The 56680-nt window shown below is 36.6% G+C and overlaps 2 protein-coding genes across 3 annotated transcripts in view; one reads left to right on the top strand and one right to left on the bottom strand.

Moving 5' to 3' along the window:
• The first annotated feature begins 9702 nt into the window (after nucleotides 1-9702).
• On the top strand, nucleotides 9703-42276 carry LOC145682951 (cytochrome P450 3A40-like). Of its 2 annotated transcripts, none has more exons than XM_081754311.1 (5): nucleotides 9703-9926; nucleotides 27644-27961; nucleotides 29616-29770; nucleotides 35449-35603; nucleotides 41138-42276. In XM_081754311.1, the coding sequence occupies exons 1-5, from the start codon at nucleotides 9727-9729 to the stop codon at nucleotides 41789-41791; spliced, it is 1482 nt and encodes a 493-aa protein (XP_081610437.1). In that variant the 5' UTR covers nucleotides 9703-9726; the 3' UTR covers nucleotides 41792-42276. The 2 variants fall into 2 exon arrangements, with proteins under 2 accessions (XP_081610437.1, XP_081610440.1); XM_081754314.1 differs by lacking the exon at nucleotides 9703-9926 and adding an exon at nucleotides 23998-24084 and having other exon boundaries at nucleotides 41138-42274.
• A 13704-nt stretch (nucleotides 42277-55980) lies between these two features.
• Nucleotides 55981-56680, bottom strand: part of LOC145665732 (uncharacterized) — a gene marked incomplete at its 5' end in the record, with an annotated part of 4173 nt that continues 3473 nt past the window's right edge. The window contains one exon of the mRNA XM_081732876.1: nucleotides 55981-56361. Within this exon, the coding sequence (XP_081589002.1) occupies nucleotides 56056-56361 (306 nt within the window). The remainder of the gene's footprint in view (nucleotides 56362-56680) is intronic.

The raw sequence follows: 56680 nt of genomic DNA, 5'->3' as shown, positions 1-56680 counted from the left end.
AGAATTCAGGAAATTAAAACAAAATGACTTAATCATACCATGTTAAACAAGGAGTATCGTTTAGCGGAAGCATGGAGAATTTTCTTCCCTTTTGATATATATATATACAGGCACAGGGTCTTTCCACGGAAATATCTCAAAAACGATTGAACATTGATGAGCTGAACAAAAACTCAAATAGGAAATACTATGGGGCAAATTGAATGGCGATGTCGCGGTGCCCCCTAGGGCCGCTCTTCTTTAAGGGGGCCCGGGGATCAACTTTAAAAATTTAAATGGAAACATGGGGCGAGTGACACCTCGTTCGATAGATATTTAAAAACTAAAAAGCGACGTGGCATAGGGTAAATGTGCCAGTCCTCGACCACCTAACTCATTTTCGTATGGTCCCTAATTGTTGTTCACTGACTGGAATAACTTAGGAGGATGCAACTAGCTCACATGTGTTCCTAAAGCTATATTTTATCTATATTTTAACCAAAACTGAGATAACTTATACCATTTACGTAATATTAGTCAGAGAAACACCAATGCCTGTTTCTTTTTAGTGTTCGACCAGTTTTCGTTACTGTTCGACCGCATACCATTTAGTCACCGACCACTACTCGGTTAATGTGTTTTTAATTACAGTATGAAGGCTAAAGCATAACTTTACCTAACTAATAACATCTGCAGATGTTACATAATTAGTTTTTCAGGTATCACTTCGCAGTTTCGCACAATATTCGTTGAGAATAAGTAATTTTGTGATTGTCAAGAAAGGAATCACCAAATTCATTTAAGGTTCAGTGGAATGCAGTACAAATAGGCTTCGTCTTTTCGGATAAAATGTTAAACCGTAGGTCTTGTGACATAGATGGCTGGCCCCAAGCCAGTAGCCAGCCCGAAAATGTAGGGGGGGGGAGATCCAACAATATTATAGTTCATCACTATATTAAGTTCATTTGCAAGCCTACCGTGAACATTTTAGGGGACCAACAAAAATTTAGGGGATGCTCCGCCCCATAGACCCCCCGTGAATACGGACCTGACTGGTCCTAACCTAGCCACTCTATAAATGAAAACCCTTTATCTTACCTTTAGAGATCCACAGTTTAAAACTGGATTCGTCAGCATTAAATATTCCCTCAGAATCATTCAGGATATCAGATTGCCCCGTTTCTTCCAAGTATTTCTCAAGGTCCTGAAACCACAAGCTACTCTTTTTCTCGGTTACAGCATATCGCGCCTTGTTCAAAGTTTCGGAAGTTTGAGACACGATTTGCGGGTGTCTTCTCATGTAAGCATGGTACCAGGTTTTACCAGATCGATTGTCTTTGAACTGCATTTTAAGTTTATCTGCATCGACAATACTTCAGAAGATCGTGTTTCTTCTGTGGAAAGCCCATTTTGCTCATATTAATGAGCCAGTTTGATAATCCCTCTTCTTTCTGTGTTAGGTGTGGTTCTGGACCTATTCTCCGCTCTTCGGGACTGCAATCATGAAGTTTATTCATCAGCGTTACCCGAGGGATTCCATAGATTGCTGATGCCTTTCGTATGGAGTGCTATTATTTGCGACAAGCCTCGAGAGCTTTTTGTAAATCTTCGTTTGAACAAAGAGAATCTACTTAGACTCATTGTTTCTGAAAGAAACAGGAAAATTCTTAAGAACATGTAAGGAAAACAGGCGTATTCCAGGCTGATAGTAGCTATTCCGCTAATAATATTTGAATGCAGTTCCACGACGAAGCAAGAATGGTGTAGTTCAGTATTAAACAAATTAGACCAAATATAAATTTATTACTCAAATGAAATGTCATACCCTAACAGTTCCGTTAATTTTGCATGAAAATCTAGGGAAACTGCGTTCAGTTAACTTGAATTTGAATTTATTTTATGGCTTTTAGGCATCTAGGGTTCCGATCGGGATAGGGTGAGGAGAGGATCATGGAAGGTAGACGGACAGGGCTTATTTTGTAGGTACCATCCCAGCGTTTCCCTGGTGTGACTGAGGAAAATCCCTGTAGAACCTCAGTCAGGATGGTCGGCCGCTGGGATTGAACCTAGGGCCTCCCGAATACTAAGCCAATGCTCTACCATTTTTTAAAGGTTGTCTTAACCGAGACATTCAGCTTTAAGGCTCCTCCGCCAATTTGGCGTAATCTAATTATGACAGGGACATGAACACAAATATTAAGGACAGTTAAAAACATCCTTGCTCTTCAGAGGGATTCGAACTTCCAGTAGATTGCCGCTTCATGATCCGAAGCCCGAGACTACTACCATTGAACCACGGCCGTTTGATGAATATTCCGTTACTAACAATAAGATTCAGCAGATGCTTATACAGATGTAAATTGATCACTTAATTAATGCTTGAATCAAGGAATTCTGGGAGAAAATACAAACGCAAAGCATGATCGGACACTGAAAAAAAGTTAATCCCCGACCAGTACAGATGTATAATGAAAAGTAGTGGTCGAACACTAGTAAATGTTTTTGTACACCATTATAACTTCAGAATTGGTAACTAGGAACTCATTTCATGCAGTTGAATCGAAAGTTAGTCGTTATTGACATTTCTACAATTTTTCAGTGCTCGACCACCCTGTGGTCGAGCACTAGTTAACAAAGAATATTTCCTAAGTCATTGTCCGACCACTACATTTTATCGATTTGTTCTTCAAATCTTACAGTTATCACTAAAATTTTGTTACTGAAATGTGTTCGACAGTTCCATGCAACAGAATAGTATGTGCATTTCTTACCTGGTGCGATAAAATTACGAAAAAACACGAAAAACAGAACATTGTCGTTCCCATTTGCAACAGATTAAAGCTGTCGAAAACTCAGCGCTTCTTCCGAAAGCACACATTTAATTGGCTATTACCGAATGTACGTGCAATGTATTTTGACAGTATCTTTAGGATTGGCTCAGAATAAGCTGCAATTCAATTATAACGGAAAATCATGCCTTTTTATCGGAAAATAAGCCTAATATATGGTTTTAAAGTCAAAAGTGGTCGGCAACTAGGGGGTGGTCGAAGACTGGCACATCCACCCTATCAGTGGTACTGGACGTTTTGTCTGATACAGGCACCATGTCTTGGCGGCCATTTTTAAAACGTTGACCCATATGAACAATCGTTTGCCACAACGCTCTTTAGTGTATGAAGATCTATCGAAGGAAGTGTCACTCGCCCCATGTTTCCATTTAAAATTTTAATGTTGGGCCTGGGGCCCCCCATGAAAGGCGGCCCTGTGGGCACCGCGACATTACCATTCGATTTGTCCCATGGTGTTTCCTATTTGAGTTTTTGTTTAGTTCATTTATCTTAAACCGTTTTCGAGATATTTCCATGGAAAGATTAAAATGGGCCACCCCATATATACGTATATATATACTGTATATTAATCATTAGTATGATAAGAATCGTGTCCCCACCCCCTGCCCAAACTAAAACTAGAAATGACGTTCTTGAGCTGAAGCATAAATTTGTTGAATAGTTTGGCATAAATCATTCCCGATTTTAGAAAGTGTGGCTTTAGGTCGATTCTCGACAAAATTTGTAAAACATTGTTCTTATTAGAAAGCTTAAAAAAAAAAAAAAAAAGAAAAAGAAAAAGAAAAAAAAAGAAAAAAAAGAAAACTTAAGCTTAATGTAACATAGCATTAAACTTCCGTGATAATTATCTCAAAAGATTAACAAGAAAATTAGATACGCGAGTGAGCATTCTAATACTGACAAAAATTCACAATAATGAGGATTAAAATTTTATCCAAATTGTGAAGATACCAATTTATGGATTATAAAATACAACACTTCTCTCAACACTGTGAACACTAGTTGTATGATTTACAAGATTTTAGATTTTGATTTTAGTTATGCCGGCTAGGCTAAAGGAGACGGTGATGATGAAAGATGAATGAACTGGTGGAATGAAGAAAGTGGAAGGAAACGGGAAAAGCCCGAGGAACCAACGCACACGGTATTTGTCCACCACAAAGTTCATTTTGCGGGAGCAGGGTTTGAACCCGGGACCCCATGCACCAAAGGTGAACGCTCTACCACTGAGTCACCGCGGCCCCTTGATATTTCATGATCAACTTGTAATACACGAATAATGTATCTAAAATCAGTGTGAATTAACCAAGTGAAAATAGCCAACACGTGGATTGAAGGACAGAGCCGTACCCAGTTCTAGGACTTGCAATTCTTTTTTTAAAGAACTTTTTTAATACATATCCTTTCTTTTGTTTGTAGTGTAGTACACATTGGCCAAATTCAGGGAGGGATGAGGGGGACATGTCCCCCACTCTTGGAATTGGAGGAGACTTTCCTCCCCAATAATCCGATTTGTAATGTGCTTTTAGCCTAAGTAGAAACACATCAGTTATAAATATGCATGTATTCGAATTTCAGAATGTCTTCACGGTAATGATTAGTAATATTGATAGGTCTATGTACCACTACTTCATCTACATCGCCTGATACACAAGAGGTTCACGTCAGAAATCAGATTTATCTATCGTAATATGAGTCTCATTCCTCCACCCTCCTCCCAGAATAAGCCTCAAATCTGCCCGCTTCCCAATGTTGAAGACAACTCTACTCCCCTGATCCTCCACACCATTGTTTTTCAACTTCATAAGTATTTTGAACATCGCTTAAAAGAAAGATTATGGGAGCAGTCTTACCTGTCCCCCCCCCCCATGTTGAAGACAGAGTTGCGTCGCTGGTAGTACATAAAGAATTTTCACTGAATATTCTACAACCGTATGGTTATCTTGTATGAAGCTATATTCTTAGGAAAAGGATGGAAATTATTGAAGAACTCTTAATTTTTAATGGTGGAAGACAGTGTCTAAGAATGACTGATAATTAATGTTGTCTACATGAAGAAATTTTGAAATGTCTCGTATCGAAATATGTATGTATTTCTGTTGGAATATCTCTGTACCCCTCCTCCTCCGTATCATAGGCAACACTATCGCGATGCATTTTCTTTTGAAAACAGTTCGAATGGAAACAAAATGTTTACTCTTTAGTTTCTTCATGAACTCATTGTACAGAGGCTGAATGAGACTAGATGCACTTCGAATGGTAAGTATATGTCTTACCCACCACTGCAACTCTGTATTTGTAGATCAGTGGCGTATTTAGGTTTTTGTTTCGGAGGGCTATGGAGAACACGTGGAAGCAAGGGGGACAATTGTCAAAACGACTTTAGGAATTAAATATATTTTAATCGATTGGCTACTAATATACTAGGAAAAAACTTGAAACTCGTATGTTAGTGGAGGATCTTACCCCCTCCCCAGGAAAATCTGAAATGACGCTCCTGCAAACACATGTTGAGTACTTGTGATCTCATTTCAACTTAACGGATTTCATTTTAGAAAAAAAAAATGGAAATATTCAGTTTTCTCTGTGTACGTTTTTACCTGAAAGAAAATGTTGAGACAAGTTGAAGCTCAAATATAGAGGCACTGATTGCAGTTTTAATGGTAAGAATTGCAGACTGGTGAATCTTGTGTGATATAATACACACAAAAATTTAACAGTGAATCTAACCTTTTATTCTATTCACACAAGAAAAAGGAAGGATCCTCTTGGCCTACCTAATTTCCCCGGGTATTTATTTCCCTCTTGATTTTCTTTAATTTAAACATTTATCTTTCTTTATAGCTAAATGTATGTATTCCTCTGCTGTAATAAATAAAGTTCAGTTATGTTGATATCCGTGCAAGTTGGTGTGCAATACCAGTTTCGCTTATCAGCTCCACTTAGTTTTGGTGTTAGGGTCGACGACGGCCGACTTGAATCACAACTAACAACGGTCGAAAGTATGATAGGAGAAACGAAAGAAAGTAACAACTAAGAAAAAAAAAAAAAAAAAAACAGAAGAGTAGAATGGACGAAAGAAAAAAGGAACACAGTTCTTACATGGATTGAAATTTGACAAATACAGTATTATTTCTGAACAAAGAGCATGAGAAAATGGAAAGTCAATGAAATTCTTAGAAATGGTAAGAAGGATTATTGTTGTACGTGGAATGCGAAAACTAACAAATTTATTTCGTGGGGGGGGGGATTGAGCCCGATACCCCCTAAATACGCCACTGTCCTTTATAATGACCAAATTTCTCGAATGATTTCCTAATGAAGTGTAATATTACAATAGAAGACAGAATATAATGAACTAAAATGAATTAGAACACGATTATCAACACTTCTCTTCCACGACCTTGGCCTTTCAGATAATAGTACATTCTTAATGACTTTAATGATAACCAAAGATATTTTTGGGTTTAAACACTTGAAAATCAAGCAAGTATTAAGAATTTTATGTGATCAACTATACTTGCATAAAATTACAAGAAAAGGATGTTTGAAACATTAATCACCTTTGTCAACTTGGACATTCGGGATATGTAGTTTTATTTATTTATTTTTTTTTTTTTCAAGAGGCTATATCTCTGTTATTTGAGGTGGACAAAACTCATGACATGGTGCACAAAACTTCACAAACTGAGTACTAACATTTTTCCTAAATATTACCTTGATCCGCATTGTACGCACTGGGTCAATTAACATATGCATTATTTTTCAATGGGAATACCATTGTTATCTGACGTTCACAAAGCTGGCGAGGTAGTGCACAAAACTTCACAAATAAGTATTATTAATGAAAATATTAGTTCCCTTGGTCATCATTGTGCGCACAGTAGAGACCTGCACGGGCCGGGCCCGGCCCGAGGCCCGAAACCCGGCCCGGCCCGCGGAAACGATAATTGGAATAAAGCCAAACGTTGAAGAAGTGTGTCCGTGAAAAATGTTACAAAGAATGCAATAACTATTTACAGTTTGTGTTGCTTAGCGGCTTCACTTTCACTATAGAGGATTGCAGTCATTATGCGGTAAATTGAGCTCTGACCTTGACCTTCACTGAACTCAAAATATAAAGAGGTGGGAATGTTTTGCCTGTCGCTAAACAATATTGGCATCTTCACTTTATGCTAAAAAATCAATTAAGTTAGATTTTTGTTACAGGGAATGGAGTTTTTGTTCTCTCGATGACAGGCAAAGTTCTAGGAGGCAATGATACCATTCGGGAGGCAAGCGTCAGGTTGTGAACCAGAGTTTAGAAAATGTTTCTGAGGTTTGGTCAAATTTAGTACTAAATTTTGAGAAAGATTGGGGCTCAAGCTAATTTTTTAAAAAAATTATCGGGCCGGGGTCGGGCCAAAAACTTTTAAAATTTATCGGGCCCGGGCCGGGCTTGGGCCAAGAATTTTGAAAAACTTATCGGGCCGGGCCGGGCTCGGGCCGAAAATCTCCAAAACTTTTCGGGCCCGGGCTGGGCCGGGCCTAGGTACGTTCGGGCTGGATTGGGCTCGGGCCGAAAAATTCGGCCCGTGCAGGTCTCTAACGCACAGGGCAATAGGTATACGCATGCATTATTCTCAACTGGCTGTTATTTAGGTGCATAAAACTTGCGAGATGGTGCACAAAACTCTATAAAGTGAGTACAGTGAAACGTGTCTAAACCGGACAGCCATGGGGAATCAAAAATTGTCCGCTATAGAGAGGTGTCCGCCTTAGAGAGGTTTCAATATTTTATAACGTAAATTAGTAAATAAGGTAATACGCAATTAGAAAACAAATATTTTTGCATGAATCATGTATTTACGAATATTACAAAAATGCCTGAATTATCCTCCTCCACTCAATACTATATGTTCGAGGCACAACATGGAAATAAGATGATATAGTTCTCTGCTCTTTACACTTGCTACTACTTACTACATTTTCGGTATGTTGTTTTAATTTGTGAGTTAATTGCAGTCCAGTAGTGTCTTTTTTCAGACAATATGTGTACCCGCTGGCCAAAAATACTAAACTTGTCTTCTGCTTGCTTATAGATTCTAGCGGAACAATACCATAACGTGTCATCCCAAATTGTGGGTAACTGTCAAACACTTTTCTGCCTAAAACAGTTTGGGTGGGAGTGGATGCAAGCAAAGGGCATGAGAGTGTTGTTAAACAGAGACTTCGTCTGGGTTGCTGAGCAGCCAGTTGAGGAGGCAAAATATCACAATGATTTCTTGTTGACACATGTATGAATTAGTAAAAATGTATTTTTACTGCATTTTCCAACTTGTTTCTAGAGAAAGTGCCCGTAATACGGAGGTAAATAATACCTATAAAAGACAGGAAAGACTGTCCGTATCCGTACTAGAGAGTGTCCGCTTTAGAGAGGTTTATCAATATGTTTTTTCCTATTAGAGTGTTTGGAGATTACAAAATATGTCCGTTACGGGAGGTGTCCGCTTTATAGAGGTGTCCGTTGGTAGAGGTTTCACTGTATTACCATTTCACATTAAAATTGCCTTCGTTGGTATTGTAGGCACTCGGGCAATAGACAAACGCACTATTTCACAATGACTATATCTCTGTTATGGAAGCTGCACAAAACTCGGGAGGTGATGCTGAAAACTCCAGAAAAGAAGTATAAATATTTGACACAATACTTGTCGTATTGAGCACTGTCCACCTTTGGGCGGTTGAGGATACCAGTGGTGTCCACCCCCCCCTCATGTCCATGACGCACCCCCCTCAATTGTTTATCCGTAGGTGTTCTTCCATGAAAAAAATCTTTTCGATTAATTTTTACATACCCTCAAACATATTTATATAGATTTTTACCCCCCCAAATATTTCAATGACGCAGTTTGCGTCATAGCACCCCTTTGTGGGCATCCCTGGGGGATACGCACTATTTTCCAGCAGTTATATCTCGGATAACTCGGGTGCACGAAACTCAGCAGATAGTGCACGAAACTCTACAAAGTGAGTACTTACATTTGACATACCAAGTAACTAGCCCGGCGCTGTACACAGTTGAGAAATTGGCTTACGCACTATTTTCAAAAGGCTATATCTATGTTACCTGAGGTGCACAAAACGCAGGATATAGTGTACAAAATTGAACAAAACTCAGTCTAAAGGTTCCCACATATTTTTTTCGATCTTCCGGTTGGACGAACTCAAGCCTGACATGCAGTTGTAAAATTTAAATTTAAAAAAAAAAAAATGGTTTCTTAAGGTGCATAAAACTCAAGATGTGGTGCTCAAAACTACACAAAATGTGCACAAGATTTTGAAATACGCTTCATTTGAATTGGTTTTGGACGAACTCAAGACACCTCAAATCTTCAATAATTTGTAAATTGAAAAAAGATCTCGGTACTGACAAATATTGTAAAAACAAAGAAGTTTTTTTTTTTTTAAAAAAAAAGGTGTGAAAGGAAAACTTTGGTTTATAATTTAAAATATTGAAGGTCATATAAACAAACAAACTTATTTTAAACTATCTTTTCTCAGAACATACCTCGTTCAAACGAATTTTCCCAATAAATAATTAGGCAATCATATTTCGTGACTTCAAAAATAATTACCAGTTTTGTAATGACAATGTATACAGTCAATAGAAAATAAGGGACATATAATTTTTTCTTTTGAGTTTTCTTGTAAAGAAAAATTACTCAAAGTATTATTAAGTAGGAATTTCAGCACGCAATCAACAATAAACTGCGTCAGATGTTCAGTTTTCGTAACGGCATGGAGTTGGTTAAAGCGAAAACTGCGATCAAAGGTTAGTAGACACTTGGTCAGTATTTGTGAAAAGAGTTTGATCCGAAATCTCGCAGTGCATGTGTGACAAGCTACGGCGACAGACATGCCTATCTTTCATTATCTCCTTCTGGTGCTGGCAGTTATTTTGATATTTTTATTAGTGATTTACAAATACATTACATGGCACTACGGCTATCTGGAATCCTTGAGGATACCTGTGGTGCCACCTACCTTCTGTTTGGGAAGTGTACCAAATATTCATAAAATAGTTCTACAGTTGATGGACATTGAATTGTTCAAAAAGTAGGTAAACCTATTTTAATTTCTTTGGACAAATACTTCTTGCTTACGATCAGAGAAATTTAACCATGTGGGTGATAAAACTAGTGTTATACCGCCTTATGCAGAGTCGTTTTGACGTATGATTAGCGTCATACTAAAGGCCTGACAACTACAGGAACCTTATGTTAGTCGAACTCTTTAAATTGGCACTAATTACGCGCCAAAATGACTGCATACGGCCCATAGAGTTTCCCAGTACTTTTAGACAGGCATCTTCTAAAAAATTTGGTATGCAAGAGTTGTAGGGAGAATAACTAAAATATGAAAGGGCTGCCTTCGAACATTATATTGTTTCATTGTTTGATTAGTTTTGCTTCTCCTTCAGCATCGAGGCTATATGAGACATGAACATACACCTTAACGTGGCATCTGGAACACATAAGAAATCCCTCGTGGCAATATGGTTAGCGTACGTGTGTATGGTGAGGGAGACCCGATTTAGACTACCGTTGGGAACACCTGTGTTTTGGACCTCACGTTAAGACTGGCCGCTAATTGACAGCAGTGTGGGCAGCCAATCTGTGGTTGAGGAGAAACGTAGAGAGAGAAGCATATTTCATTTGCCATACATTGAAAACAGTTGAGGAAGAGGATTGGTATCTTCTTTATAAAGGCGTACGAAGAACTATACGGAGGGAAGAACGCTAAATAGTTATTTAGAAAAGACACTCTCTGGGAAAAGATGAAATGAAATCTTTGAGTTTTACGTCCCACGATTATGCCGGTTAGACTAAAGGAGACGGTGATGATGAGTAATTAATGTAATGGTGGAATGAAGAAAGTGGGAGGAAACGGGAGAACCTCGAGAAAACCCACGCACACGGACACTCTCTGGGAATTTGTGCTCTAGTCATGTGTTGACATTGAGACACAAGTACTTTATAATTCACTCAATGAAAGCCTTCTTAAGCAACACCAAGGTTTGTAAGAGTTTTAAGTGAAGACCTATAACTTTTTTTTTTTTTTTTTTTTTTTTTAACAAGAAAGGAAGATTCTGGTATACTACAGTGTTCACATTGGGACGAAGGAAATTTCTATATTAATCTTGATATTGACTAGTGCAATTTACGATATACATAGTCTAAATTCATATTTTACAAATATCGCCAATCAATATGAAATAAATTAATTTACTTGGAATACCAAGTAAGTTAAATTTTTAAAAAAAAGAGAGAGAAAGAATCAATTTTGGAAGTGTCACGGTGTGTCATAGAGCCAGAATAAAATAAAAAAAAACAATCTTTGTATTATTGATATAGTGATACATAATTACAGTTTCTACTTACTATGTCATACAGTTAACGCTGACATTTTGCTGAAAGTATGTTGCCAAATATACACTACGATTACTTTAGTTTTAGGTGGGTGGGTGATGTAAGGATATTCGAAACATTCACTGAACAAATGTTTGATCAGACTCACTCTAAGCTTTCATGGAGCTTTTCAAAAATAGGTGGTTATTTTCTCCTGAACACTAGCAGAAAGTTATTACGCACATGAATGCAATAGGTCTGCTTATATTAGTAGATAATAATGTTCTCTGCAGTAAAAGTATGAATCTAATAATCAGGGGCGGGTCCAGCATGGATTTCTAGGGGGGGGGCGGTGGGTTGTAATACTGCTACTTAGGGCTACTTTTAAGAGCGTCAAAAATAAACTATATATTTTATTTATATATAAAATAAAAAAGTTTCCTCTTCGGGGGGGGGGGGGGGTTGCGATCGCCCATCTGGATCCACCCCTGCTAATAATTGACATTATAACGTCTTCAATAAATTGATACAATTATTGTTTTGCGTGAGATTGCAGCGTATTTGAACAGTAGAGACAGGGGCGTCATTTAGGGTGTGCAGGGAGGGGCATTTGACCTCCCCTGAGTTTGAGATTTATATAGATTTTATCAATAGAATACTAGTAAGTCAGTGAAAAACGCAAAAATTTTACTTATATCAAGGGGTCTTGCCCCCCCCAATCCAAATCTGAAATGACGCTACTGAGTAGAGATAAGGAGAAACAGACTTACGCTTGCAGCATCTGGTTCATAAATATAAGAAAAATCTGTACGATTCGTTTCCTTTTCTCTTAACCCCAAGCAGGCACGTAGCCAGGATTTTGTGAAGAAGGGGTGGTCCATGACATGAAATACTGTGTTCATCACACCAGAGGCTCGATCATTCTAAACTATTTTACTGGAACATATACTGGTTCGTTTATCCAGGATTTCGTAACGGGCGGGGGAGGGGGGAGGCATGACATGGAATTCTGAAGGCCCAGGAGCTCGATCAATCTAAACTACGTTACTATCAACATATATTGGTTTGTTAGTGCAATAAAATGAGGATATGATGGTAAGTATTTTAATAACAAACTACGAAGAAATCTCGAGTAAAATAAGAAAAGAAAAATAATGAAATTGATTTTACAATATTTACGTTCTTCCTCCGTTCATTCAAATATAACAATTTTCCTTTCATTACGACTTCAACTATTATTTTTTAAAAAAGTACATATTCACTATTATAAAAAGTACAGTCATGTCCAAAATGACTGTCGCATATTTATAACTGTCTTCTTGTAAGAGTATAAATTGACGATGATTTTGCAGGGCACTTTTAATACTGATACCATGTGTATAATCGAGAAATGTATATTTGTGGTAAATTTCATAGGAAAAGAATTATAAATACGAAAATTAGAGTGAGTAAAACAAAATGTTGCTATATGGACAAGAAAGTTTTATTTTTGTTTTATTGTTCTTATTTACTGCTCTTTTAACAAAATTTGCCACTTACATATCTTTGCCGATTATACGCGTACTAACATTGTAAGAAATAACGGGCGAATTCGTTATCAGATTATACTCCTACAACAACATATTTATAGACATGCGACAATGATTTTGGACATGAGTGTACAAACTCAATAATGTCTTGTAAAATATTTTACAGTATCTGCTTTCCTTTCTCTGTTGAATCAAATGTTAACAGAACTTTCTTTTTACATAAATTTTTGTTTTTATTATTCCGTCAACTACTGTCTGTTCCAAATGACAGGTTAAAGAAGTAGTAGAGAATTGTTTTTGAAATAACATGTTTGATACTGCAAGGCTGCGATGACGAAAAATTATGATCAAAAATGTCCACACTGTTACACAACCGGCATTATGCTTTCAGAAGCTTGAAATCTCCCTGACTAATAGCAGAAAATCTAAGAATTGCGTAACTTCTGGAAATTTCAAATTCCCTGACTCTTCCAGGATATCCCACTCACCTCGCCACCATGTATTGCAAGTAATACAAATCTCTTCATAAGAAAGAGTAACCAAAATCTTGGTGTAGTTTTTCTTTTAATTGTTAACGCTGATTCTCTTTTTTCTCATTTCTTTTCGTTTTATCCTTCCTTAATTTTTTTTTCATTTCTGGTCTCGAAGGAGGGGTCCGTACCCCGTACCCTCCCCCTTGGCTACGTGCCTGCCCCAGGCATAGAAGGAAGTGTGGATACTTGAATATCTACTCAATCAAAATTTGATTTCTAGCTATGAAAATATATTTGTAACTGTTTTGATTACCAACACCATTCTGCAAGTGAGCGATCTTTTATATTACGTGATAGATGACACCCTACAGAAAGCGAGACACGTTAGGATTTAGGATTTAGATTTATAGGCTTCCGGCATCTATCGTCATGTTAGCCTGTTACGTATAAAGGATGACGTCCCTCGGCGAGCACACAATCCGGGGATGGGGAAGGATGAAAGCGGCCTGGGACCTATAAGTTAGGTACCACCCCGGCATTTGCCTCGTGTGACTGAGAAAATCCTCATTCAGGATGGCTGACCTGAAAAAGCTTTTTACATTTTTGGACCGAGTGCCCCACCGGGAATCGAACCTGGGTCAGAGTGAGACACGTAATCGCCTATAGATTTATCTTTGCTTCCATCAAACCATGAATATATTACCATAGGAATCTGAATAGTTTTTACATACTATCTGACATCTTTCATCGTGGGACTGCGGTGACTCCGTGGCAGAGCGTTCATCTCTTCTGCGTGGGCTCCGCGGTTCGATTCGAGCTCACGTTAAATGGGTTTTGTGGTGGAGAAGCACCATGGGTTTCTTTCGGTTTATTCATTACCGTCATCCCAGTCTCCCTTAGCCTCCGATAATCATGTAACATCAAACTAATAATAATAATAATAATAATAATAATAATAATAATAATAATAATAATAATAATAATAATAATAATAATATGTAGAAAGTGGGTTTTCAAAGACCTCTCTAACACTTTCCAATAAAAACCACAGCCTATCATATTCTTTCGTCATTCATTTGACTTTTTGTAAGAAAAGAAAAAGGAAAAAGAAAACGAAAATTTTAAACCACAAACGAAAGTACTTCTAGTTACATTGCTTGTATTTGGGTCCATTTAGTTGTAGCGCGACATCTTCCAATTTGAATTTTAACTAGCTCAGAATTATGTCCAACCCGAAAAAAATTGAACCATTCAAATTAACAAAGGGGGGCATTTCAAAATTTTCGCTTATTCGATCAGACGATGTGTGACATCTTCAAATTCAAATTTTAACTAGTTTATAATTTTCTAAAATTTTTGTACATTTTTGTACTGTCAAGCTGTTAAAATTCGAATTTTCAGAGCTATCACTGCAGATGATCGAAGTGGCCAAATTTTAAAATGACAGTCCTTGTTTATTTGAATGGTACAAAATTTTTCTTGGTTGTTCAAAAGTGGACAAAAATTGGACAAATTCTGAAATATTAAATTTCGAATATATCACACTACAGATGATCGAAGTGGCCCAAGTTTTGAAAAGACCCTTTTCTGTTAATGTGAATGGTACAAAATATTTTCTTGGTTGGACTGAAATGGACAAAAATTGAACAAAATTCTGAGCTAATTAAATTTGGAATTTTGAAGATGTTCCTTTACAGGTGATCCAACTATCCAAATCTTGAAATATCCGTTGTCCCTTGTTTATTTGAGTGGTACAAAGTTTTTTCTTAGATGGGCAAAAATGGACAAAGTTCTGAGCTAGTTAAATTTCGAATTGAAAGATATCGCACTACAGGTGATCGAAGTGGCCAAATTTTGATATGGCCTTTCCTCGTTTATTTGAGTGGTACACATTTTTTTCTTAGTTGGGCAAAAATGGACAAAATTTGGAGAAAATTCTGAGCTAGATACATTTCGAATTGAAAAATATCGCACTACAGGTGATCGAAGTGGACCAAGTTTTGAAGAGGCCCTCCTGTGTTAATTTGAATAGTTCACATTTTTTTCTTGGTTGGACAAAAATTGGAGAAAATTATGTGCCAGTTAAAATTCAAATTTAAAGATTTGACACACCAATTAAATGGACCCCCTCTATTCTGTAAGATGATAAAACTCTTCAGATCTTGGCTAAATTTCACGTGGTTGTAGGTCTGCAGGAGCTTAATATGCACGTGCAATATTATCGTGTGCTGGTCTTTGGTTTCCAACTTATGGGACATTGATGCATATATTTCAAACAAAATACTTAATTTTGTCATGGTTTATTTGGGTGCTCGTTATCTTTCTAGTTGAGGTTTTGAGCTCCTTTATGGCTAAGCGGTTAGAGTACGCGCCTTTGGCGTGCGAAACCCGTGTTCGGTTCTCGGCGGGAGCTCATGTGGTTCGGATTAAACGTTAATCAGTAGGTACCGTCTCACATAGGCCCGCTGCTAAAAGGGACGTTAAACTCAAAATCACCTCAACTAGTCAAGTTTTTATGCGTATCATCCTCTAAAACGGTTCTATATCAGACCAAAGTAAAATATAAGAAAAATTAGCTCAATTGAATAATATTAAATTGTGCTCCAAGGGACCTCAAATTTTCAATGCATTTACAGTATACAGTACAAAGCAAAGGTACTTTGTAGGTATGGAATGACTAATGGGAACGAAATCATATCTTGGATACAGGTAATGGAGGTAAACCTCATCTATTACCGTATACCACGATCATGGTGGCCTTACTTTTTACAAGTACGTCGGAACATTAAATTTTTGTTGTTTATCAATTGCAAATGGTGTTTACATTCTAAATAAGAGGAATTATGCTATTTATTCAGAAAATGAAGAAAGTGAATTTTTACAATGAGGATAAGAATAAAGAAATACGTAAAGACAAAAATCTATTATGGGTACTAAACATTATCGATAATAATGGCTACAAAAGACTAAAACATACGGCTAAGCTCCTAACGACGGAACTTGCAATTTTGGCTAAGGTATGTTAACAACATCAGTGTTCAACAGTCTCCAACGCGCTTGAACCCATGTTCACGTGCACAAAGACGTAACTAAATATTTTGTGTAGCGCTGCATATAAGCTTATTGTACAATAACGTGTGTAGTACTGCTCCCGATTTTTATGTACTGTATACGCACTGTATGTAAGATCGATCTCTCCTCATGCCGTATAGACTTTATGGTGGATAAACACCATGTGTGCGGCTTTTCTAGAAACGGAAGAAAAATGGAGCAAGAGTCTAATCTCCAAAGAATCATTCGCGAGATTGACGCCGTGTAACGTATCTGCACGTGGCGTAGCAAGTATAGGAGAATATTGACATTATTGATCGCTGAAGTGACAACTATACAGTGAAGGTGAACATTTATTATTATTATTATTATTGTAAACGTACTTTTGACCTTGCAGGGCAAAATTACTGCATAATGTGTTATTAATTCGTTAATTTTTCCCTACATGGTATGTTATTTACTTTATTAGTGGGATCTAATTTGCCTCCAAATCATCAAATAAATGAATTTCGACGTGCACTTTGGTGTAAATAGCATTACAGGAAGAAGCCGGTTCATTAAAAAGATCAAGGCTGTACTTAGTAATATTTGGCTTATCGCTGCAGGTGGCAAGACAACGTAAGGGTAACGTGCTGGACTTATGACTAGTATAGTTTGTTAACATAGGTTCAAATCCTGTTCAAGCCACAGAATTTTTTACAAAGCAATTGTGAAAAATCGAAGAGTGACTCTCATACTAAACGGAAAATATTTAAGAACATGGAAGCAAATAACTGTATCACGATAGGGACGATTTACGAATGTTAGTTGGTAAAGAGCAAATAACATCTATGAGAATTGCCAGGACAGTTCGATACACTTAATTGATCTGAAGTATCAACTTTTAATGTACACTATTTTTAAACAAGTTTCAAGCAGAGTAATCTGTGGGGTATCGGTATCGTGTTGGACTTGTAAATAGAAAATCTCGGTTCGAATCCCCATCAGATAGTATCTTTCTCGTATAAAATAATGACTGCAAACAAAGATTCATCTGTAGTTGAAGAACTTACAAAGCATCACTGACGACAATTCTAGTAAACAGTGTGTGCGTTCTTTATCGTACAGTGTAATGATAAGTAGTTGTCACTTTTATATTTATATTTCTCTCTCTCTTTCTCTCTCTCTCTCTCTCTCTCTCTATCTATCTATCTCTCTGTCTTTCTTGATGTTTCCTTATCAACTCTGCATCTTTCTCTTCTTCGTTTATTCTCTCTCTAGGCAACTTTATATTCGTATCTTATTTATTGCTTTTCCCTCTGTCTGTCACACACACACACACACACACACTTTGTGCTGTGCGTATTCCAGAGTGAAAATAGAGACAGTTTTGATGGCCCGGTGACTAACCCTAACCCAAACAAAAGCGTCCCGGTCCAAAACTTGACTCGAATGACCCGGTGTGGAAAATCTAATTAACTGGGGTTTCGGCTTCTAAGTTTTCCTGCTCTGTGGGCACATCTCCAATCCTAGTTATCTCCAAAAGTTATCTCCAAAAGTTATACGGACTGTTTATACGGAAAGAAATAAGTAAAATCTCTTCCTTGTCCTCCAGGTCTACCGAGTCTCACTAGAATCAGCGGGTCAGTATGGCTTCGAATTCTCGACCCACTTCCGGTTCATAACCTTACCTACATCACTCGACTGACGCAATGACCCGTTTCAGTTCTGAATTAAAACGTTATAATCGCAATAGGTGAAATCGAGAGTGGATATTCAGAACAGATAAATCTTCAGATGAGTAGAAAATGGACCCGTTTTTCGTTATTTCAAGAAAAGATTTTGTTTATGTTCGTTTGACACAAAAATTCGTGACCTTCCTATAATTCAATGTATCTTATTCACGTTTTAAATGTGAAACATTCGAAGTCTGTTACGTCTGTAAGAAACATCCAATTTTTTTTTGAACACTTGTAACTTTTCATTATGATACAGTTTGAGCTTCTAATATTGGATCTATCTGATAGGCAGTAAAATAGCACACATTTTTTGTTTAGTTTGCATTAGTAGTTTGGGACGAAAGGTATGTCCTCATTACCTACTGGGTTTCTTAGAATGTATTTCGAGTCAGTACGTTCAAGAAACACGATCGAATTTGCAACCGAACTACGCGCAAACAAAGCCTGTGTGTTAAAGTTTTGTCAGTATTGTATGTGTTTCAGAGTTCTACCATTTCACTGGAAATTGAGTATTTAATTTGAGCACCAAGTTCGGTATTCATTTTGAAAGTGATTTAATGAATTTCTCAACCATCCTCTATATTCGATTAGTCCTGAAAAATATAAAATCCAAACGTTACTTCTATATTCTTGTTGGATTTCTGGAAACGGAGCTTTATTATATTAGGTTCTCTCTTTTTTTCAGTAAGTTTGAATTCCATATTTTTATCTGTGCTCCCTTTCGTTATTCTTCTTTTCTCCCATTTTTCTCTCTGTCTCAGTTCTATATCTCTGTCTAATAGAGATCCATCGGTTTCAATTGCTGTTCATTATATATGTGTGTGTGTTTAAGTTTCTCACTTCATGAACTTATGAATCTTGTTTCGTCTCGCTTTTATTCTTTCATATTATTGATACCAATACATGTATATTTTGAAATTATACTTGCGCTCATGTCGATTGCTGATTTTAGTTTTGGGGGAGACGAAGGGAGGGGAGAGAGAGGATGTCTCTTTACCAGGCACGATTATGGGTTTAAGAATGTGTAAATTGGATGATCTAACTGCACGGCGTTTGCTGTCGCAAATTTTTTGATGCGAAGTGTACCGAAAAAGATACTCTGAAAAGTTTCTCGATCGGAAGACTCAGAATCAACTATAGCCGAGGGTTCGTGATGGCGCCAGACCGGCGCTGCTTAAGACAGAAGATGGGTACCTATTCTTAGAACGATAAATCGATTCCTGAAAAACGCTTTTCGCTATCTCTTACCATTTTTGCTGTACGAGGAACAATACTGAAACCGAAAGTTAAAGTGGATTTTTATCACTCCGAGCTTTATCAGAGAGTTAAAGGTGGGAGTAGAATGCATTCTTGAGACGTTTAATCGGGGATACGGACAAAATCTCGCGGCCGAAACATCGCCGCCCAAAATCTCGCTGGCCAAAACCTCGCGTTGCCAAACCCTCGCCGGGCCAAAACCTCGCCCATAATGAAACTTTTCTTTAAAATTTACCCAATGAGTTTCTTAATATGCAATTCCACATTACAAATAATAATAATAATAATAATAATAATAATAATAATAATAATAATAATAATAATAATAATAATAATAATAATAATAATAATAATAATAATATACAAAACATCGTGTGCGTGGCCTTTCTCGAGTTATTCCCGTTTCCTCCCACTTTCTTTATTCGATCATTTCCTTCATCCTGGTCATCTACGTATGTTTTAACCTATAGGACATAATCAAGGGACGTCGTAAAAACTCATATATTATTTCATACTTTCATAAATATTATTAGATTTTTGTTAAACTTTTAAGTTTTTGGATGTTCCAAAGTTCACGAAACTAGCCCCATTAGTTGTCATTACTTTCCTTATGCAGACTTTCTTTCCCTATAACCAGTTTAAAACCATCCTGTCGCCCTACCTTCACATTGAAATCCTCTAATACAGAAATAGAATTTTCATATGGTATCGCGGGATTTGGTCAAATACCCGTGATACTTCTTCTGAAACAGCGTATTTTATACCATCATCCTTATCATCTGTTGGAACATTTACATTTTGGTCAGGTGAGATTTTTGGTATGGTGATATTTTGGGGCGCGAGGTTTTGGCCAGGCGAGGTTTTGGCCCCGCGAGGTTTTGGGCGGCGAGGTTTTGGCCAGGCGAGGTTTCGGCCCGGTGAGATTTTGGGCCGCGAGGTTTTGGGAGGCGAGGTTCTTGCCGCGAGGTTTTGTACCCAAACCGTTTAATCAATTGCAAGAAACCACTTCTCGCTATCGATTACTGTGTTTACTCTTTAGTTATTCACGTTACAGCCAGAAATTCTTGATTTCCCCCGTCTCCAGTGCATGGATCTCCATGCACGAATTCCATTCCAAATTTTTAAGCCTCTATATCCTGGAAAAACTTGCAGAAAGATTATTAGATAGATGTTGAGATATTTTGTCTTCCGAACGGATGGATGGACAGACAGAATAAACATACAAAGGGATTTTGGTAAACCAAGCCACTTACAAATTATCTAAAAGATAATATATCTATTCTACAGCGATAGATAACATGTGCTTGTCACATTATGTAACCAATATTATTCAATATTTGTACCGTATACGATCATCTTTCAATAAACTTAAGGCAACTTATCTATTTGCTTCAACCGTGACTGCATGCTGATCATTCAGTTTGAATCATATGGAATTCCTCAGCCCAAACTACCAGAATGCTTAAATCAAATGAAGAGGTCAAATAAATACAGGTCAACTGATTAACATTGAGATACTACATCTACATCCTTTGACCTTTCAGAAAAACAACATTAAGTCATTCACTCGAATCTTGTAATGTGTTGTTACCAATCTAATACTGATACAAACATAAATCCGTTATTGTGGTCAACGACTTGCAAGAGAATTGGTCTTGAAATTAATGCAGTTAGGATCACGAGAAATAATAATAAAATAACTTTGCTATTCAGATTCCTTTAAAATACACATTTCTACCTTAACGCTTGAAAACAGACATGAGGAGCAGAGAGCAGATGAAGGCAGGCAATAATCGTGTTTGTTACACCATTTTGTCGTCATTGACAGGCCACTTGCCGCATACTGAGGAGTTTCCAGACCAATTACAGGCCACTTGCCGCATACTGAGAAGTTTCCAGGCCGATGATAGGCCACTTGCCGCATACTGAGAAGTTTCCAGGCCGATGTCAGGCCACTTGCCGCACACTGAGAAGTTTCCAGGCCGATGACAGGCCACTTGCCGAACACTGAGAAGTTTCCAGGCCGATGACAGGCCACTTGCCGCATACTGAGAAGTTTCCAGGCCGATGACAGGCCACTTGCCGCATACTGAGAAGTTTCCAGGCCGATGACAGGCCACTTGCCACATACTGAGAAGTTTCCAGGCCAATGACAGGCCACTTGCCACATACTGAGAAGTTTCCAGGCCGATGTCAGGCCACTTGCCGCACACTGAGAAGTTTCCAGGCCAATGACAGGCCACTTGCCGCATACTGAGAAGTTTCCAGGCCGATGACAGGCCACTTGCCGCATACTGAGAAGTTTCCAGGCCGATGACAGGCCACTTGCCACATACTGAGAAGTTTCCAGGCCAATGACAGGCCACTTGCCGCATACTGAGAAGTTTCCAGGCCGATGACAGGCCACTTGCCGCATACTGAGAAATTTCCAGGCCGAGTGATCTTCAGTTAACCTCTTTGTCTTAATGTAAGCGTTTTATTGGTAGTACCTTTCGTCCCCTCTTTCTTTTTCCCTTTCATTCTGATTTTACATCAAAAGTTTCGTGGTACGGTTCCTTCCCAACCTGACCATTTGCATATTTTCTTATTACACCTACAAGGGTTTCTTCTCCTCTCCTGCTCCTAAAAGTCTCTCATTCGTTTTCCATTCGGTACAGGTAATTTTCTTCCATTCTCCTCGATACTCACATGACTAAACTTCCCACTTTTTTCTCATCGCTTTTGTGTATATTCATATTTTTGCTCCATATAATGCAATATTGCAGACGAAATATTTGATATTTAAATACATGTTTTCTTCTTCCTAAATGCTCTTTTCATAATTCCTATCCTTGCTTTCATTTTACGTATTCATTTTCTGCCTTCAATAGGTAGCAGGCAGATAGCGGAATCAATGTCCTTCTAGATACACTAACAGAAGACCCATGATTACTACCAACAGTTCTCTAGAACTACATCCGTCCTCATCTCATCGTCCACTCTTCCTTCGCTCTTAATGTTTCTCTGTGTCGCATCTCTGAGGATAAAGACCTCCAAATTTCAGCCACTAGCAAATAACTACCTTGGAAGGTCACACTCTCAGAATCGTAATAAAGAGAATTCCAATAATTCAGACCTCAATCGCCAACGAAGATTAAAATTTGTTTCACTTAATTGAAACAATACGTGAATAATATTAAGCTCTTTCAGATGTGGTGGCCAGATCTTTGGAATAAGATCATACATTGGGTCAAGCCGAAACACTGTATTCACGATCACATGGAAAATTATAAATGGGTAATATGATAACAACAACAACTACATATAATAATAATAATAATAATAATAATAATAATAATAATAATAATAATAATAATAATAATAATAATAATAATAATAGTAATAATGACTGAGTGATTTCCATGAAAGTATGTTCTAACTTACCTATCTGACACGTGTTTCTCAAACTGTTTTCACTGGAGATCACTTTTATTAGTCAGAATATTCTAAATAAAGAGGTATCTACTTGTGTCCCTTTCTAAAGCAAATTTATTTTTAAGCATATACCAGTATATGTATATTTCTTTTATGTAGTATTAATAATAATAATAATTCCCTTTTATCAGTATTGGTAAATTAATATTGCTGCTAATAGAAGATATGTTAGTTTTTATTTTTTAACCCCTTCAATCTCTGTCTCCATTGGCAGTTTATCGCAAGACGTCTCAACCTCTTTCACTGACATGCAACCAAAGGATATTATTTACTAATATAAGTCATACAGTGGTTCGCGTACCACAGATTGAGAACCCCTGGTGTATCGTCTTATTTCTTATACTTGAAATGATTTAGTTGAGAGGTGGCCCTGCGTAGCATAGTCACTAACCGGGTTCGATTCCCGGTTGGGGCACGCGGTCGAAAAAGTAAAACGCTTTTTCAGGCCAGCCACGCTCAATTGTGTTTTCCTCTTTTCCTCATTGACACCAGGCAAATGCGGGGGTGGCACCTATTTTATAGGTCCCAGGCTGCTTCCTTTCTTCCCTTTTCCCGGATAGTGTGCACGCCCTGGAACGTCATTCCTCATACAAGACGGGATAAATGGCCATAGATGCCGAAAGCCCAGAAATCTAAATCCTCAATCCTTTAGAACATTTGGTACTTTAGATGAATACGAGACTTTACTATTAATAGAATAACTTACTATCTGATGATTTCGTTAAACATTTTTTAATAGTTAGAATAAAATCAGGTTTGAAAGGATCAATGTTTGATGACTAAGGTTGTACAGTCTTTTCCATATTGAATTCTTTAGTGCATTCTTTCGATAGTCTACGAGTGCACCTATTTGAGATCTTTAACTGTAGTATGTGACACGGAATTCACATAATTTTTATTTTTTCTGTCTTTTTTTTTTAAACTATTCTTCAATCTAAGAGGATCGCAAGAGCTTACCTATCTTTAGGGCCACTTGTGGTTGTCCGCGAGCAACAGTATGAGAAACGTTAATCATACCTTTCTAAGTAGATCCACTCAACCAGCCGATAGTGCTAAGATGTAAACTGATTTAAAAATATCCATGAAAAATGGGAAGATTATGGTCCTCGAAAGAAAATATCTAGGGATATTTGGAATATAGGCAGCCACGCGTGGTGTTTACGAATTCAACATACAAATATTCACTTATAGTCGTCGAGTAGCGGTCCAACAATGCAAATTTGACTACTTACATTTCCAACAACTAAATTCTTGACAACAATAATAATAACAGAAACCTTATGAACAAATTTCTCAGACGTTAAATGCTGACAAACAAGAGCGAACTCAACAAAAATTAGAAGCAATAGATTAATGCGCTAAAGGTACGTTACTAACCAGTACAAAACATTTTATTATCCCAATTTAAAGGGGTTTATCCCTTCATCTTCCAGGTTGAGCGATATAAAAAATCACGTAAGTCTTACTTTAGATCTCTTTACTCACTGTAGTAGTTTCAAGGAAATTGAAGTGAGACACTTGGAAAACCTTGTTTGTTAGTTTTGTTCTCAGTTCAGTGTAGCGTAGAAGAAAGGCTCTGAAGAATTTTGTTTTCGTGATTGGTCCAAACGAATCACGTGACTATTTTATTATTTGACTATAGCTGGCAATATAAAATGTAGCTGTGTAAACAAGCAATTAGTGTTGAAGTTACAGTTTAGTCAGTGATGGTTTTAGGGGCAGTCTAGGAAGAAATTGCTTCCGGAGCTCCTGGGATCCCCGGGGGTCATATGTCCTTTTATGCTCAATGTAGGTTAATAGCACTGACGATTTCATAGAGTTACCCGAAAAACGGATTCCTGCCCCAGTTAAAAAATTACAACCTGGGCAACACTCAACGTGCACAACGTGGTTAACACATCTTTGGAACTACTTTCGATACCTTCATGTTTTATAAGTCCTCCCCAGGAGAAATCTGAAATCGCCATTGGTTGTCAGTAAAGACACAGTACTATTTTCCACTCCTTGTGAATTGTAAGTTACCATTACAGAGGCAAGAATTTTGTTGCTGACTAATGACAAATAATTTTGGTTATCTGAATCCAATCAACATACTTTTTCTACCCATTTTTTTCTCCGCAATAAAAATCCTTCTTGTAGCTGCGTAAAGTAAAAAAAGGCAAAGCAGTACTTTCGCATACGACGTATGGCTTTACAAAGCCAGAAACGAGTTAAAAAATTTAAGTGGCTGTGTGCGACCTTGAAATCAAAATTGAGTCACAATGCAAATGACTGTGCAAAGAGATGTGAAGGATGTTTTACCGTACGCAGGGAAGTTTCGTCGTAAGATTGTTATGTGCAAACTCTCGCTTTTAATTGGAAAAAATTAAATTAGAACATAAATGAATGAGCATAGATGCGCTCCTATCATTTTATACCTTCTTACTGTAAATTTTCTATTATTTAGCGTCGTTTTTGCGAAGAGTCTTCATGTTGAAATCTCATCACATTATTTGAAACTGTATAAAGTTCTGCCAATATTGCGAGGACGTTAAGACGATATGATCTGATATTGAACTGAAAGTAGTAGTTATTATCATGACAGTGTTATATTTAATGTCCAGAACTTGGAAATATTATTCTATTCTGTATCAAACAAATACGTTGTATAAGTAGTTTAATAAGACAGTAGATACTGTTATGTATGTAGCATATTAGGACATAATTTGAGATTCATGTTCGAGTGTGAAATAACTAAACGTGTATTTTGTTATAGCCTATACCAATCACCGAGTTTGTCTTGGAGTTACGCATGTTTATATTTTTCTCATATATGTTATATTTTTCTGATATATGTTACATCATTACCCATTGAAGTTATATGGGAATTGAAAGAAAGGAGTTATTTGTCAGTACTTATTACAGTCTTGTGCGGTTACCAGAATTCAATTTGCCTGATTCCTTCCATCCTGATTTCCATTGTTCATGCGGTCTTTTTCTGAGTGTGCAAAGACCATTCAGCACGAGGGAAAAGACGATACCAAATGTAATTCAAACTAGTATGTTAAGCTGTTGGTTCTTATAGAATACACTGAATTGTTGTATTTTATTTAATGTCTCTCATACCTTAAGGGTCAGTTTATCAATAATTGTGACTATATCATATTCATATTGTTTATCATATCATATCATATTGTTTATCATATCATATCATATTGTTTATCACATCAGGATGATCCGGATGTCATCTAAGTACCTTAAGGTTGGTGACAAGTCTCAAATTTGAATATTTTTCTATCACATTTTCTTACAACTATAGTAACTTGAAAACAAATGCGAAATGAATGTGTCCCTATGATTATCCTTTATCGATCAATATTGCTTTAAAAGTATCTTTACGACGAAGAACTGAACGTTCAGAATTAACCCTGGCTTTTTGGGCTATTTTTTAGACTTTCAGTCAAGCAGCTACTGTATCGTCACTATTTATCCTAGGATCATGGTTCATACCTCATTCTCTTCAGAATAGAGCTGGCTTTCAAATGGTACCACTTCCATGCTCATACCATATACCAGAAGCGGGAAAAAATGTCAAAGTGAAAATTTCGGAGGGAAATTTTTTTTCTCGAACTTTGGACCCCCCTGGACCCCCCCCCCTGTGTGATCGTAGTCATCTAAAAAAATCTGATAAATAGTACTTGGTATACTGAATGTGTGTGCCAATTTTCAAGTTTCTATCTTGAATAGTAAGGGCGGGAAAATTTTTATCAAAAATTCCCACAATGCCCCAAATTACCATAAAACACTATGATCTCAGGGAAAAAATTCCTGAGACATCCCTAATTACCCTAGAACCATAATCCGCCAATCATTCTCTTCAGAATAGAACTGTCTTTCAGGCGGTACCATTCACATATCTCCATCATGTATCTAAGGCGGGAAATTCCTAAAAAAAGGGATTTTTTGGGGCAAAATTTCCTTTTTTTCAACTTTTGCCCCTCTGGACTCCCCCTGTTTTTAAGCAGAAATCGAAAAAAACTTCTGGTAAATACTACTCGGTGGACTGAATGTTTGTGCAAAATTTCAATCTTCTACGTGAAAAAATAGGCCCGCTAGAAAAAATTTCCCTACCATGCCCCACTTTTACCCTATACAAAAGTATATTTGGATAAAAAATCACTGAGACGGCCCTAATTACCCTAGAATAACAATTCGACCGTCGTTCTCTTCAGAATGGAACTGCCTTTCAGACGTTATGACTCACGTGGTCCTATCATGTATGTGACGCGGGAAAATGACGAAAAAAGGGATTTTGGGGGTAAAAAATCCCTTTTTTAACCTTTTGCCCCTCTGGTTCCCCCCTGTTTTAACACTGACATCGGAACAAAAAATCGGGTAAATACTACTTGGTGGACTGAATGTTTGTGCAAACTTTCAATCTTCTACGTGGAAAAATAAGCCCGCCAAAAAATATTGAACATAGGCTTAGAAAATGAGAAAAGAAATTTTTGACTTATGACGTCATCACCTCCTATGTCTGGACGCAGGACGGTCTGAAACCATACGTAATGTCTTCTACAAGGCCTCTGGACTTGAAAAAAAACCGGACGAAAAAGCTCAAATAGAAGAGAAATAACGCAATGTACCATGAAAAACGCGTATGGTACAAATTGTACCATAGGAACCACAAAGGGTTAAGAATGAAATATCAGTGCTATGCTAATAATTCTCATACTGTGAATAAGTTAAATTTAGACGTAACCATATACGCATGACGTATTCTAAATATAATACGAAATTTAGTCAACATCAACAACATCAACAACATTAAATTTAGACAGCAACAACAAACATCTCACAGAAAAAACTGGAGTATAACTAAAATTGTCTACTTTAAAAATTCATAATCTCTACCTAATATATTTTTTTGTGTATCTCTTTCAGACATGGAAAAATCTGGGGAATGTACGAGGGTCGCTACCCTCAAATTTTCATTGTGGACCCTGAACTAGTTCGAGAAGTAACTGTGAAGCAGTTCGATTCGTTCCATAGCCGTCGTGACATGCGCACTAGCCATCCAGGAGGAGAAATACTGGACTTCATTATCGGGGAGAAATGGAAGGTTGTACGGTCAGCCCTCACTCCCACTTTCACATCAGGAAAGCTGAAGAGGATGTTTGATATGATGAAGGACTGTACGGAGGCTATCACTCACGAAATACAAAAGGATATTGAACGGAACCCTATTCAGGATGTCAAACAGTAAGTGTCCGTATTGATTGACGTAAATGCGATAACATAAGGGAAGAAAAATATAATTCATTTAATTCTTCAGTGAAAATAATAATGAAAGTTATCGGCCATTAATAACCACCGGCCATTAATGACCAGGACAAATATCTATAAAGGGAAACATGCCCTACAGTAATAATTGTTAAATGAGGGAAATTAGGCGAGTTCCTCCTAGTGCAAATATTAACTATATTTCTTATAATAATTCTTATCTATAGGATTTCTGCGTATTTCAGCTTAGCAAAACAAAAAACCACGTAACATCTTAAATGCCAATTTAAAACTTTGGCGAGTAAATTTGCATTGCTTTTATATAACGGTGTTACTGACTTTCCGAAAAGATTTCAAAACTTATGATTGTTTCCGTTTTCAAGGTGATGAGATGTGGTTAGTCAATGCAATAAATATGAAAACTTATTCTGAATTTCCCTTTCAAACATATACATTAGGAACTAAGCACTAATGACTATACTTGCATTCAAAATAGTCTCCGCACCATGTAAGGTTTCCATGGAGGCCTCACTTCCGGAAGTAGGACTAGAACTGTCCCTCCCGAATACTCTTCAGCTCCTTTGCCACGCCGTCAGAAAATCTTTGTATTTTTAGCAAGTCTTTAATCACTGATGGGTAAGAGGATGAGCTAATTATGCTATTAAGTTTTTGAGACCAAACATTTCTCTCACAATAAACGCACTATGACTTGGCGCCGAGGCACCAACTTCCCTGAGATATTTTTGCATAATCTTAGCCTGATTTTTTTTTTATTCTTTTGCAATTCATTAGCAGTTATTAACACAATTCTCATCTGTCAGATCATGCCAATCTCACAGTCTGTTCATATTTCAATTTTTGTCATTCTTATGCATCAAAGGGTTCTCGTTTACATTATCTTTGAATATTCTACGCCATTCAAAGACAGTCGAAGTTTTCAGAATTTTTTTCTCATAACCTTGATGTTAGCAATCCGGTCTAAGCATAGATTATTTACATTTTTACCATTTTTGTATTAATAAGTTTATTAAGTTTGCTTTTATTAGTTGAATAATAACAAATGACTGTCGGTTAAGATTTATGCACCTATTAGCTAAAACGTAATAAAACTCAACTGATCATCTTAACCACATCACAAATGACTTTCCAGGAATTAAAAAAATCATGTCTTCATATCTTGTAAAGTGACTTAGAAGAACTTAAATGATTATCTTCCTTTGAAATAAGCTTAACAGTATATGCACACGTAAAATCTTTTCATACAAAATTTTCAAAGGGATGAATTTGTCTGCAGTAAATTACTGTATTGAGAAAGAGGTAAGGAAAGATGACTTCAACTGTTAAGTTTCTTTAATATGTGATCGTACATTTTCACAATTATCCAGCAATAGTTTCTATACTGCAGTTGCATGGCTCTAAAAGTAGGAATCAAACTGAAACAGAAGTAATTCATAATCATTATGGTAAAATGAACAGAAAACAAGATGTTCTTCCTTCTCTTTGTATACAACTAGCTCATTAGTGGGAAATTATTTTAGAAAGTTGTTCCGTTGCAGTTATATATAATCAGTCAATTTACTTTCATAGGAGAATTCAATAAAGTAACGTTTACAATAGCAAATTCTTCTTTCAGCATCTTGTCTGCATTGGGAACAGACATCATAGGCGTTACTGTATTTGGAACTAAAATTCAGTCTCTACGCGATCCAAATAATGAGTTTGGTGTAATGTTAAAGAGAATTGCTCTGCTGAATCCAATAGAGAATCCAGCTCCGTTATATTTAAGCAGTAAGTACGCAAATTTACTATATTCTAATGCATCTACAATAAGGATGTAGACGTCACTTAGAAAACGTACATTTTCTGTAGTTAGTTTTTTTATTTTTCTCCAAGTTCAGTACAGTGTAGAGATGCAAAAAAGGAGGCTTTTTTGAATCGATGGTTTTTATCACATAAAAAGCCGGCTTTTTGGGGAAAAAAACGAGAATTTTGGAAATTTTGGCTTTTTCATTTTCATGATTTTTCTATCTAAATAGCTTTCTTATAGTATATTCTATAGTTAGATAATAATTCCATGACCTAAATGCCATATTTCTCTCTGAAATTCACCATCAAGATGGATGGAGCACATGTTTTACGAATTAAAGCTAACATGAAGAATGTAGTATTTGAGGGCAATTTTAGAGGCTATTTAACTTTTGAGTTATCGACATTTTTTTCTTCTCTAGATCATTATAGTTTGTCATCTGTGTTTCATTTCTAAGAGCTTAGTACTCTAGCTTGTAGCGCAAAAGTTTAACTTATGTTTTTCTATATATCCGTCAAAGCGTACCTTTTTCAATATATCCGTCAAACCGTACTTCCACATTTCTGTTATACTGTAGCTGTGCAACGATTTAGCAATAATTTTTCAGATACAATCTTGAATACTAATTTATACAAATAATCAGTAGCGGATAGAGAAAAGGACTTTGGGAGGGGTTTCTCTGATTGTTTCGTTTCCTAAAATGTCCTAATTTTATTTGGGAGGAGCTTGAAGTTTATGAGTACAGGCATAATATCTCGTTTCGTTGATATATTTAGCGATAATCTTCCGAATACAAGATCATTTTATACTGAGAATGAAGATCATTTTATATTGAGAATTATTGGCGGATTTAGAAGAGTATTTTGGGAGGGGGTTTTCTTTCTAAAGTTTAGTTTTTCTGAACATTCGTAATTTTTATTTGACGGGAACTTAAAGTTTATGAGTAAAGGCATAATTAATAGATATTTCCTTTGTTTTAGACATTCTGTAATTTTGGGGAACAGGCTTCAGTCCGAAAGACAGCCCCTCTAACCTTCGCAAAACCATTACTGCTGGTAATTAGTAATAATAATGATTTAAAAACAATAAGAAAGGAAGTCGGCCAACTCACAGTACACGCACAGATGGAATGATGAAAAGCTTTGTTAGAATGGTCGAATGGTGGGTTGAATCCCGAACTTCCTGATAGAAGCGCAAATGCTCCACTCAGTCATGTTTGTTGTACAGTTGTATTTATCTTAAATATATTCCGTAGTCCTTTTACTTGGTGGTGGTGATGGGGCGGGGGGAGTTCCGTAATGATATGAAGGGTGTAAGCCAAGAAGATGGTAACCAACAAATTTTCAATTGCTGAGTTATGCAGTAGATAGACAGCAACTTATACCGCTTCGTTTAGTCCTTTCATGTATAGTCTTATGTGAAAAATCAGCTTTCCGACTTTCAAAATGGATTGTGCAGCAGAAAATCTCTAATTTCTTAAAATAGTAAAATTGTGGGTTACCATGTTCTTGCCTCAGACCCTTCATATGTTGAATCACTCTTGTTAAAAATTCAGAAAACTTGAGGACTGAGCAAACCATGATGGTGGTTATATAAAGCTATAGAATTTCAAGAATATACAGAACCAAAAGCTCTAGATGTGCAGCCTTTAAGTGTATCATATAAATCTAAGTATTTCTCTTATGTTTTATTTTAATTTTATTTTGTTTCAAAAAGAGGGTATGGAATATTTTGAAGTAAAAATACTCCATAGAATTTTGCTAGTTATTTGTGTATTTTTAAAAAGAAGTATTTACTTTTAGGGTTAGCTGGTTTACGCCAGCTGTTTTGTTTCTTTTTTTTTTAAAAAAAAATAAACAACTGGTTTAAACCAAAAAATAAAAAGTACGAAAAATGCGAATCGTGTAAACTTCATGGTGACGTTTCCACATATCAAACAATCTGCATTAGTTTTATTTCCTTTTCACCTTTTAATCAAGGTGTCCCATGTTCAATTCTCGGTTGAACCACAACCCTTCTTTAATGCGTAAACAAAGTAGCGGTTCGGATGTAACTTTAGGCGAGTCTTCTCCTTGATAATCTCGGTATTACGTAAGGATGTTAAGCCTGAACATACGAAACCAAACCAAATTGTATAGTTCTGCATGCCTGAATGCCTGTTATTTTATAAAGAAACCAAGATTGCTTAAATATATTGATATAAATTGGCAAAATTTATCGATTGCCTACGTAGCATCCAACATTAGCTTGGATTGTACTTTCAATGATATGTACGTACTAAATTTGTAATTTAATACCTCAGTTTTAGCGTACTGATTATGATACGTTGACCTTTAAATTTTACATGCAAAGCAATAACAGGATTTTCCCGTTATTGTTTTACATTTAAAATAATGACGGGATTTTCCCGATGGCTAGGGCGGGAGTTTCTCAATTTAAGAAATTTACTGACCGGACTTCTTTAAGCTTATGTGAGCTCTTCCAGCATAACCCCGTTGTTGCATAATAACACCAAGGTGAAAGAAACTTACTTCTGTCAATATGTAAAATGAATACATAAAGCAAAATATATATAAACCCCCCCAAAAAACCTCGTTTAAGCCAAAAAAAAGCCTAGTTTAAACTTCCCCCAAAAAACGGGTTTTTGGCATTTTCAAAAACAACCATGGTTCTTCCCAACCCTGCTTACTTTTGTATATATGAGGTTAAAAAATCTTATTATATGCATTGGTTAATCCTTTGGAATGCATAATGTAAATATGTTGAGAAGTAAAATATCTTTTCGAAATTCATGGTTAATTTTCGAGGTTTTATATTATTATCGGCACCAACCACTAATTAAATGATTTTTTGTGTTATAGAGAAGCGAAACAAAATCTGCTTTATCAATTTAAAGCAGAATTTTCAAAAAAGCCCAAAATTTCCCAAGCAAAAAAGCGAAGCAGAAAAAACCGAGTTTTCTTTTTTCCAAAAAAGCCGTTTTTTTCCCGAGCCCTTGCATCTCTAGTACAGTGATACTAGCAGTTAAGGTCTTAGTAAGTTGAAACACTGTGAATTATTATAAAAGTTTCTGAAGAATATAAAGACTGAAGAGTATACAAAAAATATAGGTGTGAACCAGAAGCAAATGGTCGATTTATACATTTTCTCTCGGAAGATCTATGAACCCTTCCGAGAGGAGATGCATAGTGATGTGGTTTGGTTGTTGTCAAGTTTTACATCCCTTTTCATGGATCGAGACTAATATAAAACTAAGATTTGTGTAATTTTAACCTTTAACCTGAACCACATGAACCCCAATATAAAATCAGGAGCATGTATGCCAATAATATTATTGCCACAAAGGAATCCCAATACTTCCACTGAATTATGTAATTAGTTATACTATAAAATAATGAATTAAGGAGTCCTATAAACTCAGTTAATAGATATTGAATGGTTAAATAAAATATTTACCCGAGAGAAAGTGTCAATATTTCAAGTCGAAAACAATGCTTGTAACTATTTTGCTTATATAATATCAAATTCATATGTTCCAACATTACGTGGTGGGACATGCTTTCTTCTAGGTAGAATATGGTGACTAGACGTCCCATTTTAATCGGGATTGTCCTTTTATATTAGAAAGCCTACCGACTGCCTGAGAAAAATTTAAATGGAACTCACATGTCCCTTTAAAAATGTCCCGTAAGCAGTATACTAGTAGCTTCTTTCATAGGTTTTTACAATGATTTGGAGGAAAGACCACCCTTTTACAAGAAATGAGGGCATGACAAACAAGATTTTCAAGACAAAATTACAATTGATGCTTCTAATACAGGTTCACGTTAAATGTTCAAAGGCAACTTAAGAATTAACCCTTTAATGCATTGTATAGCTGATTAGCTACACACTTAGTTCTTGCGTACAAATCTCACAACAGTTGTTTCTTTTCGTAAGTGTATTTTGTCGCAGCTTGTATACTTCCGTTTTTGCAAGTGCTACAAGAAAAAGTCCCTAGAACGCAACATAATTCCGATGTGTTGAATTTTAATATGTCATGTTTACAAGTAATAAAACTTTACAACATAGACATGGGAGGGGTTCACTTGTTTGATACCATTACGGGTAAACACAAAACACTTATACGATCTCGAAAGTGGCACCTTACGCTATTCTACCATCTTTTAGAATTGTGAACTCATAGATTCTGTATAGACGAGTAGGAGAAAGCAAGGGGACCACTACAAGTATGAAACTTAGGCAATTTCGTATGAAAATTGCTCAATGCTTATGTCAGTTTGGTACCTGTGGATCTAAACGTGGAAGACCAAGCAACGTCCTGAAGGAACAGATTCAAGTAAAGAAGATCCAAAACACACATGTCTCCAAGAGATGTAAGGCAAGACGTATGTCATCCCCCTTCACACTTGGAAATGAGACAAAGATGCAAATTTCCTGGATGTTAAGGATTCTCCTGGGTCAAATATGAGAAGTGCGGTAGCACTATGCTTCCACAGGAGCAAAAACTATTTCAAAGCATTTTATATCCGCTAATACTGTGAAGTCCTCTCAAGAAGCGAGTTTTCTTTCATTACAAAACTTTTCTGTGAAGTGATAGTTATATCTTACCCTTTAGTTATTTTAGAGTGCAATATATACATGTCTAATATCTGTGAAAGTGTAAAAGAAGTTTTTAACATTTAATATTACGAAAACTAAAAACAAACGCTAACCACAAAGTAGATATTGTGACATGGGTTCGAAGTGTAAGTTGCATTATAAGGTAAATAGCTGCAAACAGTTAATAACAAATTATTAACCTAAATTTTGGTCCTAGGGTTTTAATTTTGTTTTCCTATTATTTACAACATTAAATTCTAGTCATGGCACTTTTTTAAAAAATAATTTATGGGTTGAAATTGAAATAAGCATAAATAGATAAAAAAATGTTATATTGAAAAACTAGAGATCTTCTGCTTACGAGAATGAATAATGAGACACTAATGGCTACTCTTGGTGGATTGCCAAATTATGCCTGTTTGACGGGCGTTGTTTTTCTTTAAAGTAGTTTCTAAACCTGGTCGCCATAGGGCAGTAATTCTAAATTTTCTTTTATTCCCCAATAGATTCAAGGATATTACGTACATACATTTAACGTTTTGTAGAACTTATTTTTAAAATGTTATTTGTTAAACTGGAATATATACTTAATTTAGTTTTTTTTAACAAATACGATAAGAAAATTGTTGGTAATTTCAGTGATCGTGAAAGGTTAGTATAACTGAATTTGTTGGTAACACTGTTTTTACTTTTTAGCTTGCAAAAGCAGCTGCTACCACTTTTTGAATGATCGAATAACACCATCTTAATTTTGATTTATTATTTTCTTTATTAAGAAAATATATTTTAAAGATTTTTAAGTGTGATTTTCACAAACGGTTACACCATGTCCTTTGGTAGGATTTATGCATATCTGAAGGTTGGCTACGGTTCTAGGATGGCCGAACTGTAACTGCAGAAGTGGCTATTAAATATCAAAGAATATATTACATCTTTTATGATTTGCTAATCAGTAGGCAATTGTAACATATCACTAACTTAACTATAAATAAACATATCTATTTTAATAGTTTATTGTGAGCTACATTTAATATAAACATGCATATTTTTATTGCAGTTTTTCTTCCGTTTCTTCAGGACTACTTTGATTTGTTTGATAGAAAAGCTCTGAACTATTTCACAGCAATGTGCAAGGACATCTTCAGGGAAAGGCGGAAATCCAATCAAAAGTTCGGCGACTTCATAGACATATTGCTCGACCTTGAGCAACAGGTGAGGTTTTGTGTTATTGGATCAAATGATCCAATATATTTTAATCAAAAGTTTTCTTCTATGTCTTATATCTGGAGAACTACATATGGTGTAGCCAAACCCAAACTATCACTTAATTCAGTATGATGAGCTTATTTCATAGAAAATACGAAAACTTGATTTAGGGACCGTTCAAAAATGTTGAGGTCTCTGATCCAAAAACTAATTATTGGCCAAGGTCGCAATCTTTTGATCCACTTTTTATCATTCCTAAAATTCTTGTTGTATACAATTCTGTCGGTCAAATATCCAACAGTATATTATTCTGAAAAGAAAATCAATAAAATGTTAGAAAAAATGAGAAAGGGCTTTGAAGAATATGGGATGAAAATAAATGTTAGAAAGACAAAAGCCATAGTGATTGGAACGAAGGGGTCTGTGTCAAATATAAAAGTAGGAGGGGAGAAAATAGAACAAGTGAATAGTTTTCGATATCTGGGTAGCAGGGCCGGCGCGAGGGGGGGTCGAGCCGTGCCACCGCCCAGGGCGGCAAGTCTGATGGGCGGCAAAATTTGAAAAAAGAAAAGAATATAGGGGCGGCAAAATTTGAGAAACAAAACAATAAAGGGGCGGCATGTGAAAGTACCGCCCAGGGCGGCAAAACTTCTAGCGCCGGCCCTGCTGGGTAGTATTCTTAGTAATAACATGAAGTGCGAACGTGAAATAAAAGCAAGCATAGGAATGGCGAAAGAAGCCTTTAGGAGGAAGAAAAGTCTGTTTTGTGGGACCTTGAATGAAGAGTTCAGAAAAAGACTCATAAAATGCTTCGTGTGGAGTGTTGTACTCTATGGGGCGGAAACGTGGACATTACGTAAAGGTGACGAAAATCGACAGGAAGCCTTCGAAATGTGGGTGTGGAGAAGAATAGAAAGAATTAGTTGGGTCGAGCAGAAAACGAATGAGAGAGTGTTAGAAATGGTGGGGGAGAAAAGAATACTTTTAGATATTATTAGGAAGAGGAAGAGAAACTGGTTGGGACATTGCCTAAGAAGAGATTGTATCATGAGGGACGTCCTAGAAGGTATGGTGGTAGGAAAGGGAGGAAGGGGGCGAAGGAGACTACAATTAATGGATGATATTAAAACAGAAAGATCATACGCGAAGACGAAGAGGTTAGCGGAGGACCGTGGAGCTTGGAAGCTTCACAGCTGCGGCAAGTGACCTGCTAATAAAGGCAGAATACCTATGATGATATTATTGGAAATGAAATTGAATGAAATCTTTAAGCTTTACGTCTCACGCTTATGCCGGGTAGGCTAAAGTAGACGTAGATTATGACAAATGGTTGAAATGGTGGAATGAAGAAAGTGGGAGGAAACGGGAGAACCCCGAGAAAACCCACGAGCACTGTGTTTGTCCACCTCAAAATATATTATTGGAATATGCAATGTATTTCATTAATATAGGTGGAATAGTTGTATGAAAATTCATGTACCCAAATAATTGTACAGTCAATGACAACAGTACTTGAATCCCTGAGTGTCGTACTCAATTAGGTCCAGTGCGGTACTTTCTTTAATCACTGGTCACATAAACACCTGGAGAGTTGCAAACCAACTTACACGTAACTTTTCAAGCACTTCGGGAAACCTGTGGATTATCTATGCGCTTTAAAATTAATCTGTATTATTTCAAGCGTGTTGTTCAATGAGTGTCATATATCAGAGACACTATAGCTCGTTGTGTGCACAATGTATTATTTCACTACATACTGCAAATAAAGATAAAGAAAATAACAGTGATCATATATGAGTTAAAAAGTGATTGAAATAAACTGAAAATATCAAATCTGGAACAATTGAAGGAACTGAGTTTGTAAATCTTTTTCGCAATTCATGGTTCTCCGTCATTCTAACATCTCTTCCCTTACAGCAGATCCTGCTTATCACATTCACAATGAGTATGGATTGAAATATGTTGAAAGTTTAGACCTGATCGGATTCGAATCTGGATATTCTACTTCGAAATCGAATGCTATAACCGCTCACCTACCCTAATCAGTTCCTTGAGTTTACACAAAAACTGTTAGCTAGTTAAAATCCTTTCATGTAAATCTAGACGAGTCTCTAAGGCTCTATGCAGAGATTATTATTATTTGTGTTAATTTTTTCTATCAAATTTTATTATTTAGGTGGTAGTTATTGAATTCTATTGATGTTTTATTATTATTGATAATCATTGCAACCCTTACTATTTTAGAGATTCAACCTATTTTACATCAGGTACTGTGATATAAAAGAAAATGTGAGTTGTGCGAAAAATACGTTTATACATTGCAATCATTGCATTACGCTCTTATTATTCGGCAATCTGTGGTCAGCACTTCAACTCCCATTACCAGTTCCCTCGATTACCAATTGCCTCACGATTTTGGATCAATGCAGAAAAATCTATAATTCAGGGAATAGAATCCGACAGCATACACGCTAACTGGAAAGATATTCCTATTACAAAAAATGTTTATTTTAAATTTCCTTCATATAAATAAACGATAATAATTAGCAGCAATTTAGCATAAGCGTTCTAGGAAATCATTAAAAATTATCAAAGTAAAAATTGGATTTTATTATTAATCCAATATTATGTTTGCTTGCTCTATTGATGTCTGTGAGTTCACCGAAGTTAAACAGCGCTTAGTCTGGTCAGCACTCTGTTGTGAAAATCCAGACAATAGCGGCAGTGTGAAGTCCAAACAACGTCGCAAAGGAAAACGAAGAAATGCTTGAAAGAAAGGAATCATTACCTGCGAAGGCGGGCCGTATGTAGTGACCGTATCTTTTCCCTAAGTTATGAGTGTCACAGCAGAATGAGAGGGCCTGACCCTTACGGACTCTTATGTTACGAGTTTCTTATTATTAGTAGTAGTACACACAAAAGTTGATTGATAAGTGAGCTAATAAATAGGTCATTTAGAATTTTAATAACTATAAAACCTAATTTATAATTGAAAAACAAATCACCAATTATAAGACCTGGAAATATTTGAGATTTAAGAGACCCTTTCTAGTTTTGAGAGCAACCACAAAAATTGCTAAAGTGGTAATGAGTGAGGTGGGAGCTGAATGAATACACTGAAGTGAAGTTTAAGCGAAAATGACAAATATGACGAACTCCTCCTTCCTAGTGTCATAATTCGTAATTGGTCCTTCTTGAATAAGATGAGGGGAGCAGATACAGTTTATAACATTCTTATTCGTACACCTGAATTTATGAGAAAAAATGTAACATATGTGTACTTTAAGTTTATTATTTTTATATCCACTATGTGTATATGAGTAAAGGAGGTTTTGATCACAGATTTCAATTTAGAAACCAATCCAAAGTAGTATTAAAAATTATCCAATAGTAATAAATAAAGAAAAAAACCATGTTTTCATGCAACATTTTTATTCGTTCATTAATATGGCGTGTCGCGTTAATCGCACATAATATTATCATTCACGAGTATTCTTCGTTTTGTATTGAAGCAGTGTGGGTGGTGTAGGTGACCTGTGTTAGTGGTAGCTGCAGCGCGTATTTTCCTTCGAACACCAAGGATCAAAATGGGTAAGCAGAAGGAGCTGAGTTCCAACCTAAAAGAGGTAATTATAAACTTAGCACTGAGACGAAATTCTTTACGTCAAATTGCACGTACCGTTAATAGCTCACACTTCACTGTGCAGTACATAGTACAAAAATTCAGAGAGCACGATTCAACGAGGAATTTACCGAAGAAACCAAAGGAACGTAAATTAAAAGCACGCGACGAACGTTTCATTCTTCAAAGAGTTCGAGAAAATCCCAAATAAGTGTCCCCGAACTACGTCCATTAGTGGAAAATGTGTCCAGGAAGCAGATGTGTGACCAAACTGTCCGAAGTGTGTTGTGGAAACATGGGTACCATGGACGAATCGCGCGAAAGAGGCCGTGTGTAAATAAGGAGAATCGAAAGAAGCGCCTTGCGTTTGCAAAACAACATCGTGATATGGATCAAGAATTTTAGGATAGTGTTGTATGGTTCGATGAGACGAAAATAAACCTTTTTGGGTCAGATGGGGTACGTAGGATATGGAGAAAACCAAATACAGAGAATAATAATATGAATACCCCCCACAGCTAAACATGGTGGTGGGTTACTTATGGTGTGGGCCTGTATGTCATACACCATCCAGTTTACTGGTGGCATTATGGATGCCAATGTATATTGTGAAATATTAAAGAAATATGTCAAGCAGTGTGCTAAAAAAAGGTACAGATTTCAACAGGACAATGACAGTAAACACAAGACTAGACTTAGCATGTACCAAGTTTGTGTTTTCCTTATGATTTCTTTATGGTATAATAGCCCGTGTGTACGAATAGAAAAGTTGCACGAAAACAGGGTTTCTCTCATTGTTTGTTTTTATTAATTAATATTTAATTTGATACGAATTATTTTTTCTATGGTTTTCAGTTTGTGAAGCCCTAATGTATCCAAATATGACAATTAGCTAGCACAATATTGTAGTATAATGGAGAAATTAAATATTTTGTTTGAAAACACAATGTGTACGAATAAGAATGTTATATACTGTATAACGGGATCTCTGTTTACGTATCTATATTTCTATATTATTATTAAATAAATAATAGCAGCAAGACCTTTTATACGATATTAGAATCTTATGTTTCCTTTTATTTCTGGAAGATGATTACTCGAAACCATTAGATCACAAATACATTTCAAATATCCTTCTTAGTGAATTCAACTACATCTTCATGATAATCCTATCAATAACTAATCAACAAACTTTTTTTTTTCTTTTTCAATATACATTCCTGCTCACTTATTGCGCCTCTGATCATATTCATAAAACAAGTACAGATTGATAATACGATAATATTATTTACATCGTTATACAGAAATGTCTACAGCTGTGACATAGACACGACTTGGAAACCTATATTAAATGACTTGGCCAAATTCTTTGTATACTGTTAAAAGAGATAGATACAGAGACCGCGCTATTGCAAATCTTTAAGTGATAAAAGGAGAAAATTGAACTACTTAATTGAAGGCTTATAGAAAAATTATAAATCCGTGAGTCCAATCCTTTATTATTAACTTAACTCCATACAAATTTTTGTAACAATTTCTTCATTGCTAACTGAGAAACAGTCAAAAAGAGTATCAATGTCATTAGATAGGGGAAAACTCGACTCAGAGTAGGTCGAGGAAAGAATATCTTAACTGCCCTTTACAGTAAATAAGCTATATTATAAATAAGTATATTAAGATATGCCATTAATAGCAGTTGCTGGGTGTGAACTAATTTTATATATGTTTATATCAGTACAATGAGAATAAGCAAACCAATAAGCATAAACTAAGAATGGATTTGTATAAATGAAAATGTGGGATAAGGTATTTCTTTACTCAAAAGAATTTTTAGTATTTTCTTTTTTGGTAAACTTCCGTACATAAAGAATCAATACATTAATATAGGCCTACAATTGCATGTATTTCGTTTTTACAGGCTAGGACTCCCGAATACAAATCTCTCAACATCGATGAGTACACATTGATTGGTCAAGCGGTGAACTTCCTCCTGGCAGCTTTCGATACCACAGCTACTTCATTAACGTTCATGCTCTATCACCTGGCTTTGAACCCAGAACTTCAAGAAAAGGCGACTAAAGAAGTGATGGATGCATTGGAAAAGAACAAAGGAGAAATCACGCCAGAATTGCTTCAAGATCTTCCATACGTGACTGCATGCATCTCGGAGGCCATGAGGCTGTATCCAACAATACCGCGATTGGAACGCTTCTGCCATCAACCATTCCAGTACAACGGACTAAGAGTGAAGAAAGGAACATTGATGATGATTCCACTGTGGGCTTTACATAGAAACCCTGAATATTTCCCAGAACCCGATCGTTACAATCCGGACCGATTCCTATCGCCTAATAAGGACAAAATTCATACGTACACCTACTTACCTTTCGGCAGTGGACCACGCAATTGTATTGGGATGCGCTACGCCTGGCAGCAGATGAAGCTAGCTATGTGCTACATTCTTCCGGCTTTCCGCTTCGACGTCTGTTCACAAACTAATATTAACTTCCACCCTGGAACTAGAATCCTCGTGAGCTATGACCCTGTTTATCTTCATATTCAGAAGCGTTGAAAAGATTTAAAGGAACTAGCAAGTTACGTACAAATATTCTAATTTCTATAGTTTAAAATATTTCTATCATAAATGAAAATCAGAGTTTTGCTAAGCCAATGTATTGGAAACTTTGATAATAGTTTAATCCAATACTAGCTGAACCTTTGCTCTCTACACAGCGCATCATTCACATATGAGCATGAATATCCTTGTCATTCCTCACTGCATTTGTACATGTCTCTTTACAGATACAAGTGAAAGATGTCTTGATAAAAATCGGCAAGGAGTACCATATAAAGGGGAGATTTTTCGATTATTTTTTTAATATCTCGCACCGTTTGCCTACTTCCTGTTGGAGTTTCTAATTCATGTATGATAAGTGCTTTCTTTCTTTTTGCATGCAGTATGTAATAAACAAATACATTACATACACAATTAATTATGTCAATGATATATGGTATTCATTGGGTAAAATAATAAAGATTCATCTTACACTGAAGAAATGGTTATCCTTCGTTTTTCATTATCATTTGGGCATGAAAAAAACGCCGGAGAGACATGCAACCCCTGTATACAACTGTGTAGTGTTGGAATGTATAATGTGTAGGATATTATGCTTTAGTTTTTTTTTCTAATTTCAATACTTCCAGTTTACCCGTAAAAATTTAATAAAGAAATAATGGTCATGTTTTTTTTTTTAAATATTCAATTAGTACTGGGCAATCTACATAAAGTTTGCAATCGATCAGTGATAACGTCATCTTTCTAGAGCCTGTAGTTTCCGAGATCTCATTGTCAAAATGATTGGCCACAAACATATAAACGTCCACAAACGTATAGTTTAAAAGAACTCCAAAGATAGCAGCACAATTCATTTGCATTGACTTTGAAAAAAGACTTATTAAAATACAAAGGCTTTGAACAATAATTTAAAAAAGATAAACTTTATGAAAAACGGGTCTACTTAAACCATTTATTTAAAGTACAAATACTTTAAAATATTAGTCTTTATTAAACGTGAAAGCACAAATAACCGTAAATCAAAGGTTTGAAATCCAAAGTTATAGGTTAGAGCTCAGTCGGCTACCCGTTCTACAAACGATCGCAATCAGCTACCACTTCACAACTCGAACCCTTCCAACTCTGCGCACAACAGACTGGGACCACTACAGATCCTTGCTCAGCGACATGTTAGATCCACGCCGGATAATTGAAACAACGGAAGACATAGAGGCCACCACTGCGTCCCTGACCGCAGCCATCAACTCAGCCATAGCCATCGCCTCAACCACCTCAACAACGACTCATCCATCACACCAGACCACTCCAGAAGAACGACGCACCTCAGCCTTGATCCACTTGAAGCGTTGGGCCCGGAAGCAGTGGCAACGTACCAGAATTCCCCAGTTCAAAACACTTTGGAACCACCTAGTATCCAGAGTCAGGAAAAGGCTCCTTCGAATCAAAATCAGAAACTGGAACCTCCACCTCCAGGAGCTAGATGCACCCAGCAGGCAATTCTGGAAGTTAGTGAAAAACATCACAAGACCAGAAGCAAACTCCAGAACACTCACACTTCAAACTCCACCAGGAACAATACACGAACCGGAAGAACAGGCAGAACTTTTCGCCCAGACCCTGGAAACCACCTTCCAGATCAACGCTACCAACACGCCAGCAACCACCACTGCAGCAGTACATAGATCCTACCACCTCTCCCGAATAGAAGACCCACCTCCTCCAGAAGCCCTCACAACACCGCGGGAGATACAAGCAATCATCAAGAGGATCAATGCACACCGGGCTCCAGGTCAAGACCGAGTGACGCCGCAAGCACTGAAGCACCAACCCAAGAAAGGCCCTGGTCCTACTCTGTAAGTTGTGCAACGCCATTATGAGAACCGGACACTACCCAGAAGCCTGGAAAGAAGCAAAAGTCATAATGCTGGCCAAACCAGGAAAGAAAAGATCAAACCCGGCCAACTACCGCCCTATCAGCCTGCTCTCGCATACCAGCAAGGTGTTTGAAAGAGTACTGCAGAGCAGACTTCAGCAATTCATAGAAGATCATGACATCATCCCGGACCACCAGTTCGGCTTCAGGAAAGGACACTGCGCGGATCAGCAGCTGGTACGGGTGGTAGAGAAGATATGTGACAGATTCAACGAGGGAGGCCACACCTTGGGGCTTTTTCTCGACATAGAAAAAGCATTCGACAAGGTGTGGCACGAAGGCCTCTTTCACAAGATGATGCTCCAGGGCACTCCGCACTACCTTCTGAGAATCATCAAATCCTTTCTTCAAGGAAGAACCTTTCGTGTTGCCCATGCAGGACACCTAACACCCTCCAGACCTATCCTAGCAGGAGTTCCCCAAGGATCCTGCCTATCCCCAACCCTCTACGCCATGTACACGGCGGACATTCCCACAACCCCCAACACAGCGGTAGCAACATTTGCAGACGACACGGCAATCTTTGCCAGCCATGGAAACATCAGATACGCTGAACTATACCTCAGACGACACGCCGAACTTCTCCACCGATGGTCTGAAGAGTGGAAGATCAAAGTCAGCGAACAGAAGACCTCAGTAGTAAACTTCACAAGAAACAGAAGAAGGGTTCACGTCAGGATCACCATGGCTGGAACACCCCTCCAGAACCGAGATGATGCCAAATACCTCGGAATAATACTGGACAGGAAACTTACATTTGCTCACCACATACATTCCATCGCCAAGAAAGCCAGTCAACGCCATCAAGCCTTGCTACCGCTACTCCTCTCCCCATCCCTCACCCTGAAAACCAAACGCCATATATATCAGATGAGCATTCGTCCCATCCTGATGTATGCCCACCCTGCATGGCAACACGCAGCAAAAACGCACCTCAGCCAACTACAAGTCATCCAGAACAGAGTAGCCAGGGCTATCACTGGACACTCGAGAGACACTCGCCTCGAGCAAATACATGAAGATTTGGAACTCCCATTTCTGCATGACTACAGAATTCACAGATCAGCCAATTTCTGGAGGACAATCAGAGCCTCGCCAAACCAACACATAGCCACCATAGGAACGGCCAACCCAAGAAGACGAACTTACAAGATGCCGCACCCCTAAAACGCACAACCACTAAACTGACATAGGAACAGCAAAAGAGGACCGCGACAGTTGCGTCCTCTCTCACAACAAATACGCACGCAAAACAAACGACAGTCAACAACACAAATGGAAGGCAAGGGCCCAAGCCCGGTACTTAAATCAACCACAAAAACCGCCAAGAAATCTCTGCTCTGCTGCTCTGCTCTGCTTTTGTTCCGTCCCATGATTCTAGACATCATCCAATATGAAGCAAACCACGACGCGCCGCCAATCCATCAGGATTCACCTCTTCAACATTACATGACTTTACGCTATCTTTCCCAAGATCCCGCTACCATTGACCCTGAAATTCTAAACATTTATAGACCTCAACAACTATCTTCCGACATCTACCCGTCTTATGCATGAACCTATACCAGGATACCGAACCCCCAAGCATTCCTATACCAGAAGGTCGAGCAGGCACATGTCTGCTCTGGCCGGCCATTGAGACTAAGGTTTTCCAGGGTTTCCCTTAGTCACACCAGGCAAATGCCGGAATGGTACCGAAGATAGGCCTGGCCGAAAGAACCTTCCAAATCCTTGGCCATATTCCAAAATAAAATAATAAAAAAATAAAAATAAGAAAAAACTAATGATTAAAGAAAACTACCCAAACCCCTCAACAAATAAATCATCCTCTCCTGATAATCCTTACTCCTCTAACCCGAAGAAAGGGCATTACCCTTTAAACGGGATGACGACCAAAAGAAAAAAAAAGCGCTTTTGTTGCTATTGTAGCATTTTAATAGATTACAATGCACGATATATATTTCTTTGTTTACAATATCACCCAATATTCCTTCCTGTACAATTTCCGTTTGAAAATCGAAGTTCATAATTCTCATAAGGATGAATTTTTACCATATTTTCAGCGTAACTCATAGACTGACTATTGATTTCAAATAATTTCCATATAAATTGTGATTTTGCACGATTGATTGCCACAATAAAAATGACTTTTATTCGAAGAAATCTCTTTTTTAACTTTACTTTCGAGTTGTATCGTTGATCATTCGAATTTCTTTTATCACTTTTATGAACATTTAAACATTTTCATTACAATACAACGTGGTTTATTGTCACGAAAATGTTGTAGATAGTTTTGTGTTGTAGACAGTATTGTAGATAGTATTACATTTATATTTTGTGTCCAATTCCGTAAAAGAAGCATAATATCATTTTCAAGATAAAATGAGTTATTGATGAAAAAAGGACTGTAATTGTCTAGCACTCGTGGTATCCATGTTTTTTTCTCTAATTAAGCCATGACTAATGTCTATGAGTATGTCATTGGGATAAGGACAAAGTTTAGATAATGTCTATTACCTAAAGGAGATTGCAGAGTAATATGCTTTAAATAACTGCTGATGAGTACAGAAGTGACTGAGTTAGAAAATTCACATAATAACGTGCATGATCTGTTGAGTAATAAACAGTGATACTGTCTTCTTAAGCCTAATGCATGAAGACCATCTTGTAATCGTTGGGCACATACTGTGTCGTACGAGACTGACAGCTTATTGATACCACATGAAAAATAGCATCTGACTTTGAAGTTTTCTGTCATATTTGACGGGGACAGGCAAAATGTGTGCTAATAACAGCAATAAACTAAAAGCATGAATTTTTAAGAAAGCCACTCTTGCATGTAGGTCTATGACGAGCGTTTCGTTTGTGAATGATATATTGCTTATTTTACATACGTTCTCAGAGTAATTAGAGTCTATTATTTCTTGAATGTTTCGTTTGCAAATGATTTGTAGTAATCTAAGTTCATGAACAACAGTAAAATTAGGCGAATAGAGTTTGTCATCCCGTACATTGTGTAACAGCAATCACCTTTATGGTATACCGCTACTTCGGAAAGGTTCAGTTTAATCCCCTTAGATGTGGAGAAATAAGGTTGGAGTGGGGTGTGCATGAAATTTTCAAATGGAACATAGGTCGAGTGATTTCTCGTTCGAAAGAGCTTATAAAATGGAACAATTTTTGTAGGAAACAATTTTTGATATGAGACACCGTTTTCAAGATGGCCCCCCAAAATGGTCCTGTATCAAGTAAAATTTCCAGTACTTATAAATCAGAAACGGCTGAGTAGAAAAAGATTAAACAAAAAATGAAAAAGGAAAACAACATAGGCAACGTGGAATGGTGTTGTCGCGGTGTCCTCAGGGCCCCCATCATGGGGCTCCGGGACCAACTTGAAAATTTCAAATGGGAATATAGGCCGAGTGATACCTTGCTTGATAGATCGTGGAAGAAATATACAGCTTAGTTCAAAATGGCCGCCAAAAATGGTTCCCCATTCAGATACAAAGGGCAATGTTCAAACTGAGTGTTACAAGCCAATCTCCAGCTTGTAACAATAATTTCCTTTTCTAACGTTTATAACTATTTGTGAGTGGATTCAAAAATTTCACTGGCCTTAAGTACCCATTAGAATTTAAAGCCGACAATAATGCTGAAGAAGGTTCTGTTTCAAATAATCATCTAGCCGATGATAGTGATTGTACAATAGGGTTTTTGTGTTGGTAGAAATTGTTTCACGTCACTTAACGTATCAAAGAAGTACTTTACTTGTGTTGCTACAGAAATTAAGCTCTAAGTTCTGTATTATGAACAAGAGACGAGTTATTAAGAAGTCAGCTTCAATATAGGGTTATCATGTGTTCTTTTTTACCCGGACATGATCTCTTTTTCAGGTTTTAAGAATGGTCCGGGTAAGTTTTCAGGGTAAATGCAACTTTACAAACTTTTGCATTTTGGGGTTTACAAACAACTAGTTCAGCTTCATACTGTCTGAGCTGAATGAAGATAATGAAGATGATTGCAGATGATGAAGATGATGAAGCAGATGAAGGTGATTGCCAGATTTGATTTTGTAGTTTTGTTTGATTGGTGGAACTTGCTTCCATAATAATATTGAAGTTGGACAACTTTACTCACAAACTTACACATAAAAGTAACAGAAAATATTTTAAAGAGGCCTTAACATGAAGCCATCTATGTATGTTGCAATTTAAGGATTAAAAATGGGGGCGCGTTGGCTCAGTGGTAGAGCGTTTACCTCCGGTGCTTGGGGTCCCTAGTTCGATCCCAGCTCGCGCCGTGTGGACTTTGTGGTGGACAAACACCGTGCGTGTCGGTTTTCTCGGGGTTATCCCGTTTCCTCCCACTTTCTTCATTCTACCATTTCATTCATTTCTCATCATCACTGTCTTCTTTAGCCTAACCGTCATAGCGTGGGACGTAAAACTTAATAATTTCATTTTATTTTCATTTTTTAAGAATTAAAAATATGAGAATTTTAATAATACACAACACACAAATTTAGTATATTTAAATGAAAGGTTATGAAATGCTACTGATATAAATTGCAATTGAAAATTATCCGATACATGTTAACTATTTCCGTGTTCGGTATTGTAAGCATATACTTGTATAATGTAATATTTTTTCTTGCTATAACATTAAGAGGTTTCTCGTATAAGAAATTAAATCAAATTTTTGACCATTGAGATAACTATTTATTTAAGCTAAAGAATTGCAATCTACTGTTTATGGTTGTAAGAATATAACCGTTAAAATATAGGTGGGTAGCAAGACTTTTTCAAAACAGAATGGGCATATATTAAATATGCTGTAGTTATATTTTGTTAACATACAATTATTTACTTACATTAATTGTCTAGCATGACCACCTTCGTGGATAACCGATTAGTGTACGCGCTTTGAGCATGGATACCCGGGTTCGATTTCCGGCGTGAACTTTGTGGTTCGGATTTCACAGTAAGCTATGGTTCGAATCAAATCAAATTATATAACATAAGATTTAGTGCTATTGTTCATTACAACTTGATTAAAACACATCTATCACACTTATATTGTGCAAGTTGTAGAAACTCTTGTGGAAACAGGGGGCCGCGGTGGCTCAGTGGTAGAGCGTTCACCTCTGTTGCTCGTGGTCCCGGGTTCGATCCCAGCCCCCGCCAAGTGGACTTTGTGGTGGACAAACACCGTGTGCGTGGGTTTTCTCGGGGTTCTCCCGTTTCCTCCCACTTTCTTCATTCCACCATTTCATTCATTACTCATCATCACCGTCTCCTTTAGCCTAGCCGGCATAATCGTGGGACGTAAAACTCAAAGATTTCATTTCATTTCTCTTGTGGAAACAGCAAAGGCCACAAAATGCACCCTTGCACGGGGAGGAGTATAATGTTGCATAGACATACCAACCCTTCAATTTTTAAAGGTAGTCACCGGTAAGCGTTATTGTGACACTGTACTCCTCCAATTGCGTCTTTTCAGAGATGTGGAAGGTCCCTACTTCTTCCTTATGGATGATAATGCTTCTTTATTAGAAAATAGCCTTTGTAATTTAGAGACCATAAATTTGTTTTATAGCCCGAAATCGGAAAAATGCTCAATGAATGCATCTACGAACGGAACTTATATGTTTTAAAATAACTGACATAATTATATGGGTGCATATGAAAATATAATAGCAAAAGACAAATGAACGCTGTGAAAGTGCCTGATGTAATGTAATGTAACATTGACAATCATCGCTAGTAGCGAAATAGGACACATAAGCTCATCAGAAAAGAAAATAAATATATAAATGAAATATTTTATATATATATATATATATATATATATATATATATATATATATATATATATATATATATATATATATATATGGATATATGAGAAAAGACTCACTTCAAACTTCATACAATATTTTTTTTAAATTTTTGTTTCTCTTTCCTTCTATACTTTTGTAAGATGTAAAATATATTTATATATGTTAATAATTTCTTTTGTACTATGTAATTCAAATAATTTATCTAAATCCGTAAATAGATACCCGAGATTTTTTAAATTTTCTTAGATATACGTCATCAGGACGTTATTGTGTAATTTCATATGTACACTACTACATTTATATATATATTCATAGCATGTTCTCAACAATTTATATTGTCTTTTTTTCTTTCTTCTTTAATAGATGTAATAAAATGTATAGTAAAATGTAGTTAGATGGTTTCTTTGAGACTAACTTACCCATGTTTATACGCTGTCCCGTGTGTATGTGAATGAGTAATAACTCTAGTTGTAAGTCAGAACATTAACGTTAATTTATTGTAATGATTTTAAAATGCATGACTAAGGTTATAAAGGATAAAGCCTAAAACTGATTACAGCTGGGAGAAAAACTCTGGAAAGCTGATATCGGCTCTGGGAGAAAAGCCAAAAATGACAGGATACGCCCGAATAAACGATGATCTTTCAGGAATGTCAAAATTTCATTCGTGTCGTGACAAATGTATGCATTACTCAAAGTAACTTTTTTCCTGGCTGATTCGAATGTGTGATCGACCTCTGAATTTTGGAGTTCAAAGACTGGTTACTAAGTAACCTTCGTTCTAAAATAATGGATAAACAATAGAACTAAACTTTCTCGTCACCCGGGCTGGGTCAGTACGACTCACACTAGTGTAGTTGCCTGGATCCAGGTCGGGGTTGTAAGAGTGAACATGTGTCTATTCCGGGTCTCTACAATATTGATCCTCGAGCAAGAACATTTTGAATTCAAACTACTTTTTAGAAATCATTCATGGCTCTTCACCAAGTTTCCCATAATTATCCAGTAATTCGTTCTCCTCAGATTTCCTATCTTCTTCTTCCTTCCCTTCTTCACCTTCTCTTTTCCTTCCTACCTTCTTTTTCTTTCTCACTCTTTGTTTCTCCATTTCCTTCTAAAACCTGAAAAGAAGGGTCGTGACTGGGAGTTGTCGCTATTGACACGGTCATTAAAATTGTTTGATATTTCTTCGGAAGTCCGATACGAATTAGTCAACCCAACGACAAACATTTGAAGTTAGAATTGTAAAGTTTCCCCTTTATTTTTATTCACATTTAATTAGATTATATTCCATTCAAAAATAAGTTTTACAACAGATTTTAAATATTTTCAAATTCAGAAAAGTTCAGCGACTTCACCCCACTCACGACTTGTTCTTCTCGTTTCAAAACTTTAGCTAATTCATTCTAAGTTGAAATTTCACGCAATCTTTTCCTTTATTATTGTCCTTTAAAGTTGTTGCAGCAAAGAGATGATAAATGTTTTGAGTAGATTTTACAGTCTACAGTTCCTTTGCAACTTCCCTTTCTTCTAAGACTGAAGTAATGTCCATTTTAGAGATTGAGGAAAACCTTCAATGAGGAATTACGAAACTTAAATGGCTCCCTTTCTGCCGTGATCCTCCCGCACCGCGCTTCAGTTAGTTACGCCGTCGTTCAGGGTACATGATGCAGTTTCCCTTTTTAGGAACATTTTCTAAGCCAGTAAGAGTTATTTTAGTGTTGTGTAAATTGAGTTGTATTGGGTAGAAATGTTTGATAAAGAAGACAATATGCTCACACACAAATAATCTTTTTCGAAGTTGTAATGGAAAATGAATCAAATTATCTTAAATATGTTACGTTTTTGAAGAGAAAAAGAGCAAAAAAGTTATTACACATTCTGATAAAGGTCTCATTTGGATGAGTATTTATAACTTACAAATAGTCATGTTTATGTCATGGTTTATTAGATGAGGGGTTAGTGAAAGGGATTTCTAAGCTGGTGTTTCTGAGTTCAAATCTCGTCCATTTTTGTTACTTTTTTCTTTTAGCTACACTTAGTTTATGCATTCCAGATCTTCAAGCTTGAAGTAAATACAATAACAGCTAATGAATTAAAAATGTAGCTACAAAGTTGAATGTAGTATTATTTTCAAAGTTGTATATTGTAATCTAATGAAAGGCATGTATTAACGTGTCATATTTGAAAATAATGTCAGCTACAATTAATTCAATGGCTGATAATATATTTGATACAAGCTTGAAGATCTGATTGCATAAACTAAGTGTAACTAAAAGAAAAAAGTAACAAGAATTGACGAAATTCGAACCTAGGACCACCAGGGAAGGAATACCACTCACTAAACTCTCATCTGACAAGTCACGACGAGAACATACCCATTTGTAAGTTATAAATTTGTAAGTTATATATATTAAAGTAAAAATAGAATTTTTTAAGTTACCGTCCGACTGTCGTCCTTGTGCAAACATTCAGCATCATATGACGTACGGAAATGAATTACATTAAGGTAGTAGGATTTAATATCAAAGTTGAAACATCGCAAATGAAAGAAAACCATATAATAAAAAAATATATTTGAAAATAATTTTGTCTTAAACAGCTGCGACTACAATTTCTTCAAAATTGAATTTCTCTATTGCACAGTATGAGCGTGGCTAGAAGAGAAAGTCAATAAGAATGGTCGGGATTCGAATCTAAGACCATCCAAGTAGGAATCCCTCACATTTAAACATTGATGTAACAGACAACGACGCAAAGTATTTGGCACTATTTTATCACATAGTTCTATCAAATATAACTTAATGAGCACAATAAGAATAAATTTTACTGACTTAAAAAGTGTTCCTGAACAAGGGGAAGTTCATTATACACCCTATAACTAAGATACAAGAGGAAAGCGTCTCATCTGAAGGGCGCATCCACCAAGTCAACGTTTGGAATATCCCATTCTAATAGCTAAAGGAAAACTATGTGACAGGCTACGTAAAGTTCTCCGTGGCTGTGTGGATAAAGTCAAGGATCAATAACTAAAAGGTTCGTGGTTCGAAACCTGACTCGGAAGCTAAAGATTTTCTATATTCTTAATTCTCCAGATCTTAAGATCTTTCTCTTCCTTCGTAATCATCTGATGCTCTAAAAAGAATTCTCCATCTTAATTCAACAACTGCCTAATGTGATCCTCGCAGTTCGGAACCTTTCCTTCTTCTGTTTCACAAAGTCAATCTTGATCATAATGTGGATGGTGTCCGATCATTTTTTCTCCAATTCTAAACTTATATATGTAAATCACTCCTTTCTGTCTCCATATTTGAATCTCTCTCTCAATGTCGTTCATGAACTCATGGCTTGGGATCAAACCTTCGACTCTAGAAACCAAATGTAAACGTTCTAGCAATGTGCTATCGTAACTATATAGGTTTGTTGTTAAATAGCGTCATTTAAGATTTTTCCGGGGTGATGGATAACGGTACCTCACGCAAAATAATATTGTCTAGGGCGCTCTTGTTTCGCATTTCAATTATCTTTTATCTATTTGAAGTTATCACATAATTACTGTAAAATTAGCGGTATTTTAATTTCGCCGGGATGAGGCCTCTTAACAATTTCCATAGAATTCACAACGAGCATCTTCCTAGGTTGATGTGATATGCAGCCTTTGAAGAAGGGAAAGAATACAAATAAGGGTGTTTATGAAGTCATATGAACATTTTGTGACGTTTTGTTTTATTCAGGCTCTAGAAAGGCATTTCAGTACAAACTAATAGAAGAGACGGTTTTAGAGCGATAAACCTTGTGAACTGGTTCCTGTTTTTTCCGTCTGAATGGAAAGAGTACATTACATCACACATCGCTTTAGACAAGAAGAGGTGGAGGAGGGAATGAGTTGGGTTGAATACCGGCTTGTTGATAAGAAGTGTATTTCGGAATGGATAAGCACACGGCGCAAGAGTTGATTTCTAAGTTGAACAAACCTTTTGTAACATTTTCTATGCTTCGAACTGTACAATACATAAACAAAGAAACCTAAAAGTGAAATGAAATGTTTCAGTTTAAGTCTCACGAATGCCCTTAGACTAAGGAACACTATAATTAAGGCACGTGAATGATAATGGAAGAACTGGTTGAACGAGAATGAAGAAGGAAACGGAATGAATCTCGAGAAAACTCACCGACACCATGTTGTCCACCACAAATGCACTTGATCGAGGATCGAATCAGGGACTGTACGCATCAGAGGTAAGTGCTCTACCACCTTGTTTTACTGAACGTTTCCAGTAACTTAATTTTTCCCAATGACTTTTTTTTACTTCAGTTTTACTATTTTCCAATAACTCTCTATCATTTTAAAAACAAGGAGACGAACACAAAAACATCGAGGATAACTAAAATTTCGAAGGCTCTTCAACCGGAAATCGAACCCGGAACCCCGTTCACCAAAGGCACACGCGCTAGTCACTAGATCAGAACGTAAGTTATACCAATGAGCTACTGTGCCCTCTCCGTAGAAGGAAAGTTAAGAGTCTTCATTCCGGCGAAATTAAAATACCGCTAATTTTACAGTAATTATGTGATATCTTCAAATAGATAAAAGATAATTGAAATATGGAACAAGAGCGCCCTAGACAATATTATTTTGCGTGAGGTACCGTTATCACAAGTCACCTAGTGGCTTTCCGTTTTCAGCTGTTTAGAAACGCGAAAATAAATGCCGATTTTCAAAATGGCTCGAAATCGAAAGCAGATAAGTGAGTCGTGATAACGGTTTCTCATGTAAAATAATATTGTCTAGGTCGCTCTTGTTCCACATTTCGATTATCTTTGATCTATTTGAAGATATCACATAATTACTGTAAAATTAGCGGTATTTTAATTTCGCCGGGATGAAGACTCTTAATGAACTAGCCTAGTGGACTTCTGATTCAGCACCTATTGAATAAAGTATTAGAACAAATAGGAAAGAGAAGTGACAGTTGCAAAAGGATGACAAAAAGAGCATATGTATTTGTAAGTTGAAATAGTTCAGTTGATAACATATATCAAAGAATGCTAATCGAAATATATGGCTATACAGTTAATAGACGAGGTGTAATGGCTGAATTGTTTTCCTTCTGCTTGGGAAATGTTGTGTAAATGGGAAAACAAACCTTTCAATCATACAATGGTGGATTGCATGTATATAGAAAGAAGATAACTGAAAGTTTGCAGGTGATTAGAATGATGGATGTCAAACAACAAAAATATGTGTTTTGTCAAGTATGCGTAAGATCGATAATGGTAATTTACATGCTACACAAATCCATTTTACACAAAATGTAATAATCTTGCTTCATTATCATTTTAGGTATAACACTTGAAACAAGAGTCTAACATGTTTAGTATAGTCGGTAACTATATTCTGCATAAAATCTGCAGATTCATTGTATGCACTTCAAGAGTTATTTGTTGACACCATTTCTTTTCGCACAATTTTGCTAGAGTACTACATCATCTTATCAATTACAGCACCGAAACACGAAGGTTTCTTTCAAAATTACTATTATTTTAGTGCACGTTGAGTTCATTTAATTTTAAGAAAATGAAGTGAGTATAAACAAATGAAAACTGGAATATCTTCTTCCGTGTGTCTGAAAGACTGGTTTAAATAGACGACGGTTCGTTGATGGGTAATTCGTTATAGCTTGCAAATCAAGTTGCAGATACCAGTGGCGGATCTAGGCCAGGGCCGATGGCCTAGTTCCCCCAGTTTTTTCAGTGACAAAACAATTTAAGCTATTATTTATATATTTTTGAAAGTTTATATATTTCTATTATAGTCTGGGTATTGGCTGCCCCCAAGCTTTTACTTTCTAGATCCGCCACTGGCAGAAACACGTAATTTTTAGTGTATAAAATACAAATAAAATACTAAAGATAATGATGGAATCTCTTGAAGTGAATAGAATACATAACACCAATAGAGACTTACATCTCTACTCTAGCTTGCTCTGGAGCTCTAGGAGATACTATCTCAAAGCCTCTAGTTTGCTTCGGAAATCTAGGATTCCCATATGTCCTCTTAGCTTGTTCGGAGCTCTGTTGGGCATCCTAACATCAGCAACCTAGCTTGCTTTGGAGTTCTGTGGAAATCCTATCCTAGACTGGTCGACCCTTGGATCACTTCTCTTCACCCAGTTTTAGAGAATTTACATTATATTAACATTTTGTAATATACTATTTACAGTCAATTTTGTAATAAAAATCGGTAGACGGAAAACGATCCCGGATTGTAATCTGCTCTACTTATGCTCTACCAATACTTGCACACGCAGAACTTTACAATACGTTTCAAAATAACGTTTATATTAGGAGATCATTTCGAAATAGGCCTTTCGTCTATTTAGCTCTCCTTCAATAAATTTTTAACGAATAAACTTTGTTTAAAGATAAAAGAAGTTCAAATTTTATTTAACCCTTTTTAAAATTTACATTTTGAAACAAAATATAACATTATTGTTCAACATCATTTCTTCCATTGCATTCTGGGAAACCATTCTCTCGGGGGTAATTGGTACTCTCGTCCGCCGACTGCGCTGAGTACATAGATGCCTCATCACTGGTGAGATCGGAAAGAAAGGCCGTCTCCGTGCTGCTGTCGTCGAGGTTGGCCTCAGCAACAATAGTCTCGCCCTCGGAGTCATTTGATCTTTCTTGTACTGGAGGAGGAATCTGGAGGAGCAACCTTCGAACATGTTCCAGAGCATCTTGGCCATCAGAGAAGTAGGAGTTGTGAGAACTCTCGAATGTGTCATCTTCCTGGAAAACAAAACACAATCTCTCAGTTATGTGTTTGGCAAAGATTGAGATCGTTTTTGTATGAATGAGGGATGTATTTTGTATCTTTCTAACCTAATACCAACAATTAATTTAGATCATAATTGTCTAGCCTAATACCAACAACAAATTTCATCAGATCGTGTTATAAGGGAACGAAACAGAGCACTTCAACTATTTTCCATGGAGTGTCGCTGACGATAGAAAGCTCAACAGGAAATGATAAAATTTCTAAGACGAGATGATGACTTTTATGACACTATTTGATGAGGCAGCTCCAAATCTAGGTTCGTAGATAAAC

This window comes from Thermobia domestica, chromosome 1 (assembly GCF_964235325.1).
Source record: "Thermobia domestica chromosome 1, izTheDome1.hap1.1, whole genome shotgun sequence".
NCBI classification, from domain to species: domain Eukaryota; kingdom Metazoa; phylum Arthropoda; class Insecta; order Zygentoma; family Lepismatidae; genus Thermobia; species Thermobia domestica.
This window is presented reverse-complemented; position numbering and strand designations above follow the sequence as displayed.

Coding starts and splice junctions, on each gene's coding strand:
- LOC145682951 (XM_081754311.1), top strand. CDS start 9,727: ATGCCTATCTTTCATTATCTCCTTCTGGTGCTGGCAGTTATTTTGATA. Junction 9,927..27,643: donor GACATTGAATTGTTCAAAAA/GTAGGTAAACCT, acceptor TATCTCTTTCAG/ACATGGAAAAATCTGGGGAA. Junction 35,604..41,137: donor TGCTCGACCTTGAGCAACAG/GTGAGGTTTTGT, acceptor TCGTTTTTACAG/GCTAGGACTCCCGAATACAA.